General features: G+C 48.2%; 2 protein-coding genes and 2 pseudogenes across 2 annotated transcripts; 3 read left to right on the forward strand and 1 right to left on the reverse strand.

Moving 5' to 3' along the window:
* Positions 1–18,898: 18,898 nt before the first annotated feature.
* On the forward strand, positions 18,899–19,837 carry LOC136055886 (olfactory receptor 14C36-like; annotated as a pseudogene).
* Positions 19,838–22,827: 2,990 nt separating this feature from the next.
* Positions 22,828–25,138, forward strand: LOC136055887 (uncharacterized). The gene is given in 8 exon segments (XM_065747757.1): positions 22,828–22,835; positions 23,392–23,554; positions 23,646–23,752; positions 23,975–24,082; positions 24,240–24,259; positions 24,262–24,364; positions 24,464–24,803; positions 24,806–25,138. Coding segments are annotated over 8 exon segments (1,182 nt in total).
* Positions 25,139–27,775: 2,637 nt separating this feature from the next.
* On the reverse strand, positions 27,776–42,996 carry LOC136055888 (olfactory receptor 14C36-like). Its single transcript, XM_065747758.1, has 6 exons — positions 42,961–42,996; positions 40,260–40,286; positions 36,646–36,670; positions 32,115–33,031; positions 28,521–28,610; positions 27,776–28,012 (listed from the first exon to the last, which is right to left on the reverse strand). The coding sequence occupies exons 1-6, from the start codon at positions 42,994–42,996 to the stop codon at positions 27,776–27,778; spliced, it is 1,332 nt and encodes a 443-aa protein (XP_065603830.1).
* Positions 42,997–44,369: 1,373 nt separating this feature from the next.
* LOC136055889 (olfactory receptor 14C36-like) lies at positions 44,370–46,141 on the forward strand (annotated as a pseudogene).
* The last annotated feature ends 25,202 nt before the right edge of the window (positions 46,142–71,343 follow it).

Here is a 71,343-nt window from a genome sequence, read left to right on the forward strand (position 1 = left end):
AACCATGGAAATCTGTTGTCTCCTTGATAGCAAAAGCATATTTCATCTATGGACTGCATCTGCACCTCCATGAAGGCAGCTGTTCTGCTGAAGCAGACAAACTCATTCTGCTTTGACCTGAAGAAAAGGCAGATGAAATACAACTGCAACCAGGCAGAGGAGTGGGATGGTGTGCACCCCTTGGGTAAAGCTTTATCACCAGTTAGCTGTGCCTCACTGTGGAAAAGGAGTCACTGCCTAAAGGAGTGAGCAGCACTGGGAAGAAATGGGAATGGAACCATCTTTCAAGATAAACCTGAAGGTGCTGGAAAGCACTCAGAAGAGGCCCCTCAGTCATGCAGCCATCCCAAATGCCTGTGCCCTTCTGGGTACCAGCAGCACAGCAAGCAGCAAGGTCAGAGCCTTTCTCTCTCGTTTCAGTTATTGCTTACCTTTACCAGCAATCTCTGTGTGAAATATTGTTCAAGTATTTAATTAGCCCCTAGGAAGCAATGGCTTGAAAATCATGGCGTCACTACATCCTTATGCACGCACATTCAGGCACATACCCACAGGGGCCACCCCACCACCTCTGCACTCTCACTTGCAAACACCTCCTTGCACGCCCCATTTACATGAAGATGACATGAAGATGTGTGCAATTCCATCCTTGCACATGTTCATGTGCATTTTTGGAAATCATAAGTTCATAAGGTTGGAAAGGACCTACAAGATCATCTAGTCCAACCATCCTCCTATCACTATCTCTACCCAACTACTAAATCAAATCCTTTAGCACCTCATCTAAATGCTTCTTGAACAGCGCTAGGGATGGTGCCTCAACCACCTCCCTAGGCATGCCATTCCAGTGCCTGACCACACTTTCAGAAAAAAAATGTTTCCTCAGGTCTAATCTAAATCTTCCCCGGCGCAACTTGTGGCCATTCCCTCTCGTCCTGTTGTTATTTATCAGGGAGAAGAGGCCAACACCCTCCTCACCACAACCCCCCTTTCAGAAAGTGGTAGAGTGCAGTAAGGTCTCCTCTGAGCCTCCTCTTCTCCAGACTAAACAATCCCAGCTCCCTCAGCCGCTCCTCATAAGACTTGTGCTCCAGACCCCTCACCAGTTTTGTTGCCCTTCTCTGAACATGCTCCAGGGCCTCAATGTCCTTCTTGTAATGAGGGGCCCAAAACTGAACACAGTACTTGAGGTGCGGCCGTACCAGAGCTGAGTACAGGGGGATGATCACCTCCCTGCTCCTGCTGGCTACACTATTTCTAATACAGGCCAGGATGCTGTTGGCCTTCTTGGCCATCTGGGCACACTGCCGGCTCATGTTGAGCCAAGCATCAACCAACACCCCCAGGTCCTTTTCCTCTCTACATTCTTCAAGCCATTCTGCCCCAAGCCTATAGCATTGCATGGGGTTATTGTGGCCAAAGTGCAGGACCCGGCACTTGGTCTTATTGAACCTCATCCCATTGAGCTCAGCCCAGCTAATCAGCCTATCCAAGTCCCTCTGAAGGGCCTCCCTACCCTCAGGCAGTTTGACACATCCTCCCAACTTGGTGTCATCTGCAAACTTACTGAGGGTACAAATCGCACCATTTCACATGCATCTGTACATCAACATATGTGCAGAAGCGTACATACATGTGCAAAGGCTTCCCTACTCACATACCTGTGCATTCACACATACACACGCACGTTTGGACAACTGATTGCACACACCATTCATGTTCATGCAACTATGTGCAAAACCATACTCATGTGCAAAAGATTTCATTGCATACACACATGTTCACACACACGTGTGAACATGTGTGTGTGCACAACTGTGGGCAAACCAATCTCTTTGCACACCCATGTGCAAGAAGACGCAAACACAGCTCTTGTTTTGCACATAGCCATGAGTGTGCACACATGTCACGGTGTTATCCATGACATAAGTTCATAAGTTCATAAGGTTGGAAAGGACCTATAAGATCATCTAGTCCAACCATCCTCCTATCACTATCTCTACCCAACTACTAAATTAAATCCTTTAACACCTCATCTAAACGCTTCTTGAACAGCGCTAGGGATGGTGCCTCAACCACCTCCCTAGGCAGGCCATTCCAGTGCCTGACCACTCTTTCAGAAAAGAAATGCTTCCTCAGGTCTAATCTAAATCTTCCCCGGCGCAACTTGTGGCCATTCCCTCTCGTCCTGTCATTACTTATCAGGGAGAAGAGGCCTACCCCCTCCTCACCACAACCCCCCTTTCAGGAAGTGGTAGAGTGCAATAAGGTCTCCTCTGAGCCTCCTCTTCTCCAGACTGAACAATCCCAGCTCCCTCAGCCGCTCCTCATAAGACTTGTGCTCCTGGCCCCTCACCAGTTTTGTTACCCTTCTCTGAACACGCTCCAGGGCCTCAATGTCCTTCTTGTAGTGAGGCGCCCAAAACTGAACACAGTACTCGAGGTGCGGCCGTACCAGAGCTGAGTACAGGGGGATGATCACCTCCCTGCTCCTGCTGGCTACACTATTTCTAATACAGGCCAGGATGCCGTTGGCCTTCTTGGCCATCTGGGCACACTGCCGGCTCATGTTGAGCCGAGCATCAACCAACACCCCCAGGTCCTTTTCCTCTCTACATTCTTCAAGCCGTTCTGCCCCAAGCCTATAGCATTGCATGGGGTTATTGTGGCCAAAGTGCAGGACCCGGCACTTGGTCTTATTGAACCTCATCCCATTTAGCTCAGCCCAGCTGTTCAGCCTATCCAAATCCCTCTGAAGGGCCTCCCTACCCTCAGGCAGTTTGACACATCCTCCCAGCTTTGTGTCATCTGCAAACTTACTGAGCATACACTCAATTCCCTCGTCTAGGTCATCAATAAAGATATTAAACAAGATGGGCCCCAAAACTGACCCTTGGGGGACACCACTCGTAACAGGACGCCAGCTGGACTTAACTCCATTAACCACTACCCTCTGGGCACGGCCCTCCAGCCAGTTCTCCACCCAGAGAAGAGTGAACCTGTCCACACCACGGGCTGCCAGTTTCCTTAGGAGAATACTGTGGGAGACCGTGTCAAAGGCCTTGCTGAAGTCCAGGTAGACTACATCAACAGCCTTTCCCTCGTCTACCTGTCTGGTCACCCAGTCATAGAAGGAGATGAGGTTGGAGGGACACAAGGAAAAAAAGAGGGAGAATGACAGGGACACAAGGAAAAAAAGAGGGAGAAAGGGAAGGAAGAAATAAAAATCTGCACTGTCAGTGGCCACGTGGCTGCCCAAGCACAACTCTGTGCTCTGGGGGCTGGGAGGAGGAAGGAGAAGGGCATTCAGATAACAGATAGGTTTAAAGAAAAAGGACAGTGATTTGAGGAGGAACCTGATGGTTATTTCGTTGTTTTTCAGTAGCCCGACACTTGGGCACTTGAGCATTTACGTGATGCACCTTTACAACCATATTTTTTGTTTGGGCACCAATGTCTCTCCACAGTTCAGCAGCCCAAATAGGTTTACCCTTCCATTGCCAGTTGTTGTGTTCCCACTGCTGCAACCACCCCCGTAAAGCATTTGCCACCATCCATAAGTCAGTATAAAGATACAACATTGGCCACCTCTCCCATTCAGCCGCATGTAAGGGCAGTTGGACAGCCTTTACCTCTGCAAATTGACTTGATTCTCCTCCTTCAGTGGCCTCTGCAACTCATCATCGTGTGGGGCTCCACACAGCAGCCTTCCATTTGCAGTGCTTCCCCACAATATGACAAAATCCGTCAGTGAACAAGGCGTATCTCTTTTCATTGTGTGGTAGTTCATTGTATGGTGGGGGTCTCTTAAGCACATGATACATCTGCTGGTGTTGTTCCAAACTTTTTACCTTCAGGCCAGTCCATGATCACCTCCAGGATTCCTGGAGGACTGAGGTTCCCCATCCGAACTCGATGTGCAATCAGCGCAATCCACTTTCTCCAAGTGGCATCAATAGCATGATGGGTAGAGGGAGCTGTTCCTTTGAACATCCAGCTCAGCACTGGCAGTCGAGGTGCCAGAAGGAGCTGCATTTCAGTGCTGATTACTTCGGAAGCAGCTCGAACCCCCTCGTACACGGCTAAGATCTTCTTCTCAGTTGGAGTGTAGCACTCCTCAGACCCCCTGTATGCTCAACTCCAGAACCCAAGGGGTCAGCCTCAGGTCTCTCCAGAGGCTCTTTGCCACAAACTCCAAGTGGGACCTACCTTTCCAGCAGCAGTGTAGAGGATATTCTTGACATCCTGTCCCATCTGCACTGGCCCCAGGACCACAGCTTGAGCAATCTCCTGCTTAATTTGCTCAAAGGCCTGCTGCTGCTCAGGACCCTCACACAAAATGGTATTTCTTCTGTTACCTGATAAAGGGGGTTTACAATGAGGCTACAGACAGGAATGTGCATTTTCCAAAAGTCCACTATGCCCAGAAAAGATTGAGTTTCTTCTTTACTAGTGGGTGGAGACATGGCAGTAATGTTGTTAATCACATCTACTGGGACGTAATGACATCCATCTTGCCACTTTATTCCTAGGAACTGAATTTCCTGTGCAGGCCCTTTCATTTGCTTTGCTTAATAGTGAAACCTACACCCAGAAGAATTTGGATTACTTGCTCTCCTTTCTCAAAAACTTCCTCTGCTGTATCTCCCCCACACTGCAATGTCATCAGTGTACTTCAGGAGCTTGGGAAAAGCTCTGCCATAAACATGCAGTCAGTGCTGGAAATGGACAATGCCAGAGGCTGGGGGTGACAAATGTCCAGAGCCACCTTCGTGGTCTGCCCATGTCCCCAAGGGCATAGACAAAAAGGGAAGAGTGGAAGTGCAAAGAGAGCAGCACTGCAAGACCGTGTCCTGCTGCTGTCTGTGACCATTGGACCTGGGAAGCAGCAACCCCGTTTCAAACACTGATGAGAGGACAGGCCCACTGGGCAGTGAGGGGCAGCCCCCCATGAGCACTGAGGCCGCTGCTCTGTGGTGCAGATGGGCTCTTGGCCCCTGAACTACTCCTGCATACGTGAGTTGCTCTCCCAGTTTCAGAGAAGATGGGAAAACATGGGAATGGAGACATGTATTTCTGCTGGCGTCTTTATTGTATTTATGTTCATAAATACAATTTATGTATGAGAGCCTTGATCTATGGGTACATGAGATAAGTGTGTTAAAGCATGACAGAAATGTGGCAGGCCAAGAAGAAAACTTTTTAAATCAGTCATGCCAGTGGAAACAATAATGAAGGCAAATAATAACGAGGGATTATCCAAATGATTTCTGAATTACCTTGGGGCTCCTGTTAGGCTGACCTGCATTTTTTGGAAGTTGAACAAGTACGTATTGCTCACTGCATTCTTGAGCTTCTGGTTCCTCAGGCTGTAGATGAGAGGATTCGCTGCTGGAGGCACCACTGAGTACGGAAATGATACCAGTAGGTCCAGGGATGGAGAAGAGAGAGAAGGGGGCTTCAGGTAGGCAAACGAGCCAGTGCAGACAAAGAGAGAGACCACAGCCAGGTGGGAGAGGCACGTTGATAAGGTTTTGTGCCAGCCTTGCTCAGAGGGCATCCTCAGCACAGACCTGAAGATATGCCCGTAAAACAGCACCATGAAAACTAAATATACATTAATAATGCTAAAATAAATAATTTCCATTTCCCTGAGGCAGTATGATTGTGAGCATGAGAGCCTAAGGATCTGGGCGATTTCACAGAAGAACTGGTCCACAGCATTGTCCTGCCACAGTGGTATAGGAAATGTATTGGCAGTGTGCAGTAGAGCATAGAGAACAGCAGTGCCCCAGGCAGCTGCAGCCATGGTGACACAAGCTCTGCTGCCCAGGAGGGTCCCGTAGTGCAGGGGCTTGCAGATGGCAACAAAGTTGGTCATAGGCCGTGACTGTGAGAAGGAAATACTCTGCTGTCATGAAGAAGGGAAAGAAAAAGACCTGTGCAGCACATCCTGTGTAGGAGATGGCCCTGGTTCATAAGTTCATAAGTTCATAAGGTTGGAAAGGACCTATAAGAACATCTAGTCCAACCATCCCCCTATCACTATCTCTACCCAACTACTAAATTAAATCCTTTAACACCTCATCTAAACGCTTCTTGAACAGCGCTAGGGATGGTGCCTCAACCACCTCCCTAGGCAGGCCATTCCAGTGCCTGACCACTCTTTCAGAAAAGAAATGCTTCCTCAGGTCTAATCTAAATCTTCCCCGGCGCAGCTTGTGGCCATTCCCTTTCGTCCTGTTGTTATTTATCATGGAGAAGAGGCCAACCCCCTCCTCACCACAACCCCCCTTCAGGAAGTGGTAGAGTGCAATAAGCTCTCCTCTGAGCCTCCTCTTCTCCAGACTAAACAATCCCAGCTCCCTCAGCCGCTCCTCATAAGACTTGTGCTCCAGACCCCTCACCAGTTTTGTTGCCCTTCTCTGAACACGCTCCAGGGCCTCAATGTCCTTCTTGTAGTGAGGGGCCCAAAACTGAACACAGTACTCGAGGTGCGGCCGTACCAGAGCTGAGTACAGGGGGATGATCACCTCCCTGCTCCTGCTGGCTACACTATTTCTAATACAGGCCAGGATGCTGTTGGCCTTCTTGGCCATCTGGGCACACTGCCGGCTCATGTTGAGCCGAGCATCAACCAACACCCCCAGGTCCTTTTCCTCTCTACATTCTTCAAGCCATTCTGCCCCAAGCCTATAGCATTGCATGGGGTTATTGTGGCCAAAGTGCAGGACCCGGCACTTGGTCTTATTGAACCTCATCCCATTGAGCTCAGCCCAGCTAATCAGCCTATCCAAGTCCCTCTGAAGGGCCTCCCTACCCTCAGGCAGTTTGACACATCCTCCCAACTTTGTGTCATCTGCAAACTTACTGAGGGTACACTCATTTCCCTCGTCTAGGTCATCAATAAAGATATTAAACAAGATGGGCCCCAAAACTTACCCCTGGGGGACACCACTCATAACAGGACGCCAGCTGGACTTAACTCCATTAAACACTACCCTCTGGGCACGGCCCTCCAGCCAGTTCTCCACCCAGAGAAGAGTGAACCTGTCCACACCACGGGCTGCCAGTTTCCTTAGGAGAATACTGTGGGAGACTGTGTCAAAGGCCTTGCTGAAGTCCAGGTAGACTACATCAACAGCCTTTCCCTCATCTACCTGTCTGGTCACCCAGTCATAGAAGGAGATGAGGTTGGACAAGCACGACCTGCCCCTGGTAAACCCGTGCTGGCTGGGTCTGATCCCCTGGTTGCCATGCACGTGTCGTGTGATTTCCCTCAAGATCATCTGTTCCATAACCTTCCCTGATACCGAGGTCAGGCTGACAGGCCTGTAGTTCCCCGGGTCTTCCTTACGGCCTTTCTTGTAAATGGGAGTCACATCGGCAAGCCTCCAATCTTGTGGGACCTCTCCAGATAACCAGGAATGCTGAAAGATGGCAGAAAGTGGCTCAGCAATCACCTCTGCTAGCTCCCTCAGCACCCTTGGGTGGATCCCATCTGGCCCCATGGACTTGTGGCAGTTCAGATGGAGGAGTAGATCTCTGACCATCTCTGCTTGGATCACAGGGGGTGCATTATGCACCCCGTCCCGGACTTCCAGGTCAGGGCAAGTACCGTGTGGATAACTGTCCTGTCTATTAAAGACAGATGTGAAGAAGGCATTGAGAACCTCAGGCTTTTCCTTATCATCTGTGGTTATATTGCCTGCCTCGTTGAGTAAAGGAGGGAAATTTTCCTTAGTTTTTCTCCTGCTGTTAATATATTTGTAAAAGGGTTTCCTGTTCTCCTTTACAGCAGTAGCCAGCCTAATTTCAAGCTGGGCTTTAGCATTTCTAATTTTCTGCCTGCAGATCTTGGCCAGTTCTCTGTAGTCACCCCAAGTAGCCTGACCCATCTTCCAGAGGACATAGACTCTCTTTTTCTCTCGGAGTCTCAACAAAAGATCCCGGTTCATCCACACTGGTCTTTTTCTCCTCCGGTGTCCCAGAGGGCATTGGCCATGGCTTTGGGGAGAGTGGTGGAGATGCAGCCCATGTCGAGGAGGGCGAGGTTGAGGATGAAGAAGTACATGGGTGTGTGCAGGCACTGGTCGCAGGCTACGGCTGTGCTGATGAGGCCGTTGCCCAGGAGGGCAGCCAGGTAGATGCCCAGGAAGAGCCAGAAGTGCAGGAGCTGCAGCTGCCGCGTGTCTGCCAACGCCAGCAGGAGGAACTCGCTGATGGAGCTGCTGTTGGGCTTTTGGCACTTCTGGGTATCAGGACCTGTGGGCATGAGGACCTGTCCAAGGAGTATGAAAGTTAGAGACAGGTCTTTCCAAGGGTGAAATGTTTGTTGAGGTCAGTGATGAAAGCTACAGTTCATGACATTGAGTTTGCCATGAAGGCCTCTGCCTTTCTTCTCTCAAGGAAACAACCACATCCCTGTGAGGAATGTGTTGGTGCTGTGGTCACAGATTTTCTTTTAGAATTTGTCAGTTGAAATCACTTCTAATGCAAAAGTACCTGTAGGCGTCTGTACAACTGACACAAGAAGTCTTAGGGATGCTTTTTCTCCTATGGTTTCATCCTACTCATGATGCCCAAAGGGTGTTCAGTGAAGTCAGAAATCCTGAGCACTTCTGCTGCACTCAGTGTGAACGGCTGTGATTGAGACCTGGGAGGCAAAGAGATTCACTGCTGCTTAGTGCAGGATAAGGGGAGCTCGTGGGCCTGTTTCCAGTTGCTGTGAAATAGCACAGATTGGAGATGGAAGGCAAGTGCATTCACAAGTTACCTTCCAAAGAAGCCAGACCCTGCTGAGAGAAGAGGAACCGACTGCTCATCACACAACGCCCACCCTTTCTCAAGGGACATGAGCAAGACCTCATCACTGCGCTTCTTAAAACAGACACCTAACATCCATTTCACCAACCCCACAGCATTTCCATGCATATCGTATCCTCTGCTTCTTCCCTCGACTTTGTTCTTCAGGCCATGGGAAAGATTTGCATCCTGAAGGTCAGACCACAGCTCCGAAGGGCCTCAGGGAGATGCATACTAAAAATGACCTCTCATTAAGGGAAAGACAACTCTTTTCCAGCTTCACAGACTGCATTGCCCACATCTGCAGGTACTGCAGAGGGTGACGGACACATGCCTGAGTAGATGTTCCTATACTCTGAAGGAGCTCTGGCTGCAGAGGATCTAACAGCCGTGAGGGCTGTTTCTGGGTGGGGGCTTGCTCTGAAGAAGGTGTCCACGTTAAAGGCAGTTGTATGTTTTCTTCTGGGAAATTCTTCCTCTCAAAAGATTAAGCTATTACTTTTCTCTCTTTCCCTGATCATATCTCTCTTGCCCGCAGACTTTTCACCTGGAAAGTGTTTCCTCATCTTTTTCCTGTCTGAACCTACAGACACCAGCTCAGATGCAATGCATTCCTATTTGTTGATCAGAACCCATCCTGTTAGCAGGCACTGTGTAGGTGCATGCTCATGTTTGCAAGTGAGAAAGGGAATCATAAGAGAATCTCAATTGGATCAGCAAGGAAAATACATGCTCATAAGAACAAAAGAGACTGAAAGCATTTTAGGACTCTCAGCTGTGTGCTCAAACATGGTATATGATGTTCTGTTTCTCACTTTACATCTTTACACTCCCCTGGAAGCAGAAAATAGGAAACACAGCAGAAAATCCCAGTATTGGTCTTCCTTGTGGAAATTCCCCTTTGGTGCAGAGTAGCTGTGAGCTCTTTGCCCCTGGGCAGCTTCCTGGGCAGGCTGAGTGCTGATCCTGGCAGGCGGCAGAGTCCCTACCCTGGCACGCAGCCCCTGGGGGTACAGCATTGACCCTGCTCTGCACGACAGCCCTGGGCACCCGGCTGCACAGCCTGCGGCCATCCTGGGTCAAGTGTGGCTGGGCAAGGCTGGGATGCTGGGGGAAGTTTTCTGCTGTGTGCCTTGCTTTCATTAGAGACATTCTTCTCCTGAGGGAAGGCCATTTGTAGCACCCATCTTGGTATATGGATGTGCACTTCTAGGAGCTGGTTTGGAAGGTGCTGATAAATTTTGTTCCCAATGGGGTGCTCAGCACGTGGTACAGCATGGGGAGCTGGAGATGGCAGGCTCGGGTGCTGAGAGCACTGTGAGGAACAGGAATTGTCCAGGAATTGCACTTGGTATCTACAGGGAGACAGTGGCTTTGCACAGGAAAATCCAGAGGCATTTACAATTGGTGGGAGCTGATTTCAGCCCCCTCGTATCAGAAGGATAGTCCTGACTAGATAAGGCCAAAGTGGAAGTTAGGAGAGGTGCTGGGGGCAGGAGGGGGGAGTTAAGGCTTTCATTTCATTACCAGAATCCCAAACAGCCTGAGCCAAACGCGTTGCCTCTCGTTCAGATGGAGACCTCAGCAACCTGAGGCAGTCTGTGCTCAGCACTGCAGGACTGCTCCTTGTTATGACATATCCATCTTGCTCTGAGAGACACAGAAAGATGAGAAAACAACAGCTTTGCACAATAACATAGGACCATAAGGTGCTGTTACTGAAACAGCCCCAGGCAAGGCTACAAGACTAAAAGAAGCTGAAGACAGGTCAGCTACTAGAAGCACATCTTTTTATGAGTCAAAGTAGCCATGAAAATTCTCTTTAAATAAAAGAAACAACCCCACATCTGATGTAAGCACCCTTTAACTTTCACAGCTGTGACCTAACTGCAGGACCTCCAGCTTTTTGATAAAACATCAGAGATTCCAAAGTTCTTTAGCCACTCGGAACGGGAATAGCCTTGGTATTTATCAGTGAGCATTTATAAATCCTATATCTCTAGTATAGCTTGCAATCCTTATCTAATGAAATGGATGTGCTTTTATAAGGCGGGGTTGTAGTTAGTCCTGGGAAGTCTGGGAGTCTGCATGGGGTGGGTGCCTGGCTTTTCTTACAGTACAGAAAGCTTTTAAATTCTGAGGACAGTGGTATTGGTGTATTACAGAGTGCACTGGCCTTCTATCCCTACTTCTAACTGAATGCTGCTATCAGCTACACTTTTGGTACAGGAGGGAATACTCTTTCACAGCGCACACATAGCACACAACTATTCTGCATGTGCCACGACTTTGCAGGGATCCCCTTGCCAACACAGAACTGAAAGGTTACAGCGAGCTGTGTCCTGCGGCCTTCAGCTTAAGGTCAGTAGGAGCACTCGCTGCTCCAAAAGCTGCAGGACCTGGCCTGGGGCAGATAGCTGGCAGTGCCGCTCACTCAGACAAGCAGCCCTCAGGGCTGTGCTCTGATGCTGCAGCAGGGAAGCCCTCAGCTGGAGCAGAGGTTATTCCCTGTTGAAGAAACTTACAGTCTGCAGCCTGACTTGCAATAGTATGTCCCAGATTCAGTGAACCCTCCAGGAAAAGTGGCTTCATTGCCTGCAGTGAGAGACTTACCTTGCCAAGGGCTGTGAGAATTGTTCCTGTGGTGAGCTCTCAGCCTGCTTATGTGCCACACAGCCTGAAAGCTCTCTTCCTTCTCTTCTCTCCCCTTCACGGGCAGTTCAAGTCCCTAGCCCTGCTGTGTGCTGCACGAGTGCTGCTCCTGGGCACAGCTGTCTCTCTGCAGCACTGCCCACTCATAGAAGCTCCATGTGTCCCAGGTGCCACACAGCTCAGCAGCAGAGGATGTGATTTCTTCTTCCCAGTCATCTCCCTTGAGATGTCCTGGGGATTCCAGGGCTGACAGCCCCTGAAAGGCAGCGGGATCATCACTGCAAAACATACTTTCAAGTCAGATCATTTAATCACCACATGTCCACTGGATTCCAGGAGCATGGTTGGACACGTCTGCACATGAGAGAAGCAGATGTCCAATCTGGAAACCTCTGCTCGTGGCATGTATGACAAAGGGGACAGATCAGGACAGGGAGGGGTTGGCTTCCCTTATATATCCCAGTGATTCAGCTCAGGCAGTGCAGACATAACATTACACAATCATAGAATGGTTCAGGTTGGAGGGGACTTTACAGATCGCCTAGTTCTGGCCTCTAACCACAGGCAGATTTATATACCATTAGATCAGGTTCCCAAGGATCCCATCCAACCTGGCCTTGAATCTCTCCAAGTTTGGATGGTGCTTACAGAAATTTGTCCTATTACTATCAGATACTCTCATCCTAACTCTAGGGTTAGGCACCTCATCCACTGATGGAAACCCTGGGGTTGAAATTGGATTAAGTTCCCCACTGGACTCTGGCACTCAGGAATCCTCTTAGTTGAGTTCAATGTGTACATTGAGGTGTCTGCTTGTGAGCCCCAAATTCAAATCCTTGGTCTTTATTCAACAGTAACTCAGTCGCTCACACGCTACTCAGTGATGATGAAGGTGCATGGGGTGCTGGGGTGCTGTGTGCTAGTGCTTGCAAACTGTGGTGGAAAATCTCTGAGATAGATACCTCCTTCCTGAGCATCAGTTGGAGCCAGAAGGAGGTATGCTTGGCCATCCTAAATGCCAGCAGAACCCTGTGCCTTTTGCACCTATCCCCATGGAGCATGTAGTGTTATTCCGCTGACCAAATGGATGAGCTCACAAAAGAAGAGCCGGATCTTCCTCTCTGCTCCATCTGTGGCATACTGTGCAGTTGAAGGCATTACAAAGATATGACACATCTCCATTCTTTCTGTGATGACACTTGAGTTTGCTCTGGGCTCTCATTTTAAAGGCATCAGAAGAAGCCTAGGGATATGTCTGTTCCCAGTTGACAGGAAGGTGGCAAAAAAGGTTGTTTCAGTTTTAAAGAAGAGCAAGAAAGAAGACCCCAGCAATTAAGGACCTGTCAGTGTCACTTCAGTGCCAGGTAAAATTATGGTTAAAGTGATGTAGGGAGTTATTGAAAAACAGTTGTTTTTGGTCACAGCCAACTCTGGTTCATGAGGGGAAGATCCTGTTTAACTTCATGTCCTTTGGTGACACGGTCACCCATGTAGTTGATCAAGGGAAGCCAGTTGATGTTATATGTTAGGATTTCAGTAGAGCATTTGTTTCTCACATTATCCTTTTGGAAAAATGGTCTGGCATATGGAGAGAGAGAAATGCACTATGATATGTGAGCATTCGGCTGAAGGGTCAGTAAAATAACCCAGTGGGCTATTGTAAATGGGGTTCCATCAGCTTGGCAAGTGGTCACTAACAGGGATTCGCAGGGCTGTGTTTTAGAGCCACTTCACTTTGATGTTTTCATCACTGGCTTACATGAAGAACTAGAAGAGTTTTTCAGGAAATTTGCTGATGATTTTTGATCGGGTGGAGCTGTTAAGTCCACTGAAGGTGCATAGGCCTTGCAGAGAGATGTGGATGACTTAGAGAACTGGCCAATCACCAACCACTTGAAGTGAAACAAGAACAAGTGCCTGATTCTGCAGCTGCGTAGGGGCAACCCTGGCTGTACTCACGGAGTAGGGAATGGGACACTGGAGAGTGGTTCTACTGACAGGGATTTGGGAGTCTTGATCAACAGCAAATTGAACGTGAGTCAGCAGTGTGCCCACTCAGCCAGGAAGGCCAACCTTCCTTTGAGGAGCAATGAGGACAGCAGTGCTAGACAGGTAAGGGAAGCAGTTGCCCTGCTCTGCTCTGCATTGCTGTGGCCTCACTTGGAGCATTGGTTGCACTTCTGGGCAATGCAAAACATAAAGGACATAGAACTATTGGAGAGTGTCCAAAGGAGGGCATTGGAAGAGGCCTCCTAGGGAAGTGGTTACAGCACCAAAATTGCTGGAGTTCAAGAAGCAAGACAACACCCTCAGTCATATGGTCTGTTATTTTGGATGGTCACACGGAGCCAGAACTTGGACTCAATGATCCTTGTGGGTCCTTTCTATTGCAGGATATTCTAGGATTCTGTGATAGTGGATATGAGCACAGTGATGTTGGAGTCACTGTGCTGTCTCAGTGCACAGGAGCTCAGTGACAAGAGCCATGAGACAAGAGACTTGGTGGTGTGGACATCAGTGATGTCAGAATAACTGAGTTGTTGCAGTGGTCTGTATTACAGTGATGCCAGAGTCACTGGGCTGTCACAGCAGGCAGGAGTGTGTTGATGTTGGAGTTACAGCACAGAGATGCCAGAGTCACAGTGCTGTGAAGGAGAGACAAGAAGTGATGACACATCAATACAGACTGGGGGCTGATCTGCAGGAAAGGAGCTCTGCACATGAGTTAGCATCAAACATGGCATCCCCAGAGCCAAACTCTCCCAGTGAGGCTGTGGTGCCTCCACCTTGGGCCTGAGAGATCTGAAGTTCAAAGGTTCATTGTGGTTGACTACTACTTTTTCAGACTGGGCCCCTCTCACATCCAAATCCTGTGATGAGACACATTGCCCATGTGGGACTTGGGCCTCACAACATCTTGCACCCCACGCAGAGAGCTGCTGTCCGCTTGTCTATTCACTTGATATCACACAAACCTCCATCCCTATGCCACAGGAAGCTCCCTGAGCCAACATGAGAGACAGGATCTCCCTTCCAATGCTCTGGGGATCAGGGCTCAGTTTTTCTGCTTCGTGAGATAACAAAGGGCATCACAGCCACCATCACAGTCCCTTTGTCAGCCTGTAACCATGACTTCCAATGATCTGCTCCAACAAGTCCCTGGGGAGGCTGTGTTGATAATGGCCCTCCGTGGGGCCTATTATTACTCCAAAGTCACTGCTACTTCTGACTTTAACTTCTTGAGCTCTTTCTGCTAACTTCTCTCTGCACTGGATGTTGATGGACTCAGCAGCTAATTTCCCCTGGGGCCCATTACAGTCTAAAGAGCCTTCGTGTGCCCTGTGCCTTCCTGTCATCTTCTTCAAGTGTTCAGAACTTGTACAGCAAGTTGGAGAAGTGTCTGGAGACAGTCTAAAGATGAAGAGGCTCGTGAACATCTAATAGGCCAAATTGTTTATTTAATTACAGTCTGGCTTCAAAAAGAATTTGGAGCGGCACTCAGCAATGGATGTTGATCCAGGATGTCCCCGAATGAGTTTGTTCTGACACTGTGCAGACAAACATCCTCCTCAACTTTCCCACCCCATTTCTACTCACATTGGCCCCATGGGGAATGCATGACTTTTCCTCAGAAGTCACCCTCTCAGTGTTAAACCTCCTTTGCACGGACTCCACCTTGCTTTCCTCAGAGAACCAGCTGCACATGCACAAAGAAAGATTTTTCTTTTTTTGTGAAGAAACAGAAAGGAACACAATGCAATTGAATGAACAGTAAAACAGTCTTCAACTGCATGCCATGTCCAAGCTGCATCTCATAAAGCTTGTCTTTTACAGGGAACATTTGTATAAGAAATGAGTTAGACAGAGATAGGAAGGGATAGATATAAATACAGTTAAGGAGTTTTATGAAGAGTTCATTTGACTTTGGATAGATGGATGGAGCAAGTTCCAAACTCCCTGATGGTCACGAAGCAGCCAGGGAATTGGGAGGTATCTGAGTGAAGACCGAGCAAGGGATGGGGGAAATCTGGAGAGCAGTGGGAAGAGCATGTGTCCAGAAGACCTGCTGAAAACATGCCCTGACTTGTGGTCATTTTTTTTTTATTCTTTTTTGCAGTATTACTGACATTAGCATCTTTCAAAAAGGAAAGAAGACCATTTGTGCCTTGCACAGAGGCTGGTGCCCCCAAAACATCCTGCCCAGAACTGCCAGTGGCAGCCCTCAGGGTTTGCACTGACTGAGTCACACTGTGTACCGATCTCTTTTCATTTCCTCAGATCTTGTTTTAGATGGTCACAAACAGCACAGGATGCTTCATGCTCTGTAAACATCTGCTCTCTTCCCATCAGCAGTCATCCATAGGGTCCCAAGATAAGCCAGGCTGGAAGAGAACCTGGGGGATGTCTGCAGCCCAACCTGTCAGAAAGAGGGACACACCATGAACCTGATGAATTTTGCAAGCCTCCATGGGCAGAGACTGCAGAGCCTCATTGGATGACATGCACCAATTCTTCTATCAGCTGGTGGTGAAAAAGGTGCTTTTCTGAAGCACAGGCCAAAACTCTCTCTTATCTCTCAACACGCACCATGGGGAAGGGCCTGGCTTTGTGCTCTCCATCACGTCCTCCAGGTTCTGGCAGGCTGCAGTGAGATTCCATTCAGCCTTCCCTTCTCCAGGCTGGACAGACCCAGATCGCTCAGCCTCTCCTCACACGTGAAGTGTTGAAACCCAGTCCTCTTGTTTGAGCCTTCCCAAGCCCCGTTCAGCTTGCTGACAACTTTCTTGTGTCAAGCATCTGAAATGGGTAGGCACTACTCTGGGTATCGCTTTCCCTCCTTCCAACCCAAGCCATTCAAGGATTCTGTGATTTCTGTCAGTCTCTTCCAACTCTGGATCCTGTTTCCTTAGGTTTTAGGAGTTCACTTCTTCTTGCATCGGCATTTCCCAACTGTCTCTGGCACATAGGATACCAAGAGGCCCAATCCAACTGATAAACAGTGAGATCAGGAAGGAAATGAGTATCAGTGATTTTTCCATGTCCAGCCTCACCAGGTTCCTTGCCCCATTCTACTGTGGGCCCACAGTCTCCCTAGCCTTCCTTTTCCTGCCTACACATTTCTTTAAGCTCTACCTCCCTTTGATATGCCTGGACACGTTCAATTGCAGTGGAACTCTAGCTTTGCTAAACTCATCTCAGCAGGAACACTGGGAAAAATCTCTGTATTGCTCTGTTTGGGTTTGATCAGGGCAATCTTTCCCATTCCTGCAGGACTTCTGACATTGCTGCTTGGCTTTCTCTTCCTTGGAATGGACTTTTTCTACTTGGAAGTTCTGGTCCTTAGGTAGATAACACCTTTTTTGACCCTATTTGCCTCAGAGCCTTACCTTGCCTTCCCGTACCCCACAGACACTTGAAGAAGCCAAGCTGTGTTCTGCTGAAGCCCAAAGTTGTGAGCTTCTCTTTTGCCCTCCCTACAGACACCTGAGCTCCACCATGCCATGCCCACTCCAGCCCAGACATCTTTGACCTTCACATTCCTCACAAACCCTCCTTGCTAGTGAGTATGAGATCCAGCAGAGCACCTCCACTCTTTAGTTCCTCTTTGGCTTGGTCATGAAGCTGTCAGCCGTGCTCTCCAGGGATCTTCTGGATGGCTTATGCCCTGCTGTGCTGCCTCTCCAGTTGATGTTGGAGTGAGTAAAGCCCCTGACTGTGACAAGGGCCTCAAAATGTGAGGCTCCTGTTTGTCTTTTTAGGTCCCCTTCCTCTTATTCTTCCTGACCTGGAAACCAGTAACAGGCACTGCTGGTCTCCTCTTTAAGCCATTTCCATCAGTTCACAGTGGGATCCTCTGCCCTCTCCAGGCAGAGCTCAGTGTGCTCTCACAGACAGAGCAGTAGCCTATCCTTGTCTTCCTTGACCACTCCCTGTGAAGAGTCCTTATCCCTTGTTTTTCATCGCTTCACAGGTGGGAACCATCCTACCATGTTTCTGTGATCCAAGAAGATCCTAGGTCTGCCAATGCAAAAAGATTTCTAGCTCAAGGAGTTCATAGTTTTGGTGTTCTCCTTAGTGTAAAGACACTTTAGAAAGCTTTCCATTCCCAAAGCATCACTGGATGTATCCTGGCTGGATCCTGTGTCTACACAATGGCAGTGGTGCTCAGAAGGTGGCACGCGGGCAATAGAGCCATTGTGGGGCTTGGAGCTGTCCAGCCAGCACCAACACTCCTAGGGCATGGCTTTCCTGAAGGTGCTGTGCTGCATTTTGCCAGCTGGCTGTGGGTGTGCTGGAGACCCCAGGGAACTGCCATTCAAAAGAGAGCCCAGAACAAACTCAGGTGTCATCATTGAAGGAGCGTAGGTGTGTCCTAGCTTTGTAATACCTTGAACTCCAGAATGTGGCACAGATGGAGCAGAGACAATGACCTGGCTCTTACGCTGAGCTCATCCATTCTGTCAGCGGTATAACTCGGCATGCTCCAAGGGGACAGGTGAAAAATGATACTCTCAGGTGTCCTAAAATCAGAGCTCTGGTGTCATTTTGGATGGACAAGAATACTCCCATTCACATTTGGCTCCCAGCTAATGCTCAGAAAGGAGGTGGCTATCTCTGAGGTTGTCTACCACAGCTTGAAGGCAGTGTTGCCCACATCTAGGTGCACCCCAGAAACTTCTTCATCAGCAATTGTCTGTAAGTGAGCAAGTGACTCTGCTGAAATTTTTACACATGGATAGTGGTGAGTCTCTGGAACAAATTGCCCAAGGAGGTGGTGGATGCCTCAACCATGGAGGCAATCAAGGCCATGTTGGATGGGTTGTTGGACAACATGATCTGGGGGTTGGAAACGCTGCCCATGGCAGGGGGGTTGGGAGTGAGTGACTTTAATGTCCCTTCCAACCTAAGCTATTCTACGTCTCCATTATGTGTGATTCTGTCATCATCCAGCAGCCTTTCAGAAGCTGTTGGCCATGGAGACTCACGGACATTTCCAGACAGATGGGGAGAAGAAAATCACATCCTCTCCCGCTGAGTTGGGCTGGTCCCCTGGGACACAAGGAGCTCATACAAGCAGGCAGAGCTGCATAGAAACAGCTGTGCCCGGGAGCAGTTCCTGCGCACCACATATTAATGCTGTGGACATGATCGGCAGGTGACGGGGAGAAGAGAGAAAGGAGAGGGAACTTTCAGGATATGTGGGATGTGAGAAGGCTGTGAGCTTACTGGAGCAGCATTACTCATGGCCTTTAACACCGTATGTCAAGTAAGTGAAGACAGTAAAGCAAAACTAATTGCACAGAGTTTGCAATGAGAGGTCTGAGTGTAGACAGGGTAAAGATATGGGATGTGGGAACTGATTTTCTCTGAGGACGGTCTTGATTTGTCATTATCTTCTGCACTCCTAACAGCAACTCCACGCCCAGGAATAGCAGAGCAGATGCCCAACAGCAGCTCCATCAGGGAGTTCCTCCTGCTGGCGTTGGCAGACACGCGGCAGCTGCAGCTCCTACACTTCTGGCTCTTCCTGGGCATCTACCTGGCTGCCCTTCTGGGCAACGGCCTCATCAGCACAGCCGTAGCCTGCGACCAGCGCCTGCACACACCCATGTACTTCTTCCTCCTCAACCTCGCCCTCCTCGACTTGGGCTGCATCTCCACCACTCTCCCCAAAGCCATGGCCAATGCCCTCTAAGACACCAGGGCCATCTCCTATGCAGGATGTGCTGCACAGGTCTTTTTCTTTTTGTTTTTATTTTCAGCAGAGTATTCCCTTCTCACAGTCATGGCCTATGACCGTTTTGTTGCCATCTGCAAGCCTCTGCACTACGAGACCCTCCTGAGCAGCAGAGCTTGTGCCACCATGGCTGCAGCTGCCTGGGGCACTGCTGTTCTCTATGCTCTGCTGCACACTGCCAATACATTTTCTATACCACTGTGCCAGGGCAATGTTCTGGACCAGTTTTTTTGTGAAATTCCACAAATCCTCAAGCTCTCATGCTCGCAATCAGACTACCTCAGGGAAACTGGATTTATTGTGGTAAGTGTTCTTGTCGTATTTGGGTGCTTTGTATTCATAGTGCTGTCCTACGTGCACATTTTCAGGGCCGTGCTGAGGATGCCCTCTGAGCAAGGCCGGCAAAAAGCCTTCTCCATGTGCCTCCCTCACCTGGCTGTGGTTTCCCTGTATGTGGGCACGGGCTTCTTTGCCTACCTGAATCCCCCTTCCCTGTTCTCCCCATCCCTGAACCTGGTGGTGTCATTTTTGTACTCAGTAGTGCCTCCAACACTGAACCCCCTCATCTACAGCATGAGGAACCAGGTACTCAAGGATGCAGTGAGGAAAATGATGGCAAGGACACATTTCAGCAGGGTTTAAACATGAGAATCTTTCTCTACAACTGACTCACTGTTGTTCCTGTAGCAGGCTCATATTATGCATTTTCACCTTTAAAATGATTATCTATTTCTATTAATTGATACATTTTTTTTGCTGTTCATTTATATGTGTGAGTGTGTAATAAATATTATTGGTTATTATTCCTAAACATGCGTTTGGATTCTGTCTGCTTCTACTGAGGCATCACGCTGCTCTCTATCTCCTGGAGCCCATACGAATTCTGGGTCAGTGCTGACTCTCACACAGCCTCTGTTCTTATCTCTGTATCTATAGAGAAATGAGATGCCAGCAGGCACTGTGGAGGTGATACAGGCTGGATTAGCAAAAGGGATGTTCGTTTTAGCCTAAGGACCAATAGATTAGTTCATCAAAAGGAATCCAATTGTGCTCATCCTGAAACTTGTTCTTGGGTTGCATATAAATTGTTTTGACTTATAGTGCACCAAATTAGAAAGTTGCTCGTTACGTTATAACAAGCAATGGGAATTTGCCATACTGGGGAGAAAAGAGCTAACAGGTGATCCTGAGGGCACTGTGTTGAGGAGGAAAATGAAATCAAAGGGAGGAAGTAGGTGCTGTAGGAAGGAGGATGTGAGGAGTCAGGGGCTGTGCTGGGGGCACACCTCCGTAGCCCTGCATGCATGCTGCCCCATGCGGTGCCTGCACAGAGCTCCCAGGGGCTGCCTGAGGGGTGGTGGAGCCGGGCTGTCCTGCAGAGGGGAATAGACACGGAGACACTGTGCTGAAGGGCTGGGGCCCCAAAACCACCCCGGAACTCAGCAACTCCGGATGTGCTGTGCTCACCTTGCCTGGCTCTGCTGCTCTCTCACTGCCCCTCCTCAACAGGACGGGGGGGAAATAAATTAAACAGCTCTCAGGTGGAAACAAAAAGCACCTTATTTTTTCCTTGCTTAGAGCCTAATGATAACAAATGTTGTGTATTAATGGCTGAAATGGAAGTGATTTGCTATGTTTGTATTTCAGTTTTGTTGTCTCACATCCTGACCTTTTCTTTAACATGGAACAATAATAACTTCCTAAATTAGCCCTGTGTACAAGTTAGTTATTGCTGTTCTTGCATGAGCCAGCAGTGCACGCTTGCAGCCTGAGAGGCCAAGTGTACCCAATTATGCTCATCCTGAAACTTTTTCTTGGGTTGCTCTGGTTTCGCATAGGATGGCCCTGAATACTCCCATTTACATCTGGCCCCCAGCTGATGCTCAGAAAGGAGGTGGCTATCTCTGAGGTTGTCTATCGCAGCTTCCAGACACTTTTGTGTAGGGTATTTTTTAGAAGAAGTGTAAGCAATCCTTGCCATAACGTTAGCAATTGTTTGAAAAGTAGCACACACAAACAGAACAGAAACTGTGTAGAACAGCAGACAGGCATTTACCAGCGAGAAGAAGATGCGTGCTTTGGCCACAGTAGCGACTAGATGAAACAACTGGAACAAACATAGCAGGTGCAGGATCGTATACTGTGAACCAACCAGATCTTAGCACATACTGCCTTTCTGTGTATATATGCTTTGAGTTATTGCTTAATAAACAAACATTAGCTTGCAAAAAAAAAAAAAAGAAAGAAAAAAAAAAAGAAATAGCCTCCAGCCCTCACAATAACTGGGATTCCGTGTTTTTACTTATTGTTTTTTCAATTGTTGTATTGTAAATAACTTCTGCATGCCATAGTGAATGATGAAAAACATCTGGATTATCCACTGGATGGTATATTAGTAACAACACTGGTCATGGTATAACAAAAATGGGTGATTTTTCTGTGGTATTTAGGTTGCTGTGCGCTATTTTTTTCTATTTTTAGTGATAGATTAAATATAAATTGTACAGGATTTATGTTTCCACTGCCGGAATCCATGGAAATAACTTTTTTTAGTGTAGTCTTATCTTTTCATTATGATGTTATTAGCCTATCAATTAGCTTTTTCTTAGTTTGTCAAGGCAAAAGCAGGAAAGGAATCCCAGGCAAAACCAGGAAAGGAATCCCAGACAAAGGGATGACACTGTACTGTAGAATGATTCACTCTCTTTCATCCACTAATCAGAATTTTAAAAATATGACTATGCATAACTTGAGACAAAGGCACACAATATCTTACTTCAATTTACCATATGATTCTAACAGAGAATGCTTGGGTATTGCCCAACAGATGTTTTAGTCCACTGATTCTTTCAATTGGCACCTATGTCAGGGGCCTTTAGAAGAACGATCTTGGGAAGGAACAATTACCTGCCACGAGAGAAAAGGTCTAGGAGGAGAAGCAGTTCACAGATTAAGTGCATGTTTTCTCCTTTGCCACAAGTGGACATGCCCTCTATTGCAATAGCAAGTAAAAAACCTTTGTTGCTCCACCAAGATCTTTGCCTGATAAAAATTGATTGATTCTGAGCTTTTCTTGCGCAAGAAAACATGAGGGAGGTGTGGGGATAGAGGGGAGAGTGGGGATAGAGTGGGGAATGTGGAGATATGGGGCGCAGAGACCCCATTCTCTCCCAAATGGGGGCCTCAGCAGAGCTTTTGGTTTCGCTTTCAATTCTGCATGGTATGGGTGAAAGCCGGGCGGCCATTGGTTCCAGTGCTGCCCACAGGTGGAGCACACGCTGGGATTGTCTGTGTTGCAGTGCCTCAAAGCCCCTCTTGATGTGGGCAGAGTCCCAGCTTCAGGGTGGTTTGCAGCAATTGGGAGCAGTTTGGGGAATTTTTCAGGTCACTGGGGGCACTTTAGGGGTAATTCTGGGAGAACCTGGGACAAATCAGGAGCACTTGAGAGGGAGTTTGTAAAATTTTGGAGGCAGTTTGTGGCAGTTAGGGAACCGGGAGCAGCATGCGGTCCTCAGAAGGGCAAAGATAGAACCAGAGTCCATCTGCAGAGCCCCCTCAGCACTGGAATCCCAGTGGGTGGGTGGGCATGTGGGTGCAGCACACTATAGAGACATACTTGGCTAGTGGAGGACATGATTATGTGAGCCTAGGCTAACGTCTAAGGCCTACAGGCTGTGGTGCATGTGATACAGACTCTGGTCAGTCACAGTCCATGACAAATTCAGCAAGAAAAGAGAGATGCATAAGCAGAAAATTGGCAGAAGAGCAAAAAGTTACAATTTAGGGTGAGGTAAGAAACTGCTTGCTGCCAACAAATCAGAGAAGAAACTTAGGTGCGTGACTGCCTCGTGCTACCCCCTTACCAATCGTTTATGGAGGCGTTACACGTGATTCACACCTGCAAACAATCACGAGTATGCTTTGTATTCTTTAAGAGTCGTATTTTTTCCTATAAACTGTCACTGTTATCACTCTAATAAAGTGGCAGAGTCCGTTCTTTTTCTGCTGACAGCACACGGCCATCCAGCAGCATCAGTAGGGCTGGCTGTTGATGTTCTGTTCAAAGTAGCGAGGAATGCGTCTTGACACCTCCCAGCAGCCTGCCAGAGCCAGAGCCAGAGCCTGGGGCTCCTTTGTGTTCCTCTGCCCTCATCGCAGCACTTCTCACCTTGCCCACCCCTCCCATCTTCCTGCAGGTCCTTCTGCTGGGAGCACCGCCCGCAGCAGGCAGTGGAGGCAGTGCCAGTGCAGGACACCATGTGCATCATCTGCATGGACCCCGTGGGGGACAGCAGCTCATATGGCACCATGGTGTGCCCATCCTGCAAACACACCTGGTTCCACCGGGCCTGTGTCCAGGTAGGAGCCCTTCCCTTGCCCCGTGGGAACGGTGGGAGCTTAGCAGCATCAGGTCCCGCTCACGCTGATGCTACTTGTGTTTCTGCTGCAGGAACAGGCCATGTGCGCTGGAATTTATTGCTTCCAGTGTCCCCTCTGCAGAGACAGGGACAAGTTTATCCCAGAAATGCTCATCCTGGGGATCTGAAACCCAGTCAGGTTGGTGTCTTTCAGCCAGTTCACAAGATGTGAGGATACATGAGATGTTCCTGCCCAGGGACTGACAACCCCGGCAGGCCTGACCCTTTGCTGCCATTAAACCAGGCCTCAGCATCATTGGGAAGCTGGAGCTGGGGATTGGGTGGAGGAGGAAGGATGCCATGGATTAGTTTTATTTCTGGCGTAGTGGGTGCTCATGATGTTCCCTCCCTTCTCTGACAGGAGGCCAACATGGGAGGACAATGATGCATATGCATCACTACCAGAGAGGCATGAGCGCTGCAATGCCAGTGAGTGCCGTTACCCACATGGCAGGGAGCAGGGAGAGGGAGCAGGGTGAGTTACCTCAGCAGCCCTCTGGGGCTCTGCATGGGATCACAGCCTCAGCGCAGGGTTGGGGAGCATGGACTGAACAGCAGAGCTGTGCCAGGCACTCTCTGGCTCAGGTCAATTAGTCCTCATGTCCACAACCCATTTGTTTCCCCATGCCCTGGGAGCTGCTGCTCTGCACTCCTGCGCTGCACAGGGCACCTATCGGTGCTGCTCCAACTTGAGTGAGAGCACCTCCACCTGGGAGTACAATGCCTGCGCTGGAGAGGGCACCAGTAAGAGGCAAACAGCTGTGTGCTGCATGCTCAGGGCGGCCTTGCTTATGTCCCTTTACCCTGGAGAGGTGGGAGTCAGTCCCACCCCCAGGCAGGAGTTCAATCCTGCTCACCTTCCTGCCTCTCTTACAGACTCCAGCACCACCAGCCAGCATGGACTGGGGCCATCCCAAGGCTCCCCAGCTCTGGAGAGCAGTACTTTCAGCACCACCAGCCAGGCACCATCGGAGCCAGATCGTGGGTCCCGTGTGCCTGAGAGCAGCAGCTTGTCCAGACGGTATGGGACAGACCATGGGAGAATCTCCCCACGTTTATCTCGAATTGAAAATAGCTTTAATGAGCTCCGAGAGCACCATGGGAGCTGCCGTAATGCTGCCCCAGACTTGGCCAGACAGGGAAAGTCAGAGTCCTTGAGGCCCTCCCTAGCATGTGGCTACAACCTCCAGCCCAGGGAGGGCGTGCTCAGACACAAAGTCGCTCTCCACTGCAGTGCCAGGTCCCAGGTTCCACAAGCCAGCCCCAAACACGCCGTGGGAGCAGGCACCCACCAACCCCAAGTGCTGAGAGCTGTACCCACAGCTTCAGCCAACGGGCAGCACTGGGGTCCTCGAGGGGCTCCACAGCAGCTGATGGAAGCCAGTGCACACAGCCAGGGAGGGCCCGGACTCGAAGCTGCTCCCCTCACCAACGTTGTGATGCAGAATCCCAGAGCCAGCCTTGTTTACTCTGCAGGAGTCGGTTCAGGAGGACAGAGCCAGCCCAGGAGCCAAGCCACTTTTGAGTACCACGTCGGGCCCTGAACATCAACAGCCAGTCCCAACAACGCCATGGGAGCAGCAGTTTTTGACATCTTGGGGCTGCTGCCAGATGCAGATGGGCCAGGACCTGGTTGGACTGTTGAACCTGATGACCTTTTTGGTCTTTTCTAATCTTAATGACTCTGCAAATCTAAATGCACTTGAGAGGATGTCTGAGGAGCAGATAAAAGGCTGCGGGGCTCAGGCCAAGCTGAGGAGGTGCATGGACGGCAGGAGGAAAGGGATTTTCACATCTAGAATGGAAAGAAGAAGCAGAGGAAGATGAGGAAGATCCAGGCGAGGGGCCCTCCTCAAACCCACTACCACTGAGAAAGGCAACTAAGAAAAGTGAGAGACATGGAGAGGACAGTGATATGAGGAAGTCACTGCTACCACTATTGATGCCTGAAGATGATTGAAATCCAAAGCTCAAGAAAGGCGTTTGTACAGCGCTCAGATGAAACTGTTGTCACCTGGCTGCTTCAGTGTTGGGACAGTGGTGCCAGCAGCGTGTCCCTAGATTGTAACAAAGCTCGCCAACTAGGAAGCATTGCCCGAGACCCAGCTATCAACAGAGGGACTAGTAGATGTCTGAATGGAGTTGCCACCCTCTGGAAATGAATGTTAGTAGCTGTGAAGAAAAGACATCCCTACAAAGATGATCTGGGCCTTGAGATGAGAAAATAGAATAACATTGAGAACGGCATCCCATATTTGAGAGAAATAGCCATGGTGGAAATGCTGTATGATTCTATATTAGTTCCTAATGATCCACACCATGACCTTGCTCCTGAGAGAGTGAGGAGTACACCCAATATATGTCAGAGGCTCTCAAGAACAGCACTGGAGAGGTACGTCAGTATGCTAGGATCAATGTTCCATAGATATGAGGGCCACACAGAAGACCCTCAGTTTTTGAACTGATTCTTACACTTCAAAACTTTGAACAATTTCTTCCATCACACGCTTCCATTTCTGCCATATCAACGGTAGCAGAAAGACTAGATAAAATGGAGAAGACATAGGAAAGTATACTGGAGATACTGTCCCTAGTGATTAACAGGGATGAACCCGTGGCACTATCAGAACCATCTGAAGAAGATGAGTATGATCCAAGGAATGTGAGGAAGGAGCTGACCAAACTGATGAAAGTCTCATCTATCAAATGCAAATGTTTCCCTGCTTGAGCAAATGACAGAGGTAACTCCATGTCATGTGCGGCCATGTGGAGCTAATTACATGCAAATGGAGAGGACATGGAGAAGTGGCATAAAAATCCCACTCCTGCACTGTGAGCACGGGTGAGAGAATTACAGCAAAGATCAACCACCAACAAAATTCCTCCAGTCACTGCAGGTAACCAATAGAGGGGCCCTGCCCCCAGCCAGGGGAGATAAGGGCTAGCACTCTGGCACGCTTTGTCTTTTGTCCTGCCACAGATGTGCTTCCCCTGCAGTTTTACTAACATAAGTTTCTCAGATTTTGGATAATTTTGTCTCTCCCAGATTGTTCGATTTTGTTAGATGTAATAAAATTACCATTTATCTTCAAATTGTTGCCATTGGTTTTTGCTTTTTTGTTGTTGTTGTTGTTTGTTTTTTTTCCCCCAGTCTCATCTGTTGTCTGCATACACTTCCCCCTTACCCCCCCAGCCCCCCACTACCCACACACGGCTCTGCTCTGGTGGCTGCAGATTTTTTTTTCTCCTTCTCTCCCTTCTTGTTTTCTTGTGTCCCTGTGACAGATAACCGTGACATCAGTAAATTCCAGTAAATACCCTGAATATGTTTAACCATCAGTGGGATGGTGTCTTCCCCAGCTAAACAAGGAAAACTGAGAAAATAGAGAACCTTACATAACTGTTCTTGAGGTAGAACCCCAGGTTCTTCCCTTTCTGTTTTTGCAAACAGTTTGATTTGCTTGTTCCACTATAGCTTGACAAGTACTTTCCACATCCTTGGAGCCATTTAGCAATAATTGCACTGCTTATTGTCAGACCACTTTTCATTGTCAAATATACCATCAACCAGTAAACAATGCTTATCATTTCAAGTGGATTAGCCGATAAACACACTGCTACATATGATTTTGTCAAAAATCCAACCTTTGTACAGCAGAGTTAAGAATACGATTAATAAAAATTGCCTACACCACCTCTCCCATTATCCCATCTTAAACAAAGGAATAGTGAAAAGTGAAGAAGTGAAGTTTTATCTTTATAGCTATTCTGGACTTATCTTTCCATGCTGAAGCATGTGGTCATATACAGAACAAAGTTATGGGGATAGAGAAAGGAGAACAAAGTAGGTAGGGAGAAAGTAAATGATTTGCTAAATCTTACAGCAGGCAATAAACAAAAAAAAATCTGGAGATAGATCTGAAATTTGTGAAGCTGTAACCATGTTAAAGAACCCTTCTGGTTCTTTACTGAAATTGAAGGTACTTCTTGGGTTGTTTGCGTACCCATTAACTTCTTTTTGTTCAATGCATCTTCCATCTTGTAAAGGTTTGTCTGATGTTAAAAGCTTCCGAAGGCATTCACTGCTATTAAGGCAAGCCCCCATCCTTAGATCCATAGTAGTGTTAAGTTAAAGGTGTTTGGCTGAGGTGGCTTGGAACCTTCAGCTGTTCCTGCAATTGTAGCACCTTTTGTCTTTGCCAGGATGTAATGCGTGGACAAAAGCCTCCACTAGGACAGTCATTGAGAACTCTGTGGATGCCACCCTACTGCAAGCCTCTATCATATTGACCAGGTTAGCTTGTCTCGGTAATGACATCAAAATCCTATGGCAGTCCATATTTGCATTCTCTATGTCCAGTTTCATGATAATGGCACTTTTTGCATCCTCATCTGCCACCTGTTTATTAAGCGCACCAAGTAACCTACTGATAAACTGCATGTCAGATTCTTGTGGTCCCCGCCTAACTTGTGTGAATGATGTCTCCCTTTGTCCATCCTCAGAGAGGGTTAACAGCGCCTTCAAGGCAAATTGCACTGAAGTGCACAGAGCATCTTCTGGTAGTTGTGCTTGAAGTTGTGGATTATTAAAGGGAGTGGCTCCTTTCAATTGGGCTGTACCTATCCCAAATAGGGGATCTGGCTGAGGTCGCTCCAAATTCCTAAGTGCTTCATCTTCACACAAGTGCTGCCAATGATCTTTTCATAGCAACCTTTGTGCAGGTTTCAAAAACAGACTGGCTAATTGGCCACAATCATATGGCATTAATAGCTGGGTAGCGAAGATATTGTCCAGCAATGCCTGAGTAAATGGCGCTCCCAGACCGCATGTAAGAACCGCCTTGCAGATTGTTTTTTATTAAATCCCAATGAAACTGTCTCAATTCTTGGGGTCCAGTCTCCCATACCAAGACTGTAAATGTTTGTGGGACAGGAATCTCCTCTTTTGCTGCCTGCTGAAATACCTTTTTAACTCTTAAAGAATACAAAGCGTACTCCTGATTGTTTGCAGGTGTGAATCACGTGTAACGCCTCCATAATCGATTGGTAAGGGGTTAGCACGAGGCAGTCACGCACCTAAGTTTCTTCTCTGATTTGTTGGCAGCAAGCAGTTTCTTACCTCACCCTAAATTGTAACTTTTTGCTCTTCTGCCAATACAGCTTATTTTCTGCTTATGCATCTCTCTTTTCTTGCTGAATTTGTCATGGACTGTGACTGACCAGAGTCTGTATCACATGCACCACAGCCTGTAGGCCTTAGACCTTAGTCTGGGCTCACATAATCATGTCCTCCACTAGCCAAGTATGTCTCTATAGTGTGCTGCACCCACATGCCCACCCACCCACTGGGATTCCAGTGCTGAGGGGGCTCTGCAGATGGACTCTGGTTCTATCTTTGCCCTTCTGAGGACCGCATGCTGCTCCCGGTTCCCTAACTGCCACAAACTGCCTCAAAAATTTTACAAACTCCCTCTCAAGTGCTCCTGATTTGTCCCAGGTTCTCCCAGAATTACCCCTGAAGTGCCCCCAGTGACCTGAAAAAATCCCCAAACTGCTCCCAATTGCTGCAAACCACCCTGAAGCTGGGACTCTGCCCACATCAAGAGGGGCTTTGAGGCACTGCAACACAGACAATCCCAGCGTGTGCTCCACCTGTGGGCCGCATTGGAACCAATGGCCGCCCGGCTTTCACCCATACCATGCAGAATTGAAAGCGAAACCAAAAGCTCTGCTGAGGCCCCCATTTGGGAGGGAATGGGGTCTCTGCGCCCCATATCCACACATTCCCCACTCTATCCCCACTCTCCCCTCTATCCCCACACCTCCCTCATGTTTTCTTGCGCAAGAAAAGCTCAGAATCAATCAATTTTTATCAGGCAAAGATCTTGGTGGAGCAACAAAGGTTTTTTACTTGCTATTGCAATAGAGGGCATGTCCACTTGTGGCAAAGGAGAAAACATGCACTTAATCTGTGAACCGCTTCTCCTCCTAGACCTTTTCTCTCATGGCAGGTAATTGTTCCTTCCCAAGATCGTTCTTCTAAAGGCCCCTGACATAGGTGCCAATTGAAAGAATCAGTGGACTAAAACATCTGTTGGGCAATACCCAAGCATTCTCTGTTAGAATCATATGGTAAATTGAAGTAAGATAGTGTGTGCCTTTGTCTCAAGTTATGCATAGTCATATTTTTAAAATTCTGATTAGTGGATGAAAGAGAGTGAATCATTCTACAGTACAGTGTCATCCCTTTGTCTGGGATTCCTTTCCTGGTTTTGCCTGGGATTCCTTTCCTGGTTTTGCCTTGACAACCTAAGAAAAAGCTAATTGATAGGCTAATAACATCATAATGAAAAGATAAGACTACACTAAAAAAAGTTATTTCCATGGATTCCAGCAGTGGAAACATAAATCCTGTACAGTTTATATTTAATCTATCACTAAAAATAGAAAAAAATAGCGCACAGCAACCTAAATTATACCTAATAATTCTAATTCTTAAGGCAACATTGGTACCACAGAAAAATCACCCATTTTTGTTATACCATGACCAGTGTTGTTACTAATATACCATCCAGTGGATAATCCAGATGTTTTTCATCATTCACTATGGCATGCAGAAGTTATTTACAATACAACAATTGAAAAAACAATAAGTAAAAACACGGAATCCCAGTTATTGTGAGGGCTGGAGGCTATTTCTTTTTTTTTCTTTTCTTTTTTTTTTTTTTCTTGCAAGCTAATGTTTGTTTATTAAGCAATAACTCAAAGCATATATACACAGAAAGGCAGTATGTGCTAAGATCTGGTTGGTTCACAGTATACGATCGTGCACCTGCTATGTTTGTTCCAGTTGTTCATCTAGTCGCTACTGTGGCCAAAGCACACATCTTCTTCTCGCTGGTAAATGCCTTTCTGCTGTTCTACACAGTTTCTGTTCTGTTTGTGTGTGCTACTTTTCAAACAATTGCTAACGTTATGGCAAGGATTGCTTACACTTCTTTTCAAAGATCCCCTACACAAAAGTGTCACAAATCCATCTCTCATATCTCTTCATAGAGATAAGGAAGTGATATGGGACCATGCCAGAGGCCTTTCAGAAGTCCAGGTGAATCTCAGAACTAAGGTTGTGTTACAGTAAAACACATCTTTTTATTGCACATACAATTAAATTGTTCATTAAATTGTTTCTTTGCCTTGCAGTACCTGCAGCTGGCATCTGGTAGATAAGAGTGTTTCTGTAACTAAGCAACCTTCACTTAGGAATCCAGAGCACTGTGACTGACAGTGTCTGCAGTTCAGCAGATGTCCAAAGCATTGAGAGGTGAATCGTTCCCAGCTCTACAGTGACACAACAGTGTGGGTCGGACAGTAAGAACAGCAATAACTAACTTGTACACAGGGCTAATTTAGGAAGTTATTATTGTTCCATGTTAAAGAAAAGGTCAGGATGTGAGACAACAAAACTGAAATACAAACATAGCAAATCACTTCCATTTCAGCCATTAATACACAACATTTGTTATCATTAGGCTCTAAGCAAGGAAAAAATAAGGTGCTTTTTGTCTCCACCTGAGAGCTGTTTAATTTATTTCCCCCCCCCCCGTCCTGTTGAGGAGGAGCAGTGAGAGAGCAGCAGAGCCAGGCAAGGTGAGCACAGCACATCCGGAGTTGCTGAGTTCCCGGGTGGTTTTGGGGCCCCAGCCCTTCAGCACAGTGTCTCCGTGTCCACTCCCCTCTGCAGGACAGCCCGGCTCCACCACCCCTCAGGCAGTCCCTGGGATCTCTGTGCAGGCACCGCATGGGGCAGCATGCATGCAGGGCTACGGAGGTGTGCCCCCAGCACAGCCCCTGACTCCTCACATCCTCCTTCCTACAGCACCTACTTCCTCCCTTTGATTTCATTTTCCTCCTCAACACAGTGCCCTCAGGATCACCTGTTAGCTCTTTTCTCCCCAGTATGGCAAATTCCCATTGCTTGTTATAACGTAACGAGCAACTTTCTAATTTGGTGCACTATAAGTCAAAACAATTTATATGCAACCCAAGAACAAGTTTCAGGATGAGCACAATTGGATTCCTTTTGATGAACTAATCTATTGGTCCTTAGGCTAAAACGAACATCCCTTATGCTAATCCAGCCTGTATCACCTCCACAGTGCCTGCTGGCATCTCATTTCTCTATAGATACAGAGATAAGAACAGAGGCTGCGTGAGAGTCAGCACTGACCCAGAATTCGTATGGGCTCCAGGAGATAGAGAGCAGCGTGATGCCTCAGTAGAAGCAGACAGAATCCAAACGCATGTTTAGGAATAATAACCAATAATATTTATTACACACTCACACATATAAATGAACAGCAAAAAAAAAATGTATCAAGTAATAGAAATAGATAATCATTTTAAAGGTGAAAATGCATAATATGAGCCTGCTACAGGAACAACAGTGAGTCAGTTGTAGAGAAAGATTCTCATGTTTAAACCCTGCTGAAATGTGTCCTTGCCATCATTTTCCCCACTGCATCCTTCAGTTCCTGGTTCCTCATGCTGTAGATGAAGGGGTTCAGTGTTGGAGGCACTACTGAGTACAAAAATGACACCACCAGGTTCAGGGATGGGGAGAACAGGGAAGGGGGATTCAGGTAGGCAAAGAAGTCCGTGCCAACAAACAGGGAAACCACGGCCAGGTGAGGGAGGCACATGGAGAAGGCTTTTTGCCGGCCTTGCTCAGAGGGCATCCTCAGCACGGCCCTGAAAATGTGCACGTAGGACAGCACTATGAATACAAAGCACCCAAATACGACAAGAACACTTACCACAATAAATCCAGTTTCCCTGAGGTAGTCTGATTGCGAGCATGAGAGCTTGAGGATTTGTGGAATTTCACAAAAAAACTGGTCCAGAACATTGCCCTGGCACAGTGGTATAGAAAATGTATTGGCAGTGTGCAGCAGAGCATAGAGAACACCAGTGCCCCAGGCAGCTGCAGCCATGGTGGCACAAGCTCTGCTGCTCAGGAGGGTCTCGTAGTGCAGAGGCTTGCAGATGGCAACAAAACGGTCATAGGCCATGACTGTGAGAAGGGAATACTCTGCTGAAACTAAAAACAAAAAGAAAAAGACCTGTGCAGCACATCCTGCGTAGGAGATGGCCCTGGTGTCCCAGAGGACATTGGCCATGGCTTTGGGGAGAGTGGTGGAGATGCAGCCCAAGTCGAGGAGGGCGAGGTTGAGGAGGAAGAAGTACATGGGTGTGTGCAGGCGCTGGTCGCAGGCTACGGCTGTGCTGATGAGGCCGTTGCCCAGGAGGGCAGCCAGGTAGATGCCCAGGAAGAGCCAGAAGTGCAGGAGCTGCAGCTGCCGCGTGTCTGCCAATGCCAGCAGGAGGAATTCGCTGATGGAGCTGCTGTTGGGCATCTGCTCTGCTATTCCTGGGCGTGGAGTTGCTGTTAGGAGTGCAGAAGATTATGACAAATCAAGACCATCCTCAGAGACAATCAGTTCCCACATCCCATACCTTTACCCTGTCTGCACTCAGAGCTCTCATTCCAAACTCTGTGCAATTAGGTTTGCCTTTGATGAAGTGTCCTGTTGGCAGGGTAAGCGTGGGTTCACGTCTGCTGTAAATGACAAGGGAGAGGGAAGGCTGAAACCATCTTAGGAGACTGTTCACAGAACGGCAGATTGAGAAAGGAGCAATGCAGGATTCTCAGAGATGTGTTGCTTTTTCCCAGCTCCTTTCAGATTCCTGCCTCCAACCCTTTCCCCTTCCCTAAGAACAGCAAATGGAAAATCCCTGCCTTATCTCTCCTCTTGCAAAGCACCCTTGGAAACATTCTGGGGTGCAGTGCAGCTGTGATGCCCTGCCCCAGACAGCAGCTGTGGCAGCAGAAGTCCCCTGCCCTGCCCACACGTCTCCCCACAGCACCCTGGGCAGCTCCCCGGGCAGGCTGAGTGCTGAGCCTGGCAGGCGGCAGAGTCGCTGACCCGGCACAGCCCCTGGGGCACAGCAGGGACCCTGCTCTGCACGACAGCCCTGGGCACCCGGCTGCACCCCCAGCAGCACAGCCTGCAGCCGTCCTGGCACACGCAGCCCTCAGGGCTGTGTTCTGACGTTGCAGCAGGGAAGCCCTCAGATGGAGCAGGTCTTTTTCCATGAGAAAGAAACAACGAGCGATTGCAGCCTGAGCTGCCATGAGATATCCCCGATTTACTGATCTCTCCAGGAAAAGCAGCTGCATTGCCTGCAGCGAGAGACTTACTGTGTTAAAGGCTGTGAGTAATGCTGCTCCAGTGAGCTCACAGCCTGCTCACATCCCACACATCCTGTAAGTTCCCTCTCCTCTCTCTCTTCTCCCTCTGTCACCTGCAGATCATGCCCCCAGCATTAATACGTGGTTCACAGGAACTGCTCCCGGGCACAGCTGTTTCTCTGCAGCTCTGCCCGCTTGTATGAGCTCCTAGTGTCCCAGGGGACCAGCCCAACTCAGCGGGAGAGGATGTGATTTTCTTCTCACCATCTCTCTGGAGATGTCCGTGACTCTCCATGGCCAACAGCTTCTGAAAGGCTGCTGGATGATCACAGAATCACACATAATGGAGACGTAGAATGGCTTAGGTTGGAAGGGACATTACAGTCACTCACTCCCAACCCCCCTGCCATGGGCAGCGTTGCCACCCCCCTGATCACGTTGTCCAACAACCCATCCAACATGGCCTTGAATGCCTCTATGGTTGGGGCATCCACCACCTACTTGGGCAGTCTGTTCCAGAGCCTCACCACCATCCATGTGCAAAAATTTCAGCAGAGTCACTTGCTCACTTACAGACAATTGCTGATGAACAAGGTGTCTGGGGTGCACCTAGATGTGGGCAACACTGCCTGCAAGCTGTGGTAGACAACCTCAGAGATAGCCACCTCCTTTCTGAGCATTAGCTGGGAGCCAAATGTGAATGGGAGTATTCTTGGCCATCCTAAATGACACCAGAGCTCTGATTTTAGGACACCTGAGAGTATCATTTTTCACCTGTCCCCTTGGAGCATGCCGAGTTATACCGCTGACAGAATGGATGTGCTCAGCGTAAGAGCCAGGTCATTGTCTCTGCTCCATCTGTGTCACATTCTGGAGTTCAAGGCATTACAAAGCTAGGACACACCTACGCTCCTTCAATGATGACACCTGAGTTTGTTCTGGGCTCTCTTTTGAATGGCAGTTCCCTGGGGTCTCCAGCACACCCACAGCCAGCTGGCAAAATGCAGCACAGCACCTTCAGGAAAGCCATGCCCTAGGAGTGTTGGTGCTGGCTGGACAGCTCCAAGCCCCACAATGGCTCTATTGCCCGCGTTCCACCTTCTGAGCACCACTGCCATTGTGTAGACACAGGATCCAGCCAGGATACATCCAGTGATGCTTTGGGAATGGAAAGCTTTCTAAAGTGTCTTTACACTAAGGAGAACACCAAAACTATGAACTCCTTGAGCTAGAAATCTTTTTGCATTGGCAGACCTAGGATCTTCTTGGATCACAGAAACATGGCAGGATGGTTCCCACCTGTGAAGTGATGAAAAACAAGGGATAAGGACTCTTCACAGGGAGTGGTCAAGGAAGACAAGGATAGGCTACTGCTCTGTCTGTGAGAGCACACTGAGCTCTGCCTGGAGAGGGCAGAGGATCCCACTGTGAACTGATGGAAATGGCTTAAAGAGGAGACCAGCAGTGCCTGTTACTGGTTTCCTGATCAGGAAGAACAAGAGGAAGGGGACCTAAAAAGACAAACAGGAGCCTCACATTTTGAGGCCCTTGTCACAGTCAGGGGCTTTACTCACTCCAGCATCTAATGGAGAGACAGCACAGCAGGGCATAAGCCATCCAGAAGATCCCTGGAGAGCGCAGCTGACAGCTTCATGACCAAGCCAAAGAGGAATTAAAGAGAAGAGGTGCTCTACTGGATCTCATACTCACCAGCAAGGAGGGTTTGTGAGGAATTGTGATCAGATGTTTACAGGGCATGAATTGTCCTGTGCTGTATGTGACTATCTAAAACAAGATCTGAGGAAATGAAAAGAGATCGGTACACATTGTGACTCAGTCAGTGCAAACCCTGAGGGCTGCCACTGGCAGTTCTGGGCAGGATGTTTTGGGGGCACCAGCCTCTGTGCAAGGCACAAATGGATCTTCTTTCCTTTTTGAAGCTGTAAGTCTGAAAGATGCTAATGTCAGTAACATTGCAAAAAAGAATAAAAAAAATAAATGACCACAAGTCATGGCATGTTTTCAGCAGGTCATCTGGACACATGCTCTTCCCACTGCTCTCCAGATTTCCCCCATCCCTTGCTCGGTCTTCACTCAGATACCTCCCAATTCCCTGGCTGCTTCGTGACCATCAGGGAGTTTGGAACTTGCTCCATCCATCTATCCAAAGTCAAATGAACTCTTCTGACAACTCCTTAACTGTATTTATATCTATCCCTTCCTATCTCTGTCTAACTCATTTCTTATACAAATGTTCCCTGTGAAAGACAAGCTTTATGAGATGCAGCTTGGACATGGCATGCAGTTGAAGACTGTTTTACTGTTCATTCAATTGCATTGTGTTCCTTTCTGTTTGTTCACAAAAAAAAAAAAAGAAAAAAATCTTTCTTTGTCCATGTGCAGCTGGTTCTCTGAGGAAAGCAAGTAGAAGTCCGTGCAGAGGAGGTTTAACACTGAGAGGGTGACTTCAGAGGAAAAGTCATGCATTTCCCATGGGGCCAATGTGAGTAGAAATGGGGTGGGAAAGTTGAGGAGGATGTTTGTCTGCACAGTGTCAGAACAAACTCATTCAGGGACATCCTGGATCAACATCCATTGCTGAGTGCCGCTCCAAATTCTTTTTGAAGCCAGACTGTAATTAAATAAACAATTTGGCCTATTAGATGTTCACGAGCCTCTTCATCTTTAGACTGTCTCCAGACACTTCTCCAACTTGCTGTACAAGTTCTGAACACTTGAAGAAGATGACAGGAAGGCACAGGGCACACGAGGGCTCCTTAGACTGTAATGGGCCCGAGGGGAAATTAGCTGCTGAGTCCATCAACATCCAGTGCAGAGAGAAGTTAGCAGAAAGAGCTCAAGAACTTAAAGTCAGAAGTAGCAGTGACTTTGGAGTAATAATAGGCCCCACGGAGGGCCATTATCAACACAGCCTCCCCAGGGACTTGTTGGAGCAGATAACTGGAAGCCAAGGTTACAGGCTGACAAAGGGACTGTGATGGTGGCTGTGATGCTGGGAAAACCCTTTGTTATCTCACGAAGCAGAAAGGCCGAGCCCTGATCCTCAGAGCATTAGAAGGGAGATCCTGTCGCTCATGTTGGCTTAGGGAGCTTCCTGTGGCATAGGGATGGAGGTTTGTGTGATATCAAGTGAAAGACAAGGGGACAGCAGCTCTCTGCGTGGGGTGCAAGATGTTGTGAGGCCCAAGTCCCACATGGGCAATGTGTCTCATCACAGGATTTGGATGTGAAAAGGGCCCAGTCTGAACAAGTAGTCAAGCACAATGAACCTTTGAACTTCAGATCTCTCAGGCCCAAGGTGGAGGCACCACAGCCTCACTGGGAGAGTTTGGCTCTGGGGAGGCCATGTTTGATGCTAACTCATGTGCAGAGCTCCTTTCCTGCAGATCAGCCCCCAGTCTGTATTGATATGTCATCACTCCTTGTCTCTCCTTCACAGCACTGTGACTCTGGCATCTCTGTGCTGTAACTCCAACATCAACACACTCCTGCCTGCTGTGACAGCCCAGTGACTCTGGCATCACTGTAATACAGACCACTGCAACAACTCAGTAATTCTGACATCACTGTAATACTGAGCACTGCAACAACTCAGTAATTCTGACATCACTGATGTCCACACCACCAAGACTGTTGTCACATGGCTCTTGTCACTGAGCTCCTGTGAACTGAGACAGCACTGTGCACAGCCCTGGGAATCCCTGTTAGTGACCACTTGCATAGCTGATGGAACCTCATTTACAATAACCCACTGGGTTATTTTACTGACCCTTCAGCCAAACGCTCACCCATCACAGTGCGTTCCTATCTCTCCATATGCCAGAACATTTTTCCAGAAGGGTAATGTGAGAAACAAATGCTCTACTGAAATCCTAACATATAACATCAGCTGGCTTCCCTTGATCAACTACATGGGTGACCGTGTCACCAAAGGACATGATGTTAAACAGGATCTTCCCCTCATGAGCCAGAGTTGGCTGTGACCAAAAACAACTGTTTTTTAATAACTCCCTGCATCACTTTAACCATAATTTTACCTGGCACTGAAGTGACACTGACAGGTCCTTAATTGCTGGGGTCTTCTTTCTTGCTCTTCTTTAAAACTGGAACAACCTTTTTTGCCACCTTCCTGTCAACTGGGAACAGACATATCCCTAGGCTTCTTCTGATGCCTTTAAAATGAGAGCCCAGAGCAAACTCAAGTGTCATCACAGAAAGAACGGAGATGTGTCATAGCTTTGTAATGCCTTCAACTGCACAGTATGCCACAGATGGAGCAGAGAGGAAGATCCGGCTCTTCTTTTGTGAGCTCATCCATTTGCTCAGCAGAATAACAGTACATGCTCCATGGGGATAGGTGCAAAAGGCACAGGGCTCTGGTGGCGTTTAGGATGGCCAAGCATACCTCCTTCTGGCTCCAACTGATGCTCAGGAAGGAGGTGTCTATCTCAGCTGATTCAGCACTGCCTCAGCTGAATCACTGTGCTGTATAAGGGAAGCCAACCCCTCCCTGTCCTGATCTGTCCCCTTTGTCATACATGCCACGAGCAGAGGTTTCCAGATTGGACATCTGCTTCTCTCATGTGCAGACGTGTCCAACCATGCTCCTGGAATCCAGTGGACATGTGGTGATTAACTGATCTGACTTTGAAGTATGTTTTGCAGTGATGATCCCGCTGCCTTTCAGGAGCTGTCAGCTCTGGAATCCCCAGGACATCTCAAGGGAGATGACTGGGAAGAAGAAATCACATCCTCTGCTGCTGAGCTGTGTGGGGCACCTGGGACACAAGGAGCTTCTATGAGTGGGCAGTGCTGCAGAGAGACAGCTGTGCCCAGGAGCAGCACTCGTGCAGCATACAGCAGGGCTAGGGACTTGAACTGCCCGTGAAGGGGAGAGAAGAGTAGGAAGAGAGCTTTCAGGCTGTGTGGCACATAAGCAGGCTGAGAGCTCACCGCAGGAACAATTCTCACAGCCCTTGGCAAGGTAAGTCTCTCACTGCAGGCAATGAAGCCACTTTTCCTGGAGGGTTCACTGAATCTGGGACATACTATTGCATGTCAGGCTGCAGACTGTAAGTTTCTTCAACAGGGAATAACCTCTGCTCCAGCTGAGGGCTTCCCTGCTGCAGCATCAAGCACAGCCCTGAGGGGTGCTTGTCTGAGTAAGCTGCACTGCCAGCTATCTGCCCCAGGCCAGGTCCTGCAGCTTTTAGAGCAGTGAGTGCTCCTACTGACCTTAAGCTGGAGGCCACAGAACACCTTTCAGTTCTGTGTAGGCAAGGGGATTCCTGCAAAGTCGTGGCACATGCAGAATAGTTGTGTGCTATGTGTGCGCTGTGAAACAGTATTCCCTCCTGTACCACAAGTGTAGCTGATAGCAGCATTCAGTTAGAAGTAGGGACAGAAGGCCAGTGCACTCTGTAATACACCAATACCACTGTCCTCAGTATTTAAAAGCTTTCTGTACTGTAAGAAAAGCCAGGCACCCACCCCATGCAGCCTCCCAGACTTCCCAGGACTAACTACAACCCCGCCTTATAAAGCACATCCATTTCATTAGACAGGGATTGCATTCTATACTTGAGATTTAGGCTTTATAAATGCTCACTGATAAATAGCAAGGCTACTCCCATCCTGTGTGGCTAAGGAACTTCTCTACCCCTTTGGAATCTCTGATGTTTTATCAAAAAGCTGGAGGCCCTGCAGTTAGAAGACAGCTGTGAAAGTTAAAGGTGCTTACATCAGATGTGGTGGTGTTTTTTTTATTTAAAGAGAAGTTTCATGGCTACTTTGAATCATAAAGAAGATGTGCTTTTAGTAGCTGACCTGTCTTCAGCTTCTTTTAGTCTTGTAGCCTTGCCTGGGGCTGTTTCAGTAACAGCACCTTATGGTCCTATGTTACTGTGCAAAGCTGTTGTTTTAAGCTTCTGTCTAGAAGAGTTGTTACATGTTCGAGACAGAAGTCTGGCAGTCAGAAGAAAGAGTTAAAAAAAAAAAAAAAAAGCACTGTGCGCCAATTGACCAGGAATTACCAGGTGTTCAGGTAATGAGAGCTGTAGGTCGAACCTACATGAAAGCCTTAACTCTACATGAAAGCCTTAACTCCCCCCTCCTGCCCCCAGCACTAACTCCCACTTTGGGAGAGCCCACTCTCCTAACTTCCACTTTGGCCTTATCTAATCAACATTATCCTTCTGATACGAGTGGGCTGAAATCAGCTCCCACCAATCGTAAATGCCTCTGGATTATCCTGTGCAAAGGAACTGTCTCCCTGTAGATACCAAGTGCCATTCCTGGATGACTCCTCTGCCTCACAATCCTCCCAGCACCCATCCTGCCAACTTCAGCTCCCTGTGCTGTACCACGTGCTGAGCACCCCATTGGGAACAAAATTTATCAGCACCTTCCAAACCAGCTCCTAGAAGTGCACATCCATATACCAAGATGGGTGCTACAAATGGCCTTCCCTCGGGAGAAGAATGTCTCTAATGAAAGCAAGGCACACAGCAGAAAACTTCCCCCAGCATCCCAGCCTTGCCCAGCCACACTTGTCCCAGGACGGCCGCAGGCTGTGCAGCCGGGTGCCCAGGGCTGTCGTGCAGAGCAGGGTCAATGCTGTGCCCCAAGGGGCTGCGTGCCGGGGTAGGGACTCTGCCGCCTGCCAGGCTCAACACTCAGCCTGCCCAGGGGCAAAGAGCTCACAGCTACTCTGCACCAAAGGGGAATTTCCACAAGGAAGACCAATACTGGGATTTTCTGCTGTGTTTCCTATTTTCTGCTTCTAGGGGAGTGTAAAGATGTAAAGTGAGAAAGAGAACATCGTATATCATGTTTGAGCACACACCTATGCACACAGCTCAGTCCTAAAATGCTGAGCACACAGCTCAGTACACAGTTTCTAGGGGAGTGTAAAGATGTAAAGTGAGAAACAGAACATCATATATCATGTTTGAGCACACAGCTAAGCACACAGCTCAGTCCTAAAATGCTGAGCACACAGCTCAGTCCTAAAATGCTATCAATCTCTCTTGCTTTAATGAGCATGTATTTTCCTTGCTGAATCAATTGAGTTTCTCTTATGTTCCCTTTCTCACTTGCAAACATGAGCATGCACCTACACAGTGCCTGCTAACAGGATTGGTTCTGATCAACAAAGAGGAATGCATTGTGTCTGAGCTGGTGTCTGTAGGTTCATACAGGAAAAAGATGAGGAAACCCTTTCCAGGTGAAAAGTCTGCAGGCATGAGAGATATGATCAGGGAATGAGAGAAAAGTAATAGCTTAATCTTTTGAGAATAAGAATTTCCCGGAAGAAAACATATAACTGCCTTTATCGTGGACACCTTCTGCAGAGCAAGCCCCCACCCAGAAACAGCCCTCACGGCTGTTAGATCCTCTGCAGCCAGAGCTCCTTCAGAGTATAGGAACATCTACTCAGGCATGTGTCCGTCACCCTCTGCAGTACCTGCAGATGTGGGCAATGCAGTCTGTGAAGCTGGAAAAGTGTTGGCTTTCCCTTAATGAGAGTTATGATGCATCTCCCTGAGGCTCTTCAGAGCTGTGATCTGACCTTCAGGATGCAAATCTTTCCCATAGCCTGAAGAACAAAGTCGAGGGAAGAAGCAGAGTGATGCTATATGCATGGAAATGCTGTGGGGTTGGTGAAATGGATGTTAGGTGTCTGTTTTAAGAAGCGCAGTGATGAGGTCTTGCTCACGTCCCTTGAGAAAGGGTGGGCGTTGTGTGATGAGCAGTTTATAGACTCATAGATTCATAGATTCATTAGGTTGGAAATAACCTACAAGATCATGTAGTCCAACCATCCTCTTATCACCATCCCTACCCACTAAACTACTAAATCCAATCCCTTAGCACCTCTTCTAAACGCTTCTTGAACAGCGCTAGGGATGGTGCCTCAACCACCTCCCTAGGCAGGCCATTCCAGTACCTGACCACTCTTTCTGAGAAGAAATGTTTCTAAATCTAAATCTATTCTAATGTTTCTAAATCTATTCTAAATCTTCCTCAGCACAATTTGTGGCCATTCCCTCTCGTCCTGTCATTAGTTATCAGGGAGAAGAGGCCAACCCCTTCCTCACCACAACCCCCCTTTCAGAAAGTGGTAGAGTGCAATAAGGTCTCCTCTGAGCTTCCTTTTCTCCAGACTAAACAATCCCAGCTCCCTCAGCCGCTCCTCATAAGACTTGTGCTCCAGACCCCTTACCAGTTTTGTTGCCCTTCTCTGAACACGCTCCAGGGCCTCAATGTCCTTCTTGTAATGAGGGGCCCAAAACTGAACACAGTACTTGAGGTGCGGCCGTACCAGAGCTGAGTACAGGGGGTTGATCACCTCCCTGCTCCTGCTGGCTACACTATTTCTAATACAGGCCAGGATGCTGTTGGCCTTCTTGGCCACCTGGGCACACTGCTGGATCATGTTAAGCCGAGCATCAACCAACACCCCCAGGTCCTTTTCCTCTCTACATTCAAGCCATTCTGCCCCAAGCCTATAGCATTGCAAGGAGTTATTGTGGCCAAAGTGCAGGACCCGGCACTTGGCCTTACTGAACCTCATCCCATTGAGCTCAGCCCAGCTATTCAGCCTATCCATATCCCTCTGAAGGGCCTCCCTACCCTCAGGCAGATCGACACATCGTCCCATCTTGGTGTCTGCAAACTTTCTGAGGGTACACTCAATCCCCTTGTCTAGGTCATCAATAAAGATATTAAACAAGACGGGCCCCAAAACTGACCCCTGGGGGACACCACTCGTAACAGGATGCCAGCTGGACATAATAACCCTCCATTTACCACTACCCGCTGGGCACGGCCCTCCAGCCAGTTCTCCACCCAGAGAAGAGTGAAGCTGTGCACACCACAGGCTGCCAGTTTCCTCAGGAGAATACTGTGGGAGACCGTGTCGAAGGCCTTACTGAAGTCCAGGTAGACTACATCAACAGTTTTTCCTCATCTACCAGTCTGGTCACCCAGTCATAGAAGGAGAAGAGGTTGGACAAGCACGACCTGCCCCTTGTGAACCCGTGCTGGCTGGGTCTGATCCCCTGGTTGCCATGCACGTGTCGTGTGATCTCCCTCAAGATCATCTGCTCCATAACTTTCCCTGATACCGAGGTCAGGCTGACAGGCCTGTAGTTCCCTGGGTCTTCCTTACGGCCTTTCTTGTAGATGGGAGTCACATCGGCAAGCCTCCAATCTGGTGGGACCTCTCCAGATAACCAGGAATGCTGATAGATGGCAGAAAGTGGCTTGGCAATCACCTCTGCCAGCTCCCTCAGCACCCTTGGGTGGATCCCATCTGGTCCCATGGAGTTGTGGCAGTTCAGATGGAGGAGTAGATCTCTGACCGTCTCTGCTTGGATCACGGAGGGTGCAATATGTGTTCCGTCCCAGACTTCCAGGACAGGGCAAGCACCCTGTGGACAATTGCTCTGTCTATTAAAGACAGATGTGAAGAAGGCATTGAGAACCTCAGTCTTTTCCTTATCATCTGTGGTTACATTCCCTGCCTCATCAAGTAAAGGAGATAAATTTTCCTTAGTTTTTCTCTTGCTGTTAATATGTAAAAATGTAAAAGGGTTTCCTGTTCTCCTTTACAGCAGTAGCCAGTCTAAGTTCAAGCTGGGCTTTAGCGTTTCTAATTTTCTGCCTGCAAATCTTGTCCAGTTGTCTCTAGTCACCCCAAGTAGCCTGTCCCATCTTCCAGAGGACATAGACTCTTCTTTTCTCTCGGAGTCTCAACAAAAGTTCCCGGTTCATCCACACTGGTCTTTTTCTCCTCCAGCTCGACTTACGGGACTCCGGGACAGCCTGCTCCTGTGCCTTTAAGATTTCCATCTTGAGGAGCATCCAGGCTTTCTGGACCCCTTTACCCCTCAGGAGCGAGTCCCAAGGGACCCTTGCAACAAGCGTCCTGAAAAGGACTAAGTCAATGAATAAGTCTACCCTCCGGAAGTCCAAGGTAGCAGTTTTGCTAGTCACCCTCTTGACATCACCAAGAATAGCAAACTCCACCATTTCATGGTCACTCTGGCCAAGACAATCTCCAACCTTCACATCTCCTACTAGTCCTTCCCTGTTAGTGAAGAGTAGGTCTAGCAAGGCATCTCCCCTGGTAGGCTCTTGCACCAGCTGTGTCAGGAAGCAGTCATACACACATTCTAGAAATCTCATGGACTGCTTCCTCTGCGCAGTATTATATCTCAAGCATATGTCAGGGAAGTTGAAGTCCCCCATGAGAATGAGTGCTGGCCATCGTGCAACATCTATGAGTTGTTTATAGAACACCTTGTCTATTTCTTCATCCTGACTAGGTGGTCTATAACAGACCCCCACCACGATGTCACTCCTAATGTCCATCACCCTGATCCTTATCCATAGAGACTCTACTTTATCATTTCCAAATCTTGATTTGTCATTATCTTCTGCACTCCTGACAGCAACTCCATGCCCAGGAACAGCAGAGCAGATGCCCAACAGCAGCTCCGTCAGCGAATTCCTCCTGCTGGCATTGGCAGTCACGCGGCAGCTGCAGCTCCTGCACTTCTGGCTCTTCCTGGGCATCTACCTGGCTGCCCTCATGGGCAACGGCCTCATCAGCACAGCCGTAGCCTGCGACCAGTGCCTGCACACCCCCATGGACTTCTTCCTCCTCAACCTCATCCACCTCGACCTGGGCTGCATCTCCACCACTCTCCCCAAAGCCATGGCCAATGCCCTCTGGGACACTAGGGCCATCTCCTACGCAGGATGTGCTGCACAGGTCTTTTTCTTTTTGTTTTTGTTTTCAGCAGAGTATTCCCTTCTCACAGTCATGGCCTATGACTGCTTTGTTGCCATCTGCAAGCCTCTGCACTACGGGACCCTCCTGGGCAGCAGAGCTTGTGCCACCATGGCTGCAGCTGCCTGGGGCACTGCTGTTCTCTATGCTCTGCTGCACACTGCCAATACATTTTCTATACCACTGTGCCAGGGCAATGTTCTGGACCATTAGTTTTTTGTGAAATTCCACAAATCCTCAAGCTCTCATGCTCGCATTCAGACTACCTCAGGGAAACTGGATTTATTGTGGTAAGTGTTCTTGCCATATTTGGGTGCTTTGTATTCATAGTGCTGTCCTACGTGCACATTTTCAGGGCCGTACTGCGGATGCCCTCTGAGTAATGCCGGCAAAAAGCCTTCTCCATGTGTCTCCCTCACCTGGCCGTGGTTTCCCTGTATGTGGGCACGGGCTTCTTTGCCTACCTGAATCCCCCTTCCCTGTTCTCCCCATCCCTGAACCTGGTGGTGTCATTTTTGTACTCAGTAGCGCCTCCAACACTGAATCCCCTCATCTACAGCATGAGGAACCAGGAACTCAAGGATGCAGTGGGGAAAATGATGGCAAGGACACATTTCAGCAGGGTTTAAACATGAGAATCTCTACAACTGACTCACTGTCATTCCTGTAGCAGGCTCATATTATGCATTTTCACCTTTAAAATGGTTATCTATTTCTATTAATTGCTACATTTTTTTGCTGTTCATTTATATGTGTGAGTGTGTAATAAATATTATTGGTTATTATTCCTAAACATGCATTTGGATTCTGTCTGCTTCTACTGAGGCATCACGCTGCTCTTTGTCTCCTGAAGCCCATATGAATTCTGGGTCAGTGCTGACTCTCACGCAGCCTCTGTTCTTATCTCTGTATCTATAGAGAAATGAGATGCCAGCAGGCACTGTGGAGGTGATACAGGCTGGATTAGCAAAAGGGATGCACGTTTTAGCCTATCAACCAATAGATTAGTTCATCAAAAAGAAACCAATTGTGCACGTCCTGAAACTTTTTCTTTAGTTGCTGTGGTTTCGCTTAGGATGGCCAAGAATACTCCCATTTAATCTCTGTCGAAACCAGGTAGACGTCACCGCAGACCGCAAGCCTCCCCAGCAGCACTCTCTTGACGCCTCCTCGGATCGCTCAGCTCCGTCGGAGTAGGGTAGACATGGCCGAACATTGCACGACGACCCTGGGGCGCCCTCTAAGCGCCTCCGCTTAGCACGCTGAACTCCGTCGAAACCGGGTAGACGTGGCCGAAGATCGCACGGTGCCCCGGCTGCCACCTCCGTCTGCTGCCGCCGCCGCTTGTGATGAGAGACCAGGTCGTTTCCGTAGCCAGGAAGACGTGTCTGGCGTTCCCTAGCGGCACCGGCATCGAGCATCGGACGCCACCATTCGAGACGCGAGAGACAGCTGTGTAGACCTGGCCGGCATTTTGAGACGCAATGGGCAGCAAACTCTCCCCGCCACCGTTAGGGAAGCGCAAGAAAGATTAGCCGGGTAGACGTGGCCGGCATTTTTAAACGCGCTGTGATTTCTCGCCACCGAGAAGCGCGTTTCTCCCCCCTGGCTGGGGGGCAGGGGCTATTGTGGCTGGTAGGTACCTCGCTCAGTTCTGAAGGAGTACCGTTCAGACAGGAGGATGTCTCACTTGGACTGGAGGGTGTCTCTTTCAGGTTGGAGGATGTCCATGTTGGATTGGAGAGCTTCTTGTTGAGACTGGAGGGCAACTCGCTTGGTCTGGAGGGAGTCTAGATTGGACTGGAGTGTCTGATTGTCAGCTAAATGAGTCTCTTTCTGGATCAGGAGATTGTCCCTTTCAGCTCGGAGACTCTCTTGCTCTATTTCAAAAACTCGATGCCTCTCTAGGATAGTATTGAATAAGGCTCGGTAAGCATAAGCCAGACCCCAAGTACTTCGGGCCTCCTCAGGTCTCTTTGAGCCGCAACATCCCTGTCTCAAATATCTGCTTAAGTTCTCAGGATCTTGCAGGTGTTCAGGAGAAAAGTTCCATGACACCGGTGTTGCCCATTTCTCTAAAGTCTCTCTTAAGTCCCTCCAAACCTCCTGCCAGTCAGTATTCTCTGGCTCTGGGGAAGGCTTTCTCAAAGTATTATAAATACAGATACTGATGAAGAGTACGTTCAGGGAGACTGACACCACAATCATTACGAGAACTTGATGAGCATCCAGAAAACGCATACTGAATTCAAAGGACAGGCCAGGAGTGTTTAAAAATCACAAGTTCCATAGAGTTAGCAATTCCATCTGGAGTTACTCCCTCCGGAAATGAATGGCACATTGTATACAAAAGCTAGGTAGGTAAGTCCATCAGTGTTTTTAGTTTATCATATAGAGACCAAGCTCCATGGATCAGACTGGCAAACTTAATTAAGTCCCAGTACATTCTGAGCATAACAAGTTAAAAAATGATGAAATACAGTCCCTTTAAGAGCAGTTTAAAAAGAGAATGCATTTTTTTTTTTTTTTTATTCTTTACTGAAACTTTCTTAAACTTTACTAAGAACCCGCCGCTGTTAGGGAAGCGCGAGTTTCACCCAATTCTGGGCACACTTGGCCGGAGACAGCAAGCCATCCGACTGCGCCATCTCCAATCCGCCGCGGAGCGCTCGGCTCCATCGGAATCGGGAAGACGTGGCAGGCGACGGCAAGCCGCCCCGGCAGCGCTCACTAGACGCGTCCTCATTTCGCTCAGCTCCGTCGGAGCTCGGTAGACGTGGCCGAACATTGCACGACGACCTCGGAGCGCCCTCTAGGCGCCTCCGTTTGGCACGCCCAACTGCTTTGGAACCGGGTAGACGTGGCCGGAGATCGCACGGCGCCCTCGCAGCCTCCTACGTCCGCCGCCGCCGCCGTTCACGACGGGCGACCAGTAGCCGGGAAGACGTGTCCGGCGTTCCCTAGCGGCAGCGGCATGGAGCACCGGACACAAACGTTCTAGACGGCTTTAGCAGGGTAGACCTGGCTGGCGTTTCCGAAACGCACAGGCAGCGAGCTCTCGCCGCAGCCGTTCCCGTTAGCGCGTTACGGCTGTTGCCGGGTAGACGTGGCCGGACATTGCACGATGAAATCGTAGCGCCCTCAAGGCACCTCCTATTGGCACTCCAACTACGTCAAAACCGGGTAGTCGTTGCCGGAGATGGCAAGCAGAACCGGTGGCGCCCTCTATCCGCCTCTTCGGATCGCTCAGCTCAGTCAGAACCGGGTAGACGTGGCCGAGGATCGCCAGGTGCGAAGAGGTTTGCCCGGTTCTGGGCACACTTGCCTGGAGTCGGCAAGCCAACCGGCTGCGCCATCTCCAATCCGCCGCAGAGCGCTCGACTCCGTCGGAACCAGGTAGACGTGGCAGGCGATGGCAAGACGCCCTAGCAGCGCCCTCTAGACGCCGGCTCGGATCGCTCAGCTCCATCGGAGCTCAGTAGACGCGGCCGGACATTGCACGACGCCCCTGAAGCGCCCTCTAGGCGCCTCGGCTTGGCACGCCCTACTACGTCGATACCGGGTAGACGTGGTCGCGGATGGCACGGCGCTTGGCTGCCACCCTCGTCCGCCGCCGCTGGCGACGAGCGACCGGATCGGCTGTAGCCGGGAAGACGTGGCCGGCGTTCCCAAGCGGCACCAGCATCGAGCACTGGACGCCAACGTTCGAGACTCGCGAGAAGGTATTAGCTGGGTAGACCTGGCCGGCATTTCGAGATGCAACGGGCAGCGAGCTCTTGCCGCCGCCGTTCGGGAAGTGCGGAACGGCTGTAGCTGCGTAAACGTGGCCGGCGTTTTTAAGACACATGCGCTGTGATCTCTCGCCGCCGCCGTTTGGGAAGCGTGAGAGGTTCGCCCAAGACGGGCACACTTAGCCGGACACAGCAAGCCACCCGGCAGCGCCATCTCCAAGCCGCCACGGAGTGCTCGACTCTGACCCTAACCAACAGCCCCAAAACAACCAAAGGAAGGGCAGCCCAAAGGAAGGACAGCAGGCCAGGGTGCGTCCACGGTGAGGGGGATAGGGTGCAAGGTGGAAAAACCCCACAGCTCGCTCAAGTGAATGAAGACCTGGTGAGCAGAAGGAAGGACGGACAGGCAGCTGACTAGACGATTGATCTCAGGGAAGGAAGGAAGGGAGGGAGGAAGAATATGGGGGAGGAAAAATTCAAAAGCAATTGGCCGGCGGATCCAGGATGGAGGTTCAGGGAAAGCTGGCTGCCGAGTCTGGATGGAGTGTTGTGACTGGGAGAAAAAAAAAAAAAAGAAATGGGGTTTAGGTGCACAATACAAACGTACGTACGTACATACATACCTAAATATGTATACAAGTTATATAAAAATAAAGAGGCAGCCCTCCTGACCAACCACTCCCCCCCACTGAAAAAAAAAAACGGCCAGAAATTGAAAAAACAAAAAAATAAAGATAAATACGAGGAAAACAAATTAAAAAGATGAAAACGTATTTTTGTCTTGAGACAAAAACCCAAAGAAAGCATTCATTATTCAATAATTAATTCAATAATTATTCATTTTAATTAAAAAACAAAAACAAAAAAACACCGCCTTTCACCACCACCACCAACTCCTCCTCCCCCCAAAAAAAAAACAAAACACTTAAAAGTAATAAAAAGTTTGGTAAAAACATGACACAGATGTCGGGCGGGGTGGATCTGTGGCAGGTAAGGTTGGAGGGGGGGAGGGGGGGGGGTGTTAAGGGAGGGAGGGAGGCAGAGGGAGAGAGACGCGGAGCCCAGCCTGGCCGCCTCATCACATCTACCCCGCTGAAGAAGGAATCTTCGGCTGGACAAAAATAATTAAGAAGTAAAAATAAAAACAATCACGGATAAATAAATGAAAAAAAAAAACACGGGGCAGAGGGGCCTGGGAGGGGGAAGCGAGCAGGCCGACAGGTCTACCCGTCTGCCCGCCAGCCAGCCCGCCCTCATGGAATGCGCTGCAGCGGTGGGCGGGGAGAAGGATGGGGGGGGGGCAGGGGGCACAATCGCAGTTACATAAATAGTTAAATATATATATAGGAAAAAAAATAATCGAACGATGTTATATTTTTGTAATAAAATTTACTTTCGAGAGACAAGTATGAAATAGATATTTTCGACAGGTGAAAAATAAAAAATAGTATAAAAAATATTTTTGTGAAACAAAAACAAAACATGAAATTTTTTTTTTTTTCGCGAAATAAATAATTTTTAAAATGAAAAAAATAAATATGAAAATACGTTTTCTTTTACAAAAGTTTGTGAAAATAGATTTGAAAATGGAAAAAATCATATAAATTGTGAAAAATATATAATTAAAAAGGAATAAAATTATTGAAAAAAAAATAAAGAAATATAATTTAAAAACAGTCACAAAATAAAAACCATTTAAAATATATTATTTCGTGAAATAAATACATAAAAATAAATAATTAGAAATGGAAAAGTAAATAATTAAAAAGTTGAACAATGAGAAAAAATAAATTGTGAACTAAATTATGAAAAAATAATTAAAAAGAGCTACAATTAAATAAAATTGATTAAAGAATTGAATATATATGTATTTGGAACCGAATAAATGATAATTAAAAAATAAAAATTTAAAAAATACAATTAAAACCGGATGAAAAGTAAATAATTAAAGAAATGAATACTTATGAAAGTTAAATATTTTGAGATAAAGTACAGAAATAAAAAAATACAAAAATAATTTTCTTTTTCTGAAATAACTATGAAAAGGGAAAAAATAAATGATACCTAAAAATTTTTAAAAACTTAAAAAAAATCGTGAGAGAATGAAAAAATAATTAAAAAGAGCAAAAGGTAAATAAATAAGAACTGGAATGTTGAAATTATATATATAGTTATATATATACATGGAAATAAATAAATAAATAAATGTTGCCGCAAAAAAAGTTAAAGAAATAATGAAATGTTAGGTGGAAAAAAAAAATACGCTGCAGCCCTGGGGACGGGAGGGGGAAGCGAGCCGGCCCACAGCTCTACCCGTCTGCTCGCGGCCGGCCAGGCAGGCAGCTGTCGTGGCAGACGCCGCAAGTGGGGGGCGGGGGCTCTGGAAGAGATTAGATGGTAGATAGACAGACAGATAGATAAGGAAAGAGGAAAGAAAAGGCGAAAAGAAAAAGGAAAGGAGAAAGGGAATTGAAAGGGGCAGGGAAGGGAAAGAAAAAAAGTCGGCCAGGTCAACCCCCTGGCTCGGGGCGGAAAAGGCCGCCGGGAAGCTCGGCCCGCCAGGTCTACTCCCAGCTGTGCCGGAGGGAAGGAAGCGGTGCACCCCGCCGGTTGAGCCGCCCGACCTCCCCCTTCGCGCCGCGCGGCGCGAGATCTGAGGCTGCAGCGGGAGACGAACCCCAAGGAAGGGGGCGCGCCCGGAGGCGGGATGCGGGACGCCCCACGCCGGCGAGACCGAGGGCGAAAGCGCGGAGGGAGGCGGCGGCGACGAAGGAAGGGACGCGGCCTCGCGACGGGGCCCGGGGGCGAAGCGGCGGCGTGGCCCTGAACGTGCGGAGTCTCTCCGCCCGAGACTGAGGCCGCGGGGGAGGGGAGGACGGGGTAACACATCTACGGCCAGGAGAGGCCGGGGGGGGAGGCGCGCCACCACGTCTCCTCTCATACCACTCGCCCTTTCCCGCCGGCCGGCCGACCGCACTCCGGCCCCGCGCTCTCGCGGATCGCGACGCGGACAGCCCGAGTCTTTAAACCTCTGCCCGGCTCTGCGGCCGGGGTGCTGGTGATGGGGGAAAGGGAACGCGGCCAGGGGCCGGTCCCGCCCCCACAACAACCCCCCCCCCCCAAACGACGACGTGCAGGCGACACACGGAAACCTTTTCAAGAGCTAGGCTACGTTTGCCACCTGTTTAGAGTAGAGGTAAGGAAAATAATCATAACCCTTCAAATCTCCTTCTTCAAAAATGTATTTTCATTGACATTTACTATTGTATTTCCATCAATAAACTCGCAGTGAAACTTAACTTCTAATCCCGTCTTCACAATGATATTATAAACTCACAGCAGAACATGGGAATTCAATTAATGAGTTCAGAAACCAGTATGTATTAAAGAAGAACAAGTACAGAATGGTGAAAGTTTTGAAAGCTCAAGTATCTGAGTATTTCTACTTTGTGTTCTGGAGTCTTTCACAACTTGACAGAAAGCTTTGTGAACATGCATTAATCCCACACCAGTCATCTCTTGCTATTCAATACATATTGCAAGGCTTAAAAGAGGAAAGAAAAAACATCATAGAATTAGATTATACTGCATTGGAAGGGATCCACAAGAATCTGAGTCCAGCTGCACAGATGACCATCCAAAAATCAAACCAACTGCCTGAGAACATAGCCCAAGCAATTACTATTCTAAAATAATTATGTCTGTGTACAAGTTCAATCAAGTCAAATCGGCACGTGCTACCAGGTGTACCATAGTGTATAAAAGAAGCAAAAGTTAAGAGGACGCTGGTGGAGGTGTGCACATAGCCCAGACTGGCTGAAGACTGACAAGTACAGAGAATCCAAACCTCTACTTCAAAGCCAGCAGCCAGCCCCAGAACCTTCTAAATGTTATATCTCTTCAATTAAGTCGAGCATCAGCCCATCAATTCAGCAGTAGTATTTCAAAACACATCAGCTGCTGTTTTACCTTCCCATAATGCTTACAGAATTTAGGTGTCCACCGTCCTACTGAAACTACTACTGCAAAAGGACAAGACATGGTGTTCATACAGAAAAGCACAGACGGTCTTACTTTGTGATAGACAAAAAGCCTAATGGTGCTCCAGCTTGAGAATTACTTACATTAATTACTCATTCAATCAGACATTCACACCTAGCATCTAAGACTTCAAGAATATTAAACTAAAAAAGCTTCATTAAATAATTTCTATACTCCCTTTTACTCAAGTTTCATGCTTTTTTTTTTCTTGCTTTGTTTTTTGCTATACTAAATCTTGCTGTTTGATCACGCTCACACCAGGAGGAAAAAAAAAAAAAAAAACAACAACCGTGTCTGGTAGTCAACTTTGGCCACCTGGAAAGGAGGAAGCAGCAGCCAGATACAAATTTGCATCATAAATGACTGCCCATATGTTCAAGTACTATCTCAACCAGGCTCCTAAAATATTTAGCAGCTTGCATGGTCTCAAGTTTCCTATCATTCCTCTACAATCATTCCTCTAATAAATAAATAAATAAAAAGTCACATCTTATCATCACACGTTCTGATGCTGGCACTTTCTAAGGAAAGTATTTCCCAAACTTCACTGGTACACTACTTTAGGAGCAGCAAGACAACCCACAGGTTTATTCGGTTTCAATACCCACCCCAATATGGCAGCTATTTCTACTATTTAAAGATGAACTTTTGTGCTCAGTCAAAAGATATGCATTAATTCCTGGAAATTCTGTTTTTACCTTTCAGGAATTCTTTCCTGGGTTCTTTGCCAGAAATGCTACATTTGCAAAGGAATCAGTAAGGCCAATCCCTCCACCCATTTATCCCTGCTGTCGACTCACAGTAACAGGGAGTGAAGTTTTGATTAAAGCCCCAAGAGCATGAATAGACAGTAGACAAAAGGAGATGAGGAATTCTGCAATAATTTCATCAGCATAAGATTAGGAAGAATAAAAGAAATCACATCAATACCTGAAAGGTAAATTCATGTCTATATAGTTTATAAAGTTTGGCTGAGAATAAGAATAAGAGTTCTTCTTTAAAAGGGTTAGCTGTTATATAAAGTAGGATGATTAACATTTCAACCAAACGGAGAACAAACCACAATGTAGGTTGGCCCAAGCTACAGTGTTTTATTAAAATCTTTGCTGTTTTCATCTTAGCATAACCTACATTCCCCACACGATTCCCTTTGTGACCCACTAGATTCACATGCAGATCCTGGATTAGCAAATGGCCATCATCTTTCAAGATTTAGGGGTACAGAGAAAAAATTGAAACTATGGAAAACTGTCGAGGTATTTTTTATTTTATTCAGTATCACTAATAAAAGTCTATCAGCTTAATTTGACTCGGCAAATTTACAAGTTATTAAACATAAAAGCTTTATGCAGTCAAGGGAGTGCTTATATAGAAAAATGAATGAAAATGGCTTAGATAAAATGTTTCACCCAAAGCGATTTCAGCTGCTGTCAGAGCTGTGCAAATGCTTTTTCCACCTGATCTAAACTAAAAATACAAAACATTTACAAAATAGTTCACTTTCTTGATGTATGGGAACTGCTGAATCACGGCCTGAATCACTGATTGGTCACCTGAGGTGAGCACCAAGTCAGCCATGGAGCCACAGGTGAAGGTGATATACCTGTGTGATTGGAAGGGGTGGAGCCTGGCTCCACCTCTCCCAAACCCCATTTAAGTGCTGACCACCACTAGGGTTGGATTTCTTCTTGGAGATTCCTCCCACATGGAGTCCTGTGTGAGCCTTGACATCCTGATGGTGAGCCATCTTCTCTTTTGTATTATTTGTATACTCTCTATATAGAACAACTCAAAATATACCGTCGTCTATGCTATTTCTTTGTGAAGTACCATCCTTGGGAGTTATTTACCCCACAACTCCACAGGTGGTAATAACTGCACTGACTGTGCAAACTTCTTTGGAAGTTAATCAGTTAGTTGGAATTAGTCAGATAATCAAAGCTGATGCAACAAACTGAGGAATAATAAGAGCTCGTGCTCTTCTCGTTTACTCAGCTAACATGAGTAGTGATTTTAAAAAGAAAAAAGGGAGAAGGGGAAAAGATTGAAGTTGTTCTATGTGGCTTTTCAGTGCTAGGACCTAATGGTAGCAGGTAAACATTCAGATGTATGTTCTTGTAGAGCATCCGTGGCTCTCTCAGGAAGATGATAGTTGCCGTATTTACCCTATTCCCATATAACCATGGAAATCTGTTGTCTCCTTGATAGCAAAAGCATATTTCATCTATGGACTGCATCTGCACCTCCATGAAGGCAGCTGTTCTGCTGAAGCAGACAAACTCATTCTGCTTTGACCTGAAGAAAAGGCAGATGAAATACAACTGCAACCAGGCAGAGGAGTGGGATGGTGTGCACCCCTTGGGTAAAGCTTTATCACCAGTTAGCTGTGCCTCACTGTGGAAAAGGAGTCACTGCCTAAAGGAGTGAGCAGCACTGGGAAGAAATGGGAATGGAACCATCTTTCAAGATAAACCTGAAGGTGCTGGAAAGCACTCAGAAGAGGCCCCTCAGTCATGCAGCCATCCCAAATGCCTGTGCCCTTCTGGGTACCAGCAGCACAGCAAGCAGCAAGGTCAGAGCCTTTCTCTCTCGTTTCAGTTATTGCTTACCTTTACCAGCAATCTCTGTGTGAAATTTTGTTCAAGTATTTTATTTAATTAGCCCCTAGGAAGCAATGACTTGAAAATCATGGCGTCACTACATCCTTATGCACGCACATTTAGGCACATACCCACAGGGGCCACCCCACCACCTCTGCACTCTCACTTGCAAACACCTCCTTGCACGCCCCATTTACATGAAGATGACATGAAGATGTGTGCAATTCCATCCTTGCACATGTTCATGTGCATTTTTGGAAATCATAAGTTCATAAGGTTGGAAAGGACCTACAAGATCATCTAGTCCAACCATCCTCCTATCACTATCTCTACCCAACTACTAAATTAAATCCTTTAGCACCTCATCTAAATGCTTCTTGAACAGCGCTAGGGATGGTGCCTCAACCACCTCCCTAGGCAGGCCATCCCAGTGCCTGACCACTCTTTCAGAGAAAAAATGTTTCCTCAAATCTAATCTAAATCTTCCCCGGTGCAACTTGTGGCCATTCCCTCTTCTCCTGTCGTTATTTATCAGGGAAAAGAGGCCCACCGACTCCTCACCACAACCCCCCTTCAGGAAGTGGTAGAGTGCAATAAGGTCTCCTCTGAGCCTCCTCTTCTCCAGACTAAACAATCCCAGCTCCCTCAGCCGCTCCTCATAAGACTTGTGCTCCAGACCCCTCACCAGTTTTGTTGCCCTTCTCTGAACACGCTCCAGGGCCTCAATGTCCTTCTTGTAATGAGGGGCCCAAAACTGAACACAGTACTCGAGGTGCGGCCGTACCAGAGCTGAGTACAGGGGGATGATCACCTCCCTGCTCCTGCTGGCTACACTATTTGTAATACAGGCCAGGATGCCGTTGGCCTTCTTGGCCATCTGGGCACACTGCCGGCTCATGTTGAGCCAAGCATCAACCAACACCCCCAGGTCCTTTTCCTCTCTACATTCTTCAAGCCATTCTGCCCCAAGCCTATAGCATTGCATGGGGTTATTGTGGCCAAAGTGCAGGACCCGGCACTTGGCCTTACTGAACCTCATCCCATTGAGCTCAGCCCAGCTGTTCAGCCTATCCAAATCCCTCTGAAGGGCCTCCCTACCCTCAGGCAGTTTGACACATCCTCCCAACTTGGTGTCATCTGCAAACTTACTGAGGGTTCAAATCACACCATTTCACACGCATCTGTACATCAACATATGTGCAGAAGCGTACATACATGTGCAAAGGCTTCCCTACTCACATACCTGTGCATTCACACATACACACGCACGTTTGGACAACTGATTGCACACACCATTCATGTTCATGCAACTATGTGCAAAACCATACTCATGTGCAAAAGATTTCATTGCATACACACATGTTCACACACACGTGTGAACATGTGTGTGTGCACAACTGTGGGCAAACCAATCTCTTTGCACACCCATGTGCAAGAAGACGCAAACACAGCTCTTGTTTTGCACATAGCCATGACTGTGCACACATGTCACGGTGTTATCCATGACAGGGACACAAGGAAAAAAAGAGGGAGAAAGGGAAGGAAGAAATAAAAATCTGCACTGTCAGTGGCCACGTGGCTGCCCAAGCACAACTCTGTGCTCTGGGGGCTGGGAGGAGGAAGGAGAAGGGTATTCAGATAACAGATAGGTTTAAAGAAAAAGGACAGTGATTTGAGGAGGAACCTGATGGTTATTTCGTTGTTTTTCAGTAGCCCGACACTTGGGCACTTGAGCATTTACGTGATGCACCTTTACAACCATATTTTTTGTTTGGGCACCAATGTCTCTCCACAGTTCAGCAGCCCAAATAGGTTTACCCTTCCATTGCCAGTTGTTGTGTTCCCACTGCTGCAACCACCCCCATAAAGCATTTGCCACCATCCATAAGTCAGTATAAAGATACAACATTGGCCACCTCTCCCATTAAGCCGCATGTAAGGGCAGTTGGACAGCCTTTACCTCTGCAAATTGACTTGATTCTCCTCCTTCAGTGGCCTCTGCAACTCATCATCGTGTGGGGCTCCACACAGCAGCCTTCCATTTGCAGTGCTTCCCCACAATATGACAAAATCCGTCAGTGAACAAGGCGTATCTCTTTTCATTGTGTGGTAGTTCATTGTATGGTGGGGGTCTCTTAAGCACATGATACATCTGCTGGTGTTGTTCCAAACTTTTTACCTTCAGGCCAGTCCATGATCACCTCCAGGATTCCTGGAGGACTGAGGTTCCCCATCCGAACTCGATGTGCAATCAGCGCAATCCACTTTCTCCAAGTGGCATCAGTAGCATGATGGGTAGAGGGAGCTGTTCCTTTGAACATCCAGCTCAGCACTGGCAGTCAAGGTGCCAGAAGGAGCTGCATTTCAGTGCTGATTACTTCGGAAGCAGCTCGAACCCCCTCGTACACAGCTAAGATCTTCTTCTCAGTTGGAGTGTAGCACTCCTCAGCCCCCCTGTATGCTCAACTCCAGAACCCAAGGGGTCAGCCTCAGGTCTCTCCAGAGGCTCTTTGCCACAAACTCCAAGTGGGACCTACCTTTCCAGCAGCAGTGTAGAGGATATTCTTGACATCCTGTCCCATCTGCACTGGCCCCAGGACCACAGCTTGAGCAATCTCCTGCTTAATTTGCTCAAAGGCCTGCTGCTGCTCAGGACCCTCACACAAAATGGTATTTCTTCTGTTACCTGATAAAGGGGGTTTACAATGAGGCTACAGACAGGAATGTGCATTTTCCAAAAGTCCACTATGCCCAGAAAAGATTGAGTTTCTTCTTTACTAGTGGGTGGAGACATGGCAGTAATGTTAATCACATCTACTGGGACGTAATGACATCCATCTTGCCACTTTATTCCTAGGAACTGAATTTCCTGTGCAGGCCCTTTCATTTGCTTTGCTTAATAGTGAAACCTACACCCAGAAGAATTTAGATTACTTGCTCTCCTTTCTCAAAAACTTCCTCTGCTGTATCTCCCCCACACAGCAATGTCATCAGTGTACTTCAGGAGCTTGGGAAAAGCTCTGCCATAAACATGCAGTCAGTGCTGGAAATGGACAATGCAAGAGGCTGGGGGTGACAAATGTCCAGAGCCACCTTCCTGGTCTGCCCATGTCCCCAAGGGCATAGACAAAAAGGGAAGAGTGGAAGTGCAAAGAGAGCAGCACTGCAAGACCGTGTCCTGCTGCTGTCTGTGACCATTGGACCTGGGAAGCAGCAACCCCGTTTCAAACACAGATGAGAGGACAGGCCCACTGGGCAGTGAGGGGCAGCCCCCCATGAGCACTGAGGCCGCTGCTCTGTGGTGCAGATGGGCTCTTGGCCCCTGAACTACTCCTGCATACGTGAGTTGCTCTCCCAGTTTCAGAGAAGATGGGAAAACATGGGAATGGAGACATGTATTTCTGCTGGCGTCTTTATTGTATTTATGTTCATAAATACAATTTATGTATGAGAGCCTTGATCTATGGGTACATGAGATAAGTGTGTAAAGCATGACAGAAATGTGGCAGGCCAAGAAGAAAACTTTTTAAATCAGTCATGCCAGTGGAAACAATAATGAAGGCAAATAATAACGAGGGATTATCCAAATGATTTCTGAATTACCTTGGGGCTCCTGTTAGGCTGACGTGCATTTTTTGGAATTTGAACAAGTACGTATTGCTCACTGCATTCTTGAGCTTCTGGTTCCTCAGGCTGTAGATGAGAGGATTCGCTGCTGGAGGCACCACTGAGTACGGAAATGATACCAGTAGGTCCAGGGATGGAGAAGAGAGAGAAGGGGGCTTCAGGTAGGCAAACGAGCCAGTGCAGACAAAGAGAGAGACCACAGCCAGGTGGGAGAGGCACGTAGATAAGGTTTTGTGCCAGCCTTGCTCAGAGGGCATCCTCAGCACAGACCTGAAGATATGCCCGTAAAACAGCACAATGAAAACTAAATATACATTAATAATGCTAAAATAAATAATTTCCATTTGCCTGAGGCAGTATGATTGTGAGCATGAGAGCCTAAGGATCTGGGCGATTTCACAGAAGAACTGGTCCACAGCATTGTCCTGCCACAGTGGTATAGGAAATGTATTGGCAGTGTGCAGTAGAGCATAGAGAACAGCAGTGCCCCAGGCAGCTGCAGCCATGGTGACACAAGCTCTGCTGCCCAGGAGGGTCCCGTAGTGCAGGGGCTTGCAGATGGCAACAAAGTTGGTCATAGGCCGTGACTGTGAGAAGGAAATACTCTGCTGTCATGAAGAAGGGAAAGAAAAAGACCTGTGCAGCACATCCTGTGTAGGAGATGGCCCTGGTTCATAAGTTCATAAGTTCATAAGGTTGGAAAGGACCTATAAGATCATCTAGTCCAACCATCCTCCTATCACTATCTCTACCCAACTACTAAATTAAATCCTTTAGCACCTCATCTAAACGCTTCTTGAACAGCGCTAGGGATGGTGCCTCAACCACCTCCCTAGGCAGGCCATTCCAGTGCCTGACCACTCTTTCAGAAAAGAAATGCTTCCTCAGGTCTAATCTAAATCTTCCCCGGCGCAACTTGTGGCCATTCCCTCTCATCCTGTCGTTATTTATCAGGGAGAAGAGGCCCACCCCCTCCTCACCACAACCCCCCTTCAGAAAGTGGTAGAGTGCAATAAGGTCTCCTCTGAGCCTCCTCTTCTCCAGACTAAACAATCCCAGCTCCCTCAGCCGCTCCTCATAAGACTTGTGCTCCAGACCCCTCACCAGTTTTGTTGCCCTTCTCTGAACACGCTCCAGGGCCTCAATGTCCTTCTTGTAGTGAGGGGCCCAAAACTGAACACAGTACTCGAGGTGCGGCCATACCAGAGCTGAGTACAGGGGGATGATCACCTCCCTGCTCCTGCTGGCTACACTATTTCTAATACAGGCCAGGATGCCGTTGGCCTTCTTGGCCACCTGGGCACACTGCCGGCTCACGTTGAGCCGAGCATCAACCAACACCCCCAGGTCCTTTTCCTCTCTACATTCTTCAAGCCATTCTGCCCCAAGCCTATAGCATTGCATGGGGTTATTGTGGCCAAAGTGCAGGACCCGGCACTTGGTCTTATTGAACCTCATCCCATTGAGCTCAGCCCAGCTGTTCAGCCTATCCAAATCCCTCTGAAGGGCCTCCCTACCCTCAGGCAGTTTGACACATCCTCCCAACTTTGTGTCATCTGCAAACTTACTGAGGGTACACTCATTTCCCTCGTCTAGGTCATCAATAAAGATATTAAACAAGATGGGCCCCAAAACTGACCCTTGGGGGACACCACTCATAGCAGGACGCCAGCTGGACTTAACTCCATTAACCACTACCCTCTGGGCACGGCCCTCCAGCCAGTTCTCCACCCAGAGAAGAGTGAACCTGTCCACACCACGGGCTGCCAGTTTCCTTAGGAGAATACTATGGGAGACTGTGTCAAAGGCCTTGCTGAAGTCCAGGTAGACTACATCAACAGCCTTTCCCTCATCTACCTGTCTGGTCACCCAGTCATAGAAGGAGATGAGGTTGGACAAGCACGACCTGCCCCTGGTAAACCCGTGCTGGCTGGGTCTGATCCCTTTATTGCCATGCACGTGTCGTGTGATTTCCCTCAAGATCATCTGTTCCATAACCTTCCCTGATACCGAGGTCAGGCTGACAGGCCTGTAGTTCCCCAGGTCTTCCTTACGGCCTTTCTTGTAAATGGGAGTCACATCGGCAAGCCTCCAATCTTGTGGGACCTCTCCAGATAACCAGGAATGCTGATAGATGGCAGAAAGTGGTTCGGCAATCACCTCTGCTAGCTCCCTCAGCACCCTTGGGTGGATCCCATCTGGCCCCATGGACTTGTGGCAGTTCAGATGGAGGAGTAGATCTCTGACCATCTCTGCTTGGATCACAGGGGGTGCATTATGCACCCCGTCCTGGACTTCCAGGTCAGGGCAAGTACCATGTGGATAACTGTCCTGTCTATTAAAGACAGATGTGAAGAAGGCATTGAGAACCTCAGGCTTTTCCTTATCATCTGTGGTTATATTGCCTGCCTCGTTGAGTAAAGGAGGGAAATTTTCCTTAGTTTTTCTCCTGCTGTTAATATATTTGTAAAAGGGTTTCCTGTTCTCCTTTACAGCAGTAGCCAGCCTAATTTCAAGCTGGGCTTTAGCATTTCTAATTTTCTGCCTGCATATCTTGGCCAGTTCTCTGTAGTCACTCCAAGTAGCCTGACCCATCTTCCAGAGAACATAGACTCTCTTTTTCTCTCGGAGTCTCAACAAAAGATCCCGGTTCATCCACACTGGTCTTTTTCTCCTCTGGTGTCCCAGAGGGCATTGCCCATGGCTTTGGGGAGAGTGGTGGAGATGCAGCCCAGGTCGAGGAGGGCGAGGTTGAGGAGGAAGAAGTACATGGGTGTGTGCAGGTGCTGGTTGCAGGCTACGGCTGTGCTGATGAGGCTGTTGCCCAGGAGGGCAGCCAGGTAGATGCCCAGGAAGAGCCAGAAATGCAGGAGCTGCAGCTGCCGCGTGTCTGCCAACGCCAGCAGGAGGAACTCGCTGATGGAGCTGCTGTTGGGCATTTGGCACTTCTGGGTATCAGGACCTGTGGGCATGAGGACCTGTCCAAGGAGTATGAAAGTTAGAGACAGGTCTTTCCAAGGGTGAAATGTTTGTTGAGGTCAGTGATGTAAGGTACAGTTCATGACATTGAGTTTGCCATGAAGGCCTCTGCCTTTCTTCTCTCAAGGAAACAACCACGTCCCTGTGAGGAATGTGTTGGTGCTGTGGTCACAGATTTTCTTTTAGAATTTGTCAGTTGAAATCACTTCTAATGCAAAAGTACCTGTAGGCGTCTGTACAACTGACACAAGAAGTCTTAGGGATGCTTTTTCTCCTATGGTTTCATCCTACTCATGATGCCCAAAGGGTGTTCAGTGAAGTCAGAAATCCTGAGCACTTCTGCTGCACTCAGTGTGAACGGCTGTGATTGAGACCTGGGAGGCAAAGAGATTCACTGCTGCTTAGTGCAGGATAAGGGGAGCTCGTGGGCCTGTTTCCAGTTGCTGTGAAATAGCACAGATTGGAGGTGGAAGGCAAGTGCATTCACAAGTTACCTTCCAAAGAAGCCAGACCCTGCTGAGAGAAGAGGAACCGACTGCTCATCACACAACGCCCACCCTTTCTCAAGGGACGTGAGCAAGACCTCATCACTGCGCTTCTTAAAACAGACACCTAACATCCATTTCACCAACCCCACAGCATTTCCATGCATATCGTATCCTCTGCTTCTTCCCTCGACTTTGTTCTTCAGGCCATGGGAAAGATTTGCATCCTGAAGGTCAGACCACAGCTCCGAAGGGCCTCAGGGAGATGCATCATAACTCTCATTAAGGGAAAGCCAACTCTTATCCAGCTTCACAGACTGCATTGCCCACATCTGCAGGTACTGCAGAGGGTGACGGACACATGCCTGAGTAGATGTTCCTATACTCTGAAGGAGCTCTGGCTGCAGAGGATCTAACAGCCGTGAGGGCTGTTTCTGGGTGGGGGCTTGCTCTGAAGAAGGTGTCCACGTTAAAGGCAGTTGTATGTTTTCTTCTGGGAAATTCTTCCTCTCAAAAGATTAAGCTATTACTTTTCTCTCTTTCCCCGATCATATCTCTCTTGCCCGCAGACTTTTCACCTGGAAAGTGTTTCCTCATCTTTTTCCTGTCTGAACCTACAGACACCAGCTCAGATGCAATGCATTCCTATTTGTTGATCAGAACCCATCCTGTTAGCAGGCACTGTGTAGGTGCATGCTCATGTTTGCAAGTGAGAAAGGGAATCATAAGAGAATCTCAATTGGATCAGCAAGGAAAATACATGCTCATAAGAACAAAAGAGACTGAAAGCATTTTAGGACTCTCAGCTGTGTGCTCAAACATGGTATATGATGTTCTGTTTCTCACTTTACATCTTTACACTCCCCTGGAAGCAGAAAATAGGAAACACAGCAGAAAATCCCAGTATTGGTCTTCCTTGTGGAAATTCCCCTTTGGTGCAGAGTAGCTGTGAGCTCTTTGCCCCTGGGCAGCTTCCTGGGCAGGCTGAGTGCTGATCCTGGCAGGCGGCAGAGTCCCTACCCTGGCACGCAGCCCCTTGGGGCACAGCATTGACCCTGCTCTGCACGACAGCCCTGGGCACCCGGCTGCACAGCCTGCAGCCATCCTGGGTCAAGTGTGGCTGGGCAAGGCTGGGATGCTGGGGGAAGTTTTCTGCTGTGTGCCTTGCTTTCATTAGAGACATTCTTCCCCTGACGGAAGGCCATTTGTAGCACCCATCTTGGTATATGGATGTGCACTTCTAGGAGCTGTTTTGGAAGGTGCTGATAAATTTTGTTCCCAATGGGGTGCTCAGCACGTGGTACAGCACGGGGAGCTGGAGATGGCAGGCTCGGGTGCTGAGAGCACTGTGAGGAACAGGAATTGTCCAGGAATGGCACTTGGTATCTACAGGGAGACAGTGGCTTTGCACAGGAAAATCTAGAGGCATTTACAATTGGTGGGAGCTAATTTCAGCCCCCTCGTATCAGAAAGATAATGCTGATTAGATAAGGCCAAAGTGGAAGTTAGGAGAGGTGCTGGGGGCAGGAGGGGGGAGTTAAGGCTTTCATTTCATTACCAGAATCCCAAACAGCTTGAGCCAAACGCGTTGCCTCTCATTCAGATGGAGACCTCAGCAACCTGAGGCAGTCTGTTCTCAGCACTGCAGGACTGCTCCTTGTCATGACAGATCCATCGTGCTCTGAGAGACACAGAAAGATGAGAAAACAACAGCTTTGCACAATAACATAGGACCATAAGGTGCTGTTACTGAAACAGCCCCAGGCAAGGCTACAAGACTAAAAGAAGCTGAAGACAGGTCAGCTACTAGAAGCACATCTTTTTATGAGTCAAAGTAGCCATGAAACTTCTCTTTAAATAAAAGAAACAACCCCACATCTGATGTAAGCACCCTTTAACTTTCACAGCTGTGACCTAACTGCAGGACCTCCAGCTTTTTGATAAAACATCAGAGATTCCAAAGTTCTTTAGCCACTCGGAACGGGAATAGCCTTGGAATATCAGTGAGCATTTATAAATCCTATATCTCTAGTATAGCTTGCAATCCTTATCTAATGAAATGGATGTGCTTTTATAAGGCGGGGTTGTAGTTAGTCCTGGGAAGTCTGGGAGTCTGCATGGGGTGGGTGCCTGGCTTTTCTTACAGTACAGAAAGCTTTTAAATACTGAGGACAGTGGTATTAGTGTATTACAGAGTGCACTGGCCTTCTATCCCTACTTCTAACTGAATGCTGCTATCAGCTACACTTGTGGTACAGGAGGGAATACTGTTTCACAGCGCACACATAGCACACAACTATTCTGCATGTGCCACGACTTTGCAGGGATCCCCTTGCCAACACAGAACTGAAAGGTTACAGCGAGCTGTGTCCTGCGGCCTTCAGCTTAAGGTCAGTAGGAGCACTCGCTGCTCCAAAAGCTGCAGGACCTGGCCTGGGGCAGATAGCTGGCAGTGCCGCTCACTCAGACAAGCACCCCTCAGGGCTGTGCTCTGATGCTGCAGCAGGGAAGCCCTCAGCTGGAGCAGAGGTTATTCCCTGTTGAAGAAACTTACAGTCTGCAGCCTGACTTGCAATAGTATGTCCCAGATTCAGTGAACCCTCCAGGAAAAGTGGCTTCATTGCCTGCAGTGAGAGACTTACCTTGCCAAGGGCTGTGAGAATTGTTCCTGCGGTGAGCTCACAGCCTGCTTATGTGCCACACAGCCTGAAAGCTCTCTTCCTTCTCTTCTCTCCCCTTCACGGGCAGTTCAAGTCCCTAGCCCTGCTGTGTGCTGCACGAGTGCTGCTCCTGGGCACAGCTGTCTCTCTGCAGCACTGCCCACTCATAGAAGCTCCATGTGTCCCAGGTGCCACACAGCTCAGCAGCAGAGGATGTGATTTCTTCTTCCCAGTCATCTCCCTTGAGATGTCCTGGGGATTCCAGGGCTGACAGCCCCTGAAAGGCAGCAGGATCATCACTGCAATACATACTTTCAAGTCAGATCGTTTAATCACCACATGTCCACTGGATTCCAGGAGCATGGTTGGACACGTCTGCACATGAGAGAAGCAGATGTCCAATCTGGAAACCTCTGCTCGTGGCATGTATGACAAAGGGGACAGATCAGGACAGGGAGGGGTTGGCTTCCCTTATATATCCCAGTGATTCAGCTCAGGCAGTGCAGACATAACATTACACAATCATAGAATGGTTCAGGTTGGAGGGGACTTTACAGATCGCCTAGTTCTGGCCTCTAACCACAGGCAGATTTATAAACCATTAGATCAGGTTCCCAAGGATCCCATCCAACCTGGCCTTGAATCTCTCCAAGTTTGGATGGTGCTTACAGAAATTTGTCCTATTACTATCAGATACTCTCATCCTAACTCTAGGGTTAGGCACCTCATCCACTGATGGAAACCCTGGGGTTGAAATTGGATTAAGTTCCCCACTGGACTCTGGCACTCAGGAATCCTCTTAGTTGAGTTCAATGTGTACAATGAGGTGTCTGCTTGTGAGCCCCACATCCAATCCTTGGTCTTTATTCAACAGTAACTCAGTCGCTCACACGCTACTCAGTGATGATGAAGGTGCATGGGGTGCTGGAGTGCTGTGTGCTAGTGCTTGCAAACTGTGGTGGAAAATCTCTGAGATAGAGACCTCCTTCCTGAGCATCAGTTGGAGCCAGAAGGAGGTATGCTTGGCCATCCTAAATGCCAGCAGAACCCTGTGCCTTTTGCACCTATCCCCATGGAGCATGTAGTGTTATTCCGCTGACCAAATGGATGAACTCACAAAAGAAGAGCCGGATCTTCCTCTCTGCTCCATCTGTGGCATACTGTGCAGTTGAAGGCATTACAAAGCTATGACGCATCTCCATTCTTTCTGTGATGACACCTGAGTTTACTCTGGGCTCTCATTTTAAAGGCATCAGAAGAAGCCTAGGGATATGTCTGTTCCCAGTTGACAGGAAGGTGGCAAAAAAGGTTGTTCCAGTTTTAAAGAAGAGCAAGAAAGAAGACCCCAGCAATTAAGGACCTGTCAGTGTCACTTCAGTGCCAGGTAAAATTATGGTTAAAGTGATGTAGGGAGTTATTGAAAAGCAGTTGTTTTTGGTCACAGCCAACTCTGGTTCATGAGGGGAAGATCCTGTTTAACTTCATGTCCTTTGGTGACACGGTCACCCATGTAGTTGATCAAGGGAAGCCAGTTGATGTTATATGTTAGGATTTCAGTAGAGCATTTGTTTCTCACATTATCCTTTTGGAAAAATGGTCTGGCATATGGAGAGAGAGAAATGCACTGTGATACGTGAGCATTCGGCTGAAGGGTCAGTAAAATAACCCAGTGGGTTATTGTAAATGGGGTTCCATCAGCTTGGCAAGTGGTCACTAACAGGGATTCGCAGGGCTGTGTTTTAGAGCCACTTCACTTTGATGTTTTCATCACCGGCTTACATGAAGAACTAGAAGAGTTTTTCAGGAAATTTGCTGATGATTTTGGATCGGGTGGAGCTGTTGACTCCACTGAAGGTGCATAGGCCTTGCAGAGAGATGTGGATGACTTAGAGAACTGGCCAATCACCAACCACTTGAAGTGAAACAAGAACAAGTGCCTGATTCTGCAGCTGCGTAGGGGCAACCCTGGCTGTACTCACGGAGTAGGGAATGGGACACTGGAGAGTGGTTCTACTGACAGGGATTTGGGAGTCTTGATCAACAGCAAATTGAACGTGAGTCAGCAGTGTGCCCACTCAGCCAGGAAGGCCAACCTTCCTTTGAGGAGCAATGAGGACAGCAGTGCTAGACAGGTAAGGGAAGCAGTTGCCCTGCTCTGCTCTGCATTGCTGTGGCCTCACTTGGAGCATTGGTTGCACTTCTGGGCAATGCAAAACATAAAGGACATAGAACTATTGGAGAGTGTCCAAAGGAGGGCATTGGAAGAGGCCTCCTAGGGAAGTGGTTACAGCACCAAAATTGCTGGAGTTCAAGAAGCAAGACAACACCCTCAGTCATATGGTCTGTTATTTTGGATGGTCACACGGAGCCAGAACTTGGACTCAATGATCCTTGTGGGTCCTTTCTATTGCAGGATATTCTAGGATTCTGTGATAGTGGATATGAGCACAGTGATGTTGGAGTCACTGTGCTGTCTCAGTGCACAGGAGCTCAGTGACAAGAGCCATGAGACAAGAGACTTGGTGGTGTGGACATCAGTGATGTCAGAATAACTGAGTTGTTGCAGTGGTCTGTATTACAGTGATGCCAGAGTCACTGGGCTGTCACAGCAGGCAGGAGTGTGTTGATGTTGGAGTTACAGCACAGAGATGCCAGAGTCACAGTGCTGTGAAGGAGAGACAAGGAGTGATGACACATCAATACAGACTGGGGGCTGATCTGCAGGAAAGGAGCTCTGCACATGAGTTAGCATCAAACATGGCATCCCCAGAGCCAAACTCTCCCAGTGAGGCTGTGGTGCCTCCACCTTGGGCCTGAGAGATCTGAAGTTCAAAGGTTCATTGTGCTTGACTACTACTTTTTCAGACTGGGCCCCTCTCACATCCAAATCGTGTGATGAGACACATTGCCCATGTGGGACTTGGGCCTCACAACATCTTGCACCCCACGCAGAGAGCTGCTGTCCCCTTGTCTTTCACTTGATATCACACAAACCTCCATCCCTATGCCACAGGAAGGTCCCTGAGCCAACATGAGGGACAGGATCTCCCTTTCAATTCTCTGGGGATCAGGGCTCGGCCTTTCTGCTTCGTGAGATAACAAAGGGTTTTCTCAGCATCACAGCCACCATCACAGTCCCTTTGTCAGCCTGTAACCATGGCTTCCAGTGATCTGCTCCAACAAGTCCCTGGGGAGGCTGTGTTGATAATGGCCCTCCATGGGGCCTATTATTACTCCAAAGTCACTGCTGCTTCTGACTTTAACTTCTTGAGCTCTTTCTGCTAACTTCTCTCTGCACTGGATGTTGATGGACTCAGCAGCAAATTTCCCCTGGGGCCCATTACAGTCTAAAGAGCCCTCGTGTGCCCTGTGCCTTCCTGTCATCTTCTTCAAGTGTTCAGAACTTGTACAGCAAGTTGGAGAAGTGTCTGGAGAGAGTCTAAAGATGAAGAGGCTCATGAACATCTAATAGGCCAAATTGTTTATTTAATTACAGTCTGGCTTCAAAAAGAATTTGGAGCGGCACTCAGCAATGGATGTTGATCCAGGATGTCCCCGAATGAGTTTGTTCTGACACTGTGCAGACAAACATCCTCCTCAACTTTCCCACCCCATTTCTACTCACATTGGCCCCATGGGAAATGCATGACTTTTCCTCTGAAGTCACCCTCTCAGTGTTAAACCTCCTCTGCACGGACTCCACCTTGCTTTCCTCAGAGAACCAGCTGCACATGGACAAAGAAAGATTATTATATTTTTTGTGAACAAACAGAAAGGAACACGATGCAATTGAATGAACAGTAAAACAGTCTTCAACTGCATGCCATGTCCAAGCTGCATCTCATAAAGCTTGTCTTTCACAGGGAACATTTGTATAAGAAATGAGTTAGACAGAGATAGGAAGGGAAAGATATAAATACAGTTAAGGAGTTTTCAGAAGAGTTCATTTGACTTTGGATAGATGGATGGAGCAAGTTCCAAACTCCCTGATGGTCACGAAGCAGCCAGGGAATTGGGAGGTATCTGAGTGAAGATCGAGCAAGGGATGGGGGAAATCTGGAGAGCATGTGTCCAGATGACCTGCTGAAAACATGCCCTGACTTGTGGTCATTTATTTTTTTTATTCTTTTTTGCAATGTTACTGACATTAGCATCTTTCAGACTTACAGCTTCAAAAAGGAAAGAAGATCCATTTGTGCCTTGCACAGAGGCTGGTGCCCCCAAAACATCCTGCCCAGAACTGCCAGTGGCAGCCCTCAGGGTTTGCACTGACTGAGTCACACTGTGTACCGATCTCTTTTCATTTCCTCAGATCTTGTTTTAGATGGTCACATACAGCACAGGATGCTTCATGCTCTGTAAACATCTGCTCTCTTCCCATCAGCAGTCATCCATAGGGTCCCAAGATAAGCCAGGCTGGAAGAGAACCTGGGGGATGTCTGCAGCCCAACCTGTCAGAAAGAGGGACACACCAAGTTGTTCAGCATTTGCACCTGATGGATTTTCCAAGCCTCCATGGGAACAGACTGCAGAGCCTCATTGGATGACATGCACCAATTCTTGCATCAGCTGGTGGTGAAAAAGGTGCTTTTCTGAAGCACAGGCCAAACCTCTCTTTTATTTCTCAACACGCACCATGGGGAAGGGCCTGGCTTTGTGCTCTCCATCACGTCCTCCAGGTTCTGGCAGGCTGCAGTGAGATCCTCTTCAGCCTTCCCTTCTCCAGGCTGGACAGGCCCAGGTCCCTCAGGCTTTCCTCACACGTGAAGCGTTCAAACCCAGTCCTCTTGTTTGAGCCTTCCCAAGCCCCGTTCAGCTTGCTGACATCTTTCTTGTCTTGAGCATCTGAAATGAGAAGGCACTACTCTGGGTATTGCTTTCTCTCCTTCCAACCCAAGCCATTCAAGGATTCTGTGATTTCTGTCAGTCTCTTCCAACTCTGGATCCTGTTTCCCTAGGTTTTAGGAGTTCACTTCTTCTTGCATCAGCATTTCCCAACTGTCTCTGGCACATAGGATACCAAGAGGCCCAATCCAACTGATAAACAGTGAGATCAGGAAGGAAATGAGTATCAGTGATTTTTCCATGTCCTGTCTCACCAGGTTCCTTACCCCGTTCTACTGTGGGCCCACAGTCTCCCTAGCCTTCCTTTTCCTGCCTACACATTTCTTTAAGCTCTACCTCCCTTTGATATGCCTGGACACGTTCAATTGCAGTGGAACTCTAGCTTTGCTAAACTCATCTCAGCAGGAACACTGGGAAAAATCTCTGTATTGCTCTGTTTGGGTTTGATCAGGGCAATCTTTCCCATTCCTGCAGGACTTCTGACATTGCTGCTTGGCTTTCTCTTCCTTGGAATGGACTTTTTCTACTTGGAAGTTCTGGTCCTTAGGTAGATAACACCTTTTTTGACCCTATTTGCCTCAGAGCCTTACCTTGCCTTCCCGTACCCCACAGACACTTGAAGAAGCCAAGCTGTGTTCTGCTGAAGCCCAAAGTTGTGAGCTTCCCTTTTGCCCTCCCTACAGACACCTGAGCTCCACCATGCCATGGCCACTCCAGCCCAGACATCTTTGACCTTCACATTCCTCACAAACCCTCCTTGCTAGTGAGTATGAGATCCAGCAGAGCACCTCCACTCTTTAGTTCCTCTTTGGCTTGGTCATGAAGCTGTCAGCCGTGCTCTCCAGGGATCTTCTGGATGGCTTATGCCCTGCTGTGCTGCCTCTCCAGTTGATGTTGGAGTGAGTAAAGCCCCTGACTGTGACAAGGGCCTCAAAATGTGAGGCTCCTGTTTGTCTTTTTAGGTCCCCTTCCTCTTATTCTTCCTGACCTGGAAACCAGTAACAGGCACTGCTGGTCTCCTCTTTAAGCCATTTCCATCAGTTCACAGTGGGATCCTCTGCCCTCTCCAGGCAGAGCTCAGTGTGCTCTCACAGAGAGAGCAGTAGCCTATCCTTATCTTCCTTGACCACCCCCTGTGAAGAGGCCTTATCCCTTGTTTTTCATCGCTTCACAGGTGGGAACCATCCTGCCATGTTTCTGTGATCCAAGAAGATCCTAGGTCTGCAAATGCAAAAAGATTTCTAGCTCAAGGAGTTCATAGTTTTGGTGTTCTCCTTAGTGTAAAGACACTTTAGAAAGCTTTCCATTCCCAAAGCATCACTGGATGTATCCTGACTGGATCCTGTGTCTACACGATGGTAGTGGTGCTCAGAAGGTGGCACGCGGGCAATAGAGCCATTGTGGGGCTTGGAGCTGTCCAGCCAGCACCAACACTCCTAGGGCATGGCTTTCCTGAAGGTGCTGTGCTGCATTTTGCCAGCTGGCTGTGGGTGTGCTGGAGACCCCAGGGAACTGACATTCAAAAGAGAGCCCAGAACAAACTCAGGTGTCATCATTGAAGGAGCGTAGGTGTGTCCTAGGTTTGTAATGCCTTGAACTTCAGAATGTGACACAGATGGAGCAGAGACAATGACCAGGCTCTTACGCTGAGCTCATCCATTCTGTCCGCGGTCTAACTCGGCATGCTCCAAGGG

Source organism: Cyrtonyx montezumae, unplaced genomic scaffold (assembly GCF_038088225.1).
Source record: "Cyrtonyx montezumae isolate F1298 unplaced genomic scaffold, pur_monq_1.0 scaffold_49, whole genome shotgun sequence".
Lineage (NCBI taxonomy): Eukaryota > Metazoa > Chordata > Aves > Galliformes > Odontophoridae > Cyrtonyx > Cyrtonyx montezumae.

Excerpts from the sequence above, each read along its gene's own strand:
- LOC136055888 (XM_065747758.1), bottom strand. The coding sequence starts at position 42,996 with ATGGAGCAGATGATCTTGAGGGAGATCACACGACAC. Across the intron at positions 40,287-42,960 it reads TGAGGGAGATCACACGACAC|GTGCTGATAAATTTTGTTCC; the intron begins GTGCATGGCAAC and ends CTGGTTTGGAAG. Across the intron at positions 28,611-32,114 it reads ATGCAGTGGGGAAAATGATG|GAGTACGCTTTGTATTCTTT; the intron begins GCAAGGACACAT and ends GCAAACAATCAG.